The sequence below is a fragment of the Cupressus sempervirens genome, chromosome 5, assembly GCF_028749045.1.
Source record: "Cupressus sempervirens isolate cs-2001-9-10 chromosome 5, ASM2874904v1, whole genome shotgun sequence".
Lineage (NCBI taxonomy): Eukaryota > Viridiplantae > Streptophyta > Pinopsida > Cupressales > Cupressaceae > Cupressus > Cupressus sempervirens.
In genome coordinates, this window is record NC_143122.1 from 1,011,570,768 (window position 1) to 1,011,642,856 (window position 72,089).

Sequence of the window (72,089 nt, forward strand, 5' to 3'; positions counted from 1 at the left end):
CTCCAATTCAGGTAGTAGAGATTGGAGATGGAGACTCTAGTAGTAGTGAATCCACTGAATTGGACAAGGCTAAAGGAGGAACACAAGAGGAGGAAAAAGCTCCAAGATTATCTAGACTTCTTTCTAGAGATTCAAAGAATCCTTTCTCCGCAGAAACAATGGTGAAGACTCCAGTGAAGAAGAAGATGTTTAGCATCGAATCATTAGGAGCAGCTTCTAAGGTAATTGGAACATATTCCTGGCTTGAAGACTCACTAGAAAGAAAAAGGAAAAGAAAGGATGAACTTGTTCCTACAAAGGACATTGTGTCTCAGGCAGTTCGTTCTAGTTCTGCCATGGTGAAGGCCAAGAAGCATAAAACTTTGTCAATTCTGGGATAAGATCTAGAAATAGGAGATCTGACCATGGAGATTGCCAAACCCAGTAAGGCAGGGAAAATTGAAGACCTGACTCCTGGAGATTTTACTCTACATTCTATTGATCTTGGAGAAGCCAAGCACGATACAAAGGTGGGCCTATGGAGATCGGGTAATGAGATCATAGAAAATCAATTGGAGGATCTCAAGTTGTCAAAGATTAGAATGAAGTCTGAGATAAAAGAGCTTAAGAGGTTCATTAGGTAGTTAGTTGTCCCATTGGCAACTATTACTGGTGTACCTACTGCTAAAAATCCCACAACAAAGGAAGTACAAGCCTTCATCTCCCAGCTACAAAAGGACCAACATTTTGGTCAAATTGGGAAGGAATGGATTGACAAGCTCAATTTGGATGGAGTTATGTTGATTGATCAAATTGGAAATGTTATCATTCAACTATAGACTGAGAAAGATAACTTCACATCTAATCAACATACTCTAGCCACAGAGAGAGGAAGATGTGAAGAGTGTGTTTCCCTTCTGAAGATGATTATTCAAATGAAGGCAAAAGAAGCAGTTGAAGCAAAGATTCTGAAGAAAGGTAATGAACCCCTATTTGAATGGCTTCAAGGCATGCAATTCAAATAGGAGATGATTCAAGAAGCAAAAAATTGGCTTAAGGAAATGGAAGATAAAGTAAAGAAGACTCAGGACAAAGCTTTTGAGTTGATGAAAGGACTGCATTTTAAACTGCAGACTAGTGGTCAAGGAAAGGCTTTGATTGGAATAGAAGTGATGAAAAACAACTTTTCTGTATATTTGAGTAACCTATGAAGCATCTCTCCTAATAGTAAAAATAGAATAACATATTTATAGACATTAAGAAGATGCATACATGTGGCAGCTGAAGAATTAAAAAGTCAGATGAATTCTGTAAAGGAATTAGCTCAAGAGCATTCAAAATGGCTCTTAAGATTCACAAATGTACACGTGTCTAGCAATGATGAGCTAATTCCTATTATAGTTGCTGCCAGGGCATATAGAGCGAAAATGGAAAAGGGGAAGAAGTCAAAATAATGTCTCTTTTTCATTTTCTTTTGTTTTATTCTGTAAATTTTGTAAATGACAAATTGACATCTTGTCATTTGTCTTCTGAGAAGATGAACCGATTGATATTCCTATTGTAATGGTCACCTCTCATCTATATATGTATAAGGCTAAATGATTAATGAAGGGTCAACAATTTTTTTGGTGTGAATCTTGTTGCAGAGACAACTGAGCTTTGTGCCATTTCTTTACTGTCCGCTTTCTTCTTCTGTATGTTATATTTCCTTAAATGTTAAGTTGAAGTAATTAAGTGAACAAAATTTCATTTTGTTATTTCACTTTAATGGAATTGGTAAATCAATCAGAGAGTTGAAACTAGTTGTGGGAAATATTTCCGTTAAGTTTTTCATTTGTATGCATTCCATCCTGTTTCTTCTTAATCATTGTGGTATTCTATTGTGCATCAGGAGTCATAAGATTGTGATAGTTCAAACACAACAAGTCTTTGTTTGTTGTTTCATCTGCATGGTTAAGCTTGCATTGCATTTCATACTTGCATCTTTCATAATTTCTTTGTTGAGAAGTTCATAAGAGTGTGAAGATCACAGCATAGCATTTTGCATCTAAATCCTACCTGAGATTTCACTTGCCTGGGTGGAACTCAGTTTTCCTCTACTATTCTCCGGTTAAGAACTTATTTGTAGTAGGGATTAGATTTGAAACATAATTCACTGAAGATTTTCCATACAGGGAGCTATACCTTAATTTAGAGGGAAACTTGATATTCTTAGAAATAGTTTTCCAACTGTTGCATACAATTGTTCTTTATAACAAATTGGGAAAATTTAGAGAAGAATTAAAAGAAGAACAATCTGTTTACCAAAAACTAACATACACATCCCCAATGAAATTCCCTCTAAATAAAAATCTGAATGATTAGAGATGACTACAACATCAACTACCTTTTTAGAATCCATAGTAACTATTCTAGGAGCCTCAACCCAGTGATGCTTGACATTACTATCCTCCAGTGGCACAAAAACATCCACTAAATCTGGTGCAACAAAACTATCATTAGCACTATGGATGGTAATAGTAGGTGCTGAACTAGATAATGGTGTATCAGCATCATGATCAGTGGACAAAGAAAATTCAAGTCTTCTCCCCGACGAACCTGATGTTAGCCTACTAAAAAAAGAAGTAAAATCTCACTGCCCTATCAACTATAGCTAGATCCAACAATTTCTCTACAAGTCATTGCTGATGCAATCTTAATTTCTTGGCACTTTCCTCTAGAACTTCTAACTCTATTCTCTTCCCTCTACTACTGTGTCGACTTCCTGAACTTGACCTTTGATATCTGTCCATGGCTAGGAAATAGAAATACTAATCACTCTAATAATAATCTTATACAAATAATGAAATCATTTCCCATAGGATGGCAAGATCAGAGCTCTAATACCACTATAATGACCCTACTCAAATCTGACCTTAAAATGCTAATTGAAGGCTCAAAGAATTTCGTCAAACACTTCACATAGAAGGGTCATATGACTGATATAATATTTTAGTTTTCTTTAATGACTCTTTCCTTCAATTAGCATCAATGAGAATGTTTACAAATGACTCTAAATTGACTAAACAATGACCTAACATTAATGTACAACTTTTTTTGACAATATTCAATGCATATATGTGACTGAAACTACTTGCAATATGCAGCTATAACAACTAGTAATTATGAGAAACACTTTGGATGCAACCTAAGATGACATTTATGCACTTACAACCAAGTTCTATTTTAACAAACATTTGGTATGCAAAATTATAACATTGTTAATGCCAAAAAATAGAACCTATAGCCAATTGACATTTTGACAAAAAAATTAGCATGCAAACTAATAAGTTGATCATGAATGGCAATAACATATTCAATTACAATAGTAGTTAACCAACAACTTATATCTCTTTCTTTTCAATAAAATGTCTACTACAATGATGCTATGAATTGGTCAAGACACTTGGCTTACAATTGCTTGACAATAGTGCCAAATTTGATTTTTTAAGTATTCACTAATAGCAACAATTAAAATGCCTATGATGACAATGCAAATTACTTAGTGAATGCAAGAAGAACCTGGTAATGATGATGCCCAATATTGTTGATGAAGAAACAATAAAAATCCAATGTGATAGGCACCTTCCAAGCTCAAATTGAAATACTCAAGCTGCTGCCCCTATTCTTTCCTAGAAAAAGTTTAGAGAATTAATTGCAGCACCAAAAACCTTCCAATTTTCCCCTAAAAAGATTGCCTTAATGATAGGAATTGAATGCAATAATACCCAGAATGATTGGCCTCCTCAATCGAAAGGTATGAGCAAAATCATGAGACTCACATAGGTTGATCAACCTCCATAACAAAAGATTATGAAGGTCTAAAAATTCAATTGAAACTTTACAAAATATCACTTCTAAAGATGATAAAATGATAAATCACAATCAACAATTACCCTCCAAATTGAATCTCCACAAATTTGGCCCTTGCTCAATAACATAATCAAACTCAACAATACATTAGCTGCTAAAGTAACTTCTCCATCAAAAGCAACAATACATTCGTTGTTGTAAGTGCAATAGTACATCAACTATTGTACTCAAATATTTTTGTCAATGTAGCACAAATAGAAGACTAAAGTATCTTCCTCCCAGTTGCAATAATTCAAGTGATATTTCACATCCTCAAAATTTCTATCAATAGGAAGTTTTCATTTCCTATGACAAAGAAGTAATCTACAAAAACCATAGGCTCCATAAGATGAAACAACAACAACAACATCAAATCTTCCTACCAAGAATGAAGCCCAGGATGCCTATTTATTCTTTTTTCTCCACTTTCTCTAGAAACTTCTAGAACATTATTTTATTTATTAAGTGACTTTAAAAAATATTTATAATTCAAGTCACTTTATTAAATTAATTAAATATAAAGTTACATTTTAATATTTATTTATTTGATAACTTTATAAATAATTAACTTAATACAACTTATTTATTTAATTAAAATAATTAATTAGTTATCCTCATAAAATATTCATTACTTTAGACAACTTAATAAATTAAATTAATTAAATCAAATTACCTCCAAAATGGGGACATTACATCAAACTTGAGCACAACATGAAGGTAATAGCTAAAGCATTTAATATAACTAAGAGCTCATTCATGTCATTTTAATACATTGGTATAATTCATGAATTTTCCATTAATGACTCATAGAATCATAAAAGGTTATCAGTGCATAAGGGTTTTCAGAGCTAGGGCACATAATTGTACTAGGTTTTCAGTAAATTGAAGTAAAATTTTATAGAAAAATTGGGACAATTTGTTAGGTAAGTGATCTACAATCGTTTGAAACTCAAGAAATTAGTGTTTTGTAAAATTAAAATTTTCAAAAGATGCCTCCACGAAAAGAATTCTCTAATCATATTGATTATCTCAAGAGATCTATCCATGATGATTTTATTGATCAATTGCCCCCATATTTATGTTAAATAATAGCAAACAGGGAGTTTATTCCAAAGAACCTTAGGTTGGTCATAGCTAAGGGATTCTATGACAAAGCTAATTACTTGAGGGATGCCTAGATTTTTGGGGGAGGATTAGAATTATTCAAAAAGTGGTTTGTTGATAGAAACCTAGATACCCCTATGAGCAATGTCTAGGAATTTGATATTGGAAAATTAGTAGTCCTCAAGATTTTGTTTGATAGTGATCTACTAGCTAACTTAGCTAAAAATTATGATCATATTACTAGGTTTGTGAAAAATTATGCTAGTGACAACCTCTTTAGGTTTCTGTTGAATTCATTAGGGAGGTTTTTAACCTCAACCCCAACTATGCTATACATGAGCTTATTGACATGGATGACCTTCAAGCAAGGTATGATGCATAGAGAGTGTATCTAAGAATAAGGCCTCTGCAACAGCATTTTCCAGAATTGGTACACTACCCTTGGTCGCACCCAATACCCTAGAGCCACTGATGAGGAAATACTTCAATTCTAGGGCTCAAGATTTGTACTTCACCCTCTACCAAATCTTTGCGATAGATGAAGGAGAATACATCTAGGGCTCTATTGTTCTTATTATGGCTCAAACATTACAATTTGGAATGAGCAGTATTGTGAATTTTATCACTTTCCTTACAGAAGAAATTCATAATGGTTTGGTAGGAATATCACAAGGAAAGGTAAACAAAACTTTTTTCTAGTACTACCTACTCATGCACATATGTCTTTTTAAGCAAGTTACCTTTTTCTCTAAAGGAGTGGAGCCAGAGTTAACAAAGGATGGTGAAAAGTCATGAATCTAGTTATGGAGTGTTAATATGACTTGGGAGGCCATGAATGCCAATTATGTAAGATTTGATAGATATTTTACATCTAGGCTTGGATTTCTTTTGAGAGGGGATAACCCTAGAATCCCACAACCACTGTTACAGTTGATTGGACCCAAAGACCATGCAAAAGGACTCTTGGTTAGTCACAACTTGGGGGATATAATCCCATATAATGTTTCTATAGTGATTAGAGTGTATAATTTTAATGTGCCTTTGAAGATATGAATAGTAGAATTTCTTTGGTAGATTGGAACTATTGAAGAAAGAGACATGATTGGTAAAACTAAAGGTACTTTCTTCCCAATTGTCACTCTAGCACATGATTTTGTTTTTGTAAGGAAGGGATGGAGACACCTTGATTTATTTTTGAATAAATACAATATGGTAGAATCTCATGCAAGGTATATTGATCCAGAGGGATTCTATGATCTATTAAGGTAGAGAACAAAAGCCAAAAGTATTACACAATAGGTATATTTCCCTAAAGATATTATTAGGAATATCTTCTCCCTATATGAATAGGGGGTTAGGAAAGAAAAATTGATAGTATTTAGTAAATTTTTAGAATTCATTAATGCTTCTGACCATGATTATAATCCTTTAAAATAAAAATATATATTGGGGACCAAAATGCACATATTAATGAATAATTTTACTAAAATGATGCAAACTATGAATGAGAAGAAGGCTACATATGTTAAAGCATTTCCTAATAGAGCAATAGAGGTGGAGAGAATAATAAATAGTAGTATGATAGTTTCTCTAGGGAAATACACATTGAAAAAGAGGGTAGGATACATTGTAGTTCAAAATATACAATAGGTTCCCCCTCACATAAGGCTAAAGCAAAAGAGCCCACCTGCAACTAGTGCTCCCAAAAGGCAGAAACTAGAACAAGGATCCTCTTCTCATGTAGAAGAGTATTCCCCAAGCCAAACCCCAATCAGAATAGAAGATGAATCATCTTTAAGAGATCAACTAAGACAAATGGGTGGGGAAGGGGATGTAATTGTTATTTCTATAGACATGGAAAGAGGAGTACCTCAAGAGCCTCCTATGCTCTCCCTGGAGCTCATAGTTGCTAACTATCAAGGTAAGGAAATAGACCAAATTATTGCTCAAGCCTCATAGAAATTCATTGATGATGAGAATTTTGTTAAATCTAGGGCTTTTTCTTAGTTTTTATGGAGAAGGAATATAGGAAATTTTGAAAAACTATGTAAGAAAGTAAAGGTAGAACAACTCCACAAACCAGATTCTGATATTGAGGAAGAAGAAAAGTCTAAATTTTTGAGTGATTTTGCCCAGTTAACACCTAAGGCTAGTAGGAAATTAGTTAGGGAGTCAGGAGTTCTAATTTTTCCTTAGTGGGACATAGCTAATGCTATGATTTTTTATTCAATTAGAAAAGATAAAAATGTGCAGTATAAGACAGAGGAAGAAATATTACAAGCACATAGGGGAATTAAATTTAATAATGATCATCAATCTCTGGTAATTTGGTCTATGGTAAAAAGAGACAAGACTAGAATACAAGAAATTTTTAGTGTAGAACATAGTGGTACACTCACAGTATATAGGGATGATGAAGTGAGTAGTAAACAAATCAGTAGAATGGCTAAAGAAATACTAGAGTTTGGGGATACAGTGTCTAGAAAAGAACAAGATAGGTTCTTAGACCTCAATGAAAAATTTGAAGAAGTATTGAAGTCATATGAGGAAAGGGGAAAATAGATACAAATACTATAAAAATTAGATATCTCAAATGGATAAGCAACTTGGGAAGAGAAAGATGGGAGAATCCAAAAAACCAAGAATTGTGTATCCTCGGCCACCAGTTGACCCATTTAAGTCAACTTTTATTGTTGAAATACCAGAGGAATTTGAAGAGGAATGAGATAAATTATGGGAGATGCATATAGAATTGAATAATCAATATGAAGAAAAACTTAGGCAAGTTGTTATGTACTTGGTAGATAGAATTGAGTGGGCAACATTTTATGGTTACTTGGCAAGAATTGTACCTATATGGGATGAAACAAAAGGAGATGAAGATAAATCGAGACCCATTATATAGAAGTCGAGTGAAAGAAATAATGACATTACTATTATGTGCATATCTATCATCCAGTTACCAAGCCATCAAATAGAAAATATTTTTGATCTACTTAATAGGTTGGAGGATTTTGATAGTAAATAGATTTCTATTTAGAAGAGAATAACAATTTGCCTCTCCAAGTACATAGCTGAAAAGTTTGATCTTTTTCCTAGTACTCTTAAAAAGGTTGATAAAAGAAAAGAAAAGGAAGAATGGAAAAAGGTATTAGATGAAATATTGTGCCAAAGAATGGAAAATGTTGTAAATGAAAAGGGGCATCTACTATGGGTAATGACCAATTAAGAGCTAGTCAAATTGAAATTATTTTGCAATGTTATCAAGAAGGACCTTGTTGAAATAGAAGTAGCTAGAAATTTTGTTATAAAATCATAGAGGGAAATCCTAAACTTTGATTGGCCCGATGACACTACTTTCAACAAACAGAGAGAGAAATTTATGTGTATAGAATAGATGGTAGAAAATGATGGGATAGAGGAAGATGCAAAGGTAACTATTACTTTAATGGTCCATGAGGAAGACAATAAGAACCCTCGAGTTGAGGTGAGCTTGAAGGTAATAGAATAGGACACATGGCTCTCAAGCCTAATAGCCACGTACTCCAAAGAATTAGAATAACATGGGAACTAGTCATGGATTTCATAAATTTTGATGTATAATAGAAAAGTAACCCGAATGAAAAGAATATTTTGATGTAAAAAAAATTTTGTTACACAAAGTTTTAGTCCTTTTGTGACTATTTGCAAAATGTAAATATCATTTTAAAAAAGGATGGCTGTCAATTCTCTATGCTAAAGCTTGTTGCATCTCACTCTATTTAAATGAGACTCCAAGGCTAGAGAATGGTCTGATTTCATTGTCAACTTTGGTCTATATTGAATATGGCTCTGTCTAGTTTACTAGTGCAAAACTTATGATGTATTTCTTTTACACATACTTGGGAATATATTGATGTTATAGGGGTCTGATTTTTTTAGATAGAGTCATTTTGAGTCTTATTACAATTCTATAAAAATTTCAAAGAAGATTAATACAAAGTTGAACTATCCCCATATATTTTCTTGCCAAATTTTGTCTCCATTATTATTACCTAGTCATTCTGATGTTGTGTGAGTAAAGCTTGTCCAATTGAATACAATTCATTTAGATTGATTCAATGAATTAAGTAAATTCTCTAGTGAATTTGATAGGTTGCTAAGGTAATAGGAAGGATGTCTATAAGGATGAATTCCAATAAGAATTGTAGTATTGGTTGTAATGTAGTCAATTAGATCCATAAATTAAAGTAGACTCTAAATCCCAATGGATAAAGCACTGATCCAATTAATCTAATATGTAGATAGAGAGAACATGAACAAGAACCAATTCTAAAATCAAAATCAATTTTATTTTACCATTTGGAGAGTTTCAAAAAGGATTAGTAATCATTTACATCTAATTTTTGAGTCTTAGATAGCTACTATTTTCAAAAATATTTGTAAACCTAAGGAGAATTATGACTAGATGTGCTTATAAGGGATGTTTATCATTTGAAAATGTCAAGGAATGGATAATCTATGTATATGTCAGAGATAGAAGATGAGAATCAGAATGAAACTAAAAGGATTCTCATATAAAAACATTCATTTGAATCATCCCCTATGTATATCCACCTTGGTCTATAGAGCCTAGAGATTAGAAAACTAGTTTTGGTTTTTTTGAAGTTGGATCTAAATAATATGCATACATAATTGTTAATGGGAAGTCCCTAGATTTGTGAGTATTATTATCTTGGTATTGAGCTTTTATTGTTCGGTAGTTGAAAAACTCTAACAAAATGGCAACTCTGCTAGGGAGTTGTTCAACACATGTGTAAGAAGTACTATAGTTTCTTTGGTCATGTTGTGTACATGGTTGTTAGATCATGTTTAGAATTGTTTGTGGTTATGGTGGACTTGTTTTAGTGACAAACCTTGAGAATTTAAAAGGAAAAGGAAACCCAAATGCCACATGTGTACACCAATGTATACAAAACCTTTCAAGTGTCTTATCTATCAAGCCAGAGTTGTAGCTTGATGGTTTTGTGATTGGTTCCTTTGTGTGTCTGATGGTTTATATTATCTTGTTTCCTTTCTCTAAAGCTAGGAGTTAGTTTATTGTTACTTTTCCCTAAGAATAGTGTGGTGACTCAGTGAAGGTTTTGAAGCTAGTGCTTATGTGATAAATAGTAAATATGGCTAACAAAAGGAAAAACACAAGAGCTTACACAAGAGCTAATCCTGATGTACCAATGTATATTGACTTACCTCAAGGTGGTAGGAAGAACTTAAATAAGAAAAAGGTAGACCCAAACCCCACCTAGAAACCAAGAGGTAATGTATCAGTTAATTCTCAATACCAACCAGTGGTAGGGAGAGAGTCTTCTTCACTCAACTCTAAATCAAAAACCACAAGACTCTTAGGAGGAATATTTAGTACCCAATTACCAGATGAAAGAACCTATTAGGAGAAGAAAATGTCACTAGTAAGGAATGCATCCCCTAGGCCAAATCTAATAATCAAGATGAATCATAAGCAAGGATTTAAGAGTGCATTTGAAGATCCTTTTAATCCTAGAGTTGTCCCATACATGGAAACTAATCTTATAGATCTAGATGATCCTATTGATTTAGAAGCCACTTCTATAGATCCTAAAGAAGTATGATTATAGATAGGAGTTCTCAAGAAATGGGTTACTGAGGAAGAAGCTAAACATGCTCATCTAAAAAAGGAAAGAGAAAAAGCCCCCTAGATGCCATTATTGAAAGAGATAATCTACTTAGAAGGATGGCTGCATTAAAAGAACAAAATAAGAAGTTAGAAGAAAGAACTTCAATCCTTCATGCTAATGTCTTTGGAGATTTAGATACTTTGAGAACCAAAGTTTGGGAACAAGAAAAGCTTCTAAGCCAAAGACAAGAACCTATTATTTTGCAAGTTCAACCATACAAGCCTATCCAAAATAACCAGGTAGAACCTACTATCAAATAGATAGATAAAGGAAAAGGAAAAGCTATAGGAATCCAGATAAATGAGCCTCAAGTAGCAGCAAGTAAATCTATAAATTTTCCTATGTCAAAAATAGATTTAGATCTAGAAAAGGCTAGGAAAGAGAAAGCAGATCTTGCAAAGGAACTTGAAAAGGCTGAGAATGAAGCCCAAGTTGCAAAAACTAGGAGAAAAATCTAGTTCATAAAGTTTTACATTGGTTTCATGGCCAAACTTGTCTACCCTAGCTACAAGTTCTCTACCTACTTGTGGACTAGTAATTTCAAATTAGGGAATATCTCAATCTACCCTTACCTCACTTTCCACCATTAGTACTCAAGTCCCTATCATCCAACCCTAACAATCTCAAACTATTGTTCTCAACCAAGCCAATATAGGAAGCACCTCAAAAATTGCCAGTTTTTAGATGAACCCCATCTACATTGAAAAATATAGAAAAATGTCATTTGTAGGTATTCCTGGTTCTCCACACCCTATATCTTTTGGTTTAAGAGATTAAGTTGTTAAGTTCTCTAGAAATAATGTTGTTACTGGTGAAGAGCACTTGAGAATTTTCATAGATATGCTAAATGAATTTGAAGTTGAACATGAGGATGTGGTGATGAAGTTATTTATTCATTCACTAACTGAAGATGCAAGGGATTAGTTTAGAAGATTACCTAATGATAGCATTAGTTGATGGAGTGATTTGGAGAAATTGTTTAAAGAATTGTATGGAGATAATACTAATGTTGGGTTTATGCTAAATGATTTCAATAACATCTAGAAGAGGCCTAATGAATGTACATTTGATTTCAATGTGAGATTCCAAAAGGGGATGTACAAATTTTTCCAAGTTATGAGATTGAGTGAGGATGTTTGTACCTATTTTAATGCTTTTGATAGCAAGATGGCTTACCAGTTGAGGAATAAAGATCCTAAAACTTTGGGAGATGCTTATAAGGTTGTAGTAAATATTGAAAATAATAGGAAAGCATCTAGAAAGCTTGGTAGGAAAGATGACCCAAATTTTTTCAACCCTAAGAATAATAATTAGAAGGAAGTTGATAAAACTACTGCAAGTAAGAAACCTAAAGAACTCACACTAGGTTAGCTATTGGACTTGTTGAAAAAGATGAACCCAACTACTTTCAATATAAAAAGGCCTAATGTTGTTGAGAAATCCTTAGTGAACAAAAATAATTTCAAGAGACAAACTAGAATGTAGAACTATCCTTATACCACTCAATGGAAGGATGGTAAACCAATTCCTAACAAGGTCCAAAATGTAAAAGATAAGGGTACACTAGATCGCTTGCAAAAAAGCTTTGTTAATATGAATGATGATGTGCCATGGTACATCATATGTTAGTCACCTCACTCTTTAGATTATTGTGCAGTTGCTTAATCATTTTCTTTAGGTCAAAAAACACAAAATGAGGAGGCATAAGAAGAAAAAATCCAAGATGATATAAGCTATAATATGGTTAGCATGTGTGATGATTGTATGGATTCTGATTTGGAAGAAACTAAAAAATGATCTTGCAAATAAGAGAGTTACATATAAAATACATCATCAACAAGTGTTCTCAGATGATGAAGGTTGTGATGAAGATTAGGTATGTGTAACATATTATGAAGTTGGCCATGTAAGCTTAAGAATGCCCTCTAAAGAGGAGATTGATAGGATCACTATAGAGATGATTTCCCAAGTGCATAGCAATTATAATTTGAGAAACTGAACAATTAATAATGATGTTGGGAAGCCTTCTAGTATATTCATAAAGGATATTACACAAAATATGAAAGATGAAGACAAGAAGGCTAATGTAGAGATAGTTAAAGTTAACGACATGAAAACCAAGAAGTGGGAACCGAAGAAGAAGGTTCAATTCCAAACAAATGAGACAACAAAAGAAATTGTACAAGAAGAAAAATTAGGATCTAATAATATCAAAAAAATAATAGTGCCTGTTGTTCAAAAGGTTTCAACTCTAGAATTTCTTGTGAAACCCACTATATCCAAACCTATTGATATGATATCTATGTTGTTCCAAATAATGGTCAAAGTACCTTTGTCTGAACTATTTAGAATTGAAGAGCATAAAAGCAAAGCCTTGTCACGGTTGTGAGGGATACGAAATAATGACAATATTGTAGAACAAAATGTCATTCAGCAGACCCCATTGGTAGTAGAGGATACTAGTATTATATCTCAAAATCCCCAAATGTTCTTGGATGATTCATCAATAGCATATATAGAAGATATTGAACACTTCTTTCTTAGTTTGATCATAAAAGGAAAAAAACTAAAAATTGCATGATAGATTCAGGAGCCTCTAACACCATTATGCCCTTCAAAGTAATGGAATCCCTAGGGTTGAAATTAGACATTAAGCAAGGCAGATGTAGAGGTATGGATGCTAAAGAAGTCCCAATTATAGGTATTATCAATGCCTTACCATTTAAGCTGACTACATACCCTGATGTAGAATTTACTATGTCAATCCTTGTAGTTGATATTCCTCCACATTATAAAATGTTGCTCTCTAGAAAATGGAGTGTTGCTATGGGAGGTAGCCTACAATGTGACTTAACCTATGAAACTTTTCACATAGGAGATAAGGCTATTAAAGTAGACAAAGAGCCAAGGGTTAGTCATATTATGGGGGAAGAAATTAACAAAGATTCTACTTGTTTCTTAGACACAAATGTGAATGCATTTAGGGCTAAGTTAATTATTCAAGAAGTTGAGAAGTTGCATGTTGTGATTGAGCATGAAATTGAGTGTTGTATAGACTCACCAGTATTATGGACCATGTATTTTGATGGGGTTGGCTCTAAGGAAAGTTCGGGGGTAGGGATTGTTTTTTTTTCCCGTAAAAGGAATACCTTTAGATACTCCACCCTAAATTTTTCATGTGCCAATAATATAGCTATATATAAAGCTTTTCTATTAGGATTGAAAGTTGCTACCCACCATGGAATTCAAATGTTGCATGCTATAGGAGATTATGAATTGGTTATCTTACAGATAAGGGAAACATATGCCTCTAAAAATAAACAATTGAAATAGTATTTGGGATCAAATAGAATTCTTTGATGCATTTGGTATTTCATGGAGAGACAAAAATCAGAATAAGATGGCTGACCTATTAGAAAATGTAGCAATCAAACCACAAGATGTATCATTTGTAGGAATTTCATAGATTGAGGTCCAGAATAGACCCTCAATACTTGATAATATTGAATGTTAGAAAGTATCTAAACATAACAAAGACATTGTAAATTTCTTGTTGAATGAAGATAAATACCATGGTGAAGAATTGGATTCTAGTGATTTGGTTGAAACTATAGATTGTAAGGAAACAATTTTTGCTCAAGAGGTCATACAATTAAAGACTAATAAAATACCTAAGGGTCTAGTTATTTTGGAGAACAAGTTTGACAACCAAGATAGGGTAAGACTTGGGGCTATAGATTATAAACCTCAAGAGCTAGAAGAAATAAACCTTGGAATTAATGATGCCCCCAATAAAGTTTATATTGGTTAGAATTTATCAGCTAAAATCAAAAGGCCTTTGATTGACCTACTGTAAAAGTATAAACATTTTTTTGCATGGTCATATGATATTGACCTAAAGGCGTATAGAGAAGATCTATTTCAACATGTTATACCATTAAAGGACAATATAAAACCTTTCAGATAGAAGCAGAGACTAGGCAATCCCACTCTAGACCCCAAAATGCAAGAGGAATTGATGAAACTAAGGGATGGAAGGATAATTAAACCTATTAGACGTTCCACTTGGGTCTCAAATCTAGTACCTATCAGGAAAAAGAATGGAGACATCAGAATGTGTGTGGATTTTAGAAATCTAAAATTGCTTCTTTAAAAGATAATTATAGGTTGCCAAACATGGAGGCTATGTTGCAGAAGGTAACTAGTTTTGAACTTATGTCCATGATGGATGGGTTCTCAAGGTATAACCAGGTAATAGTGAAAGAAGAAGAGTAGTTTAAGACAACATTTACAACCCCATGGGGAACTTATGTATATGTGAGAATGCCATTTGGATTGATTAATGCTAGTTCCACTTTGCAAAGGGCTATGGATGTAGCCTTCAATGAGTACATCAATAAGTTTATGGTTATATGCCAAGATGACATTACAACTTATTCCAAAAGGGCTGAAGACCATTATGGACATTTGGAGAAGATTTTTATCAAAGCCTTGGAATATGGAGTGTCATTAAACCCTAAGAAGTGTACATTTCAGGTAACTGAAAGAAAAATATTGGGACATATAGTATCAAAGGATGGAGTGAAAATAGATCCTGAAAGAGTGGCAACTATTGATAAGGTACTTCGGCCAAAAATTGTAAAAGGCACACAATATTTCTTTCGGCAAGAAAAATTCCTAAGGAAATTTGTTACAAATTTTACTAAGATTAGTAGGCCTATTTCAAAAATGCTTAAGAAATGAGCTATTATTAATTGGGATGGTAAACCTTCACAAGAATTTCAGGACATTAAGACTACCATAAAAAATGCTCCAATCTTTAGGACTTTTAACTACAAAAAACCTATGCACATATTTTCTTTTGCATCGTTCAATGCTATAGCTGTAGTTTTGTTATAGAGGAATGAGGAAGGGTATGAACAACCAATTGCTTTCTTTAGTAAATCATTGCAACCTATTGAACTAAAGTATGAGATAAATGAGAAGCAAGGTTATGCTTTCAACAAGGTTGTTAAGGCTTTTAGGTGTTATTTGGTAGGAGCCACTGTCATTGTATTTGTACCTAGTGTAGCTATCAAGGACATATTTTCTTAGCAAGAGGTCTTAGGTAGGAGATGCAGGTGGATCAACAGGATCCAAGAGTTCAACATTGAAATTTAAATTACAAAATTGGTAAGAGATCAAGGATTAGATAAGCTTATGGCTTAAACTACCTTAGATGCTAATCAGATTAATACAATGATAGATGACTTGAACTTAGACTTATGTGATATGGATCATTGTGAATGGTACACCAATGTCATTCATTATCTACAACATATGGAAGGCCCTCCCCATTTGAATGAAAATGAAAAAAAAAGTATCAAGCTCTAAGCCATCAGCTATATTATTGTCCAAAATGATCTATGGTGGAGGAACTTTGAGGGAGTGCTACTAAAATGTGTTGATCAGGAAAGATCAGGAGAAATATTGAATGAGATGCATACTAGAGTTTTTTGAGGACATTATATGGCCAAGACCACTACACACAAGGTAATCAGAGCTAGATTTTGGTGGGCATCCCTTTTTAAAGATGATTAGGTAATGGTTAGAAAGCTTGATGCCTATCAAAGGTTTGCAAGTAAATTAAAAATTTTAGGGAATACTCCATTAAAGCTAGTTGAATTTCAAGCACCATTTCAGCAATGGGGAATGGATTTTATAGGTGAAAATTTTCCTAAGTCTAGCACTGGTTATTCTTGGATTTTGGTTGCCACTAATTATTTCACAAAGTGAGTAGAGGTGATTCCAACAAGAAATGCAACTTGTAAGGTTGTAAACAATTTTCTTCTCAATAACATCATTTCAAGATCTGGTTGTCCACATAAAATTGTGATAGATAACAAGATTAGCATCTTCACCTTACCAACTATAAGGAAATGGATTGGCTAAATTCACAAATAAGAGCTTACTAGAGATAATAAAAAGGACATTAGATGATAATAAAAAAGGTTGGGATTCTAAACTAAAATTATCAATATGGGCTAATAGGGTGATTGTGAAGAAAGCCATTGGTGTAGCACCCTTTGATATTGTGTATGGAATTCAAGCAAGGATGCCTCAAAATAACCTAGTAGGACTTTATAATTATATCCATTTGTATGATGAAGATATTACTGATGATATGCAAGAAAGGTTGGATGAGCTTGTAGGACTAGTAGAAACTAGGAGAGAAACATCTCTTAGGAACCAAAAGTTGCAACTATAAGTCAAGAAATTATATGACAAAAGAACAATGAGTAAGAAGTTTGAATCTAAAGATTTGGTCCTCATGTGGAATGTAAGAATTGAAGAAAAAGGTAAACATGGAAAATTTGACACTATATGGTTGGGTCCTTATCTAATTGAAGCTTCATGGGGAAAAGATTCTTATTTGCTGAAGGATTTATCAGGAAATATTCTTGAGCTACCAGTTCATGGGCAGTTCTTGAAGAGGTATTTTTGCTGAAATACTTGTCTTATCCATGAACATTAGTTTTAGGTTTTTTGTACATTTGTATATTCTTTGATCTTTGTATAGTTTCCTATACATAGTTTTGTCCCTGTTGTTGTTGCGCTCTCAGAGTTATCAAGTTTTAAGGATACTCTGGTGTGTTGTCTACTTCTCCTAGAAATTTTGAGCCCTCATTTTGAATCTAGTATATTCAATGTCCCTAGATAGAGCCACTATTGGCATAGTCTTTTGTATGTGCCTTATGATTGCCCCATTAAAAAACTAGGGTTTTTTTGTTGATTTGATGATCCTTAATCAAAACCCTAGTTGAATTTTTTAAATGATAAGTTAAGACCCTCATTTTTTTCCCTAGTTTTAAACAAGGTTAGCATTTTCAAAATAGCATGGGAATAAATTTTACCCTAATTTTTTATTTTTTGTATTTAAAACTCTTATTTTCTAAGTCTTCCCTAACCATGGTCATGTTTCTTATGCATTAGTGTGAAATATTTTGAGCTTAATTGGGTGATTTTTGTCATCTTTTGATCTAAAGGGAGATCAAAAAATAGCACTTACCCACATTATGGAGTTACACATTTTTTGAATAAAGCAGGGAAGCACTATTGGTACATGTAGCCTTTGCTAATGCATGACCCTATTCAAGCCACAGTGTTCTAACATCTTCCACTCACCTGTGTTATCATTGGTCATTCATTTCCAAGTGGGCCATTCTTTTCATAGTTCTACTATACCATTGATCTTTGCTATATCAATGATCAATGCGTTACCACAATATAAAGTTGATCAAAGCTTAAGTGATGTAGGCAAGTGTTGTGTTGACTCCTATCCAAGGTGATGACAAGTGAAGTACCACAAGTAGATCTTAACTATGTTTCTTACCCACCATAGGCCTAAAGGAAGATCCATGGTTGGCACTTACACACATTACCAAGATGTAAGAACTTTAACCAATGCAGGGAAGCACCTTGTGGACATGTGTCCACGGTGATTCCAGTGCTACATTTTATGAAATGGATCCTTGATGCTAACAGTTATTCCATTTTTGTACTATAGGTGTTATAATTTCATTGGCTATTTTTTTTGATGTGGTCCCCCATGATATCTTTTTTCTCTACTATTTATCTTGGGTCAATTAATGGACAACACTTTCTCACTTGATGAAATTGCTCAAGTTTTACATAAAGTGGGGAAGCACCTTAACAAAATCTTTCCATGCTAATGTTATTACTAATGTTTCATGCTATCAAAGGGTTCAGATTGTTTTCCCATTAATCTTTCAAAGATCAATGGTTGGCACTTACCCATATTGTGAAGATGATTAACAAGTGGAAATAGTGGGGAAGCACCTTCATGACATGTAGAAAATGAAGATGTTATGGACCCATCTTTTTAGAATGTAATAAGGAAGTTTTTTTTGTGGCACTTGTCATAATGTATCATTTTGAGAGGAGATTTTCTATTGGTCTAAGAAGCTAACTGGATGCTATGGAAATACAAACTTGTGTGATCATAGATCTAAAGAAAGATCAATGATTAGTGCTTGCCCACATTTTGAAGTTGCAAGATCTTTAAGTAATGTGGGGAACCACCAATCTAACACATGGCAAGGTAGGGCCAACTATAACAAAGATGCACCAACTTGTTCTAGGCTGGAAAAAGGTGTTGAGTTATGATGCCAATTGGAATTAACCTTTAAAGATTTTATGGCAAAGATTTTTGAATTTTCATAACCCTAGATCTAAAGGGAGATTGACAGTCGATGCTTGCCCACATTATCAAGATGCAAGAACTTTAAGTAATGTGGGGAAGAACTTGTTTGACATGTGGTTGGATTTTTAAAGTCATAAAGTAGTTTTTTTTTTTGAAATAGAGTCATCTAATGTTGTGAGATTGACACTTAAAATTCAAACTTGATCACAACATGAAGGTAATGGCTAAAGTAGTTAATATAACTTAGAGCTCATTTGTGTTATTTTAATACATTGGTATAATTCATGAATTCTCCATTATTGAATCATACAATCGCAAAAGGTTATCAAAGCACAAGGGTTTTTCAGAGCTAGGGCACCTAATTTTACTAGGATTTCAATGAATTGCAGTGAAATTTTATAGAAAAGGAGGGACAATTTAGTAGCTAAATGATCTACAACCTTTTAAAAATCAAGAAATTAGTATTGTGTGAAATTAAATTTTTCAAAAGATGCCTCCATAAAGGGTATTCTCTAGTCATACTGACTATCTCAAGAGATCTATCCATGATGATTTTCTTGAACACTTTCCCCCATCTATACATGAAATAATAGTAGGCAAGGATTTTGTTCCAAAGAACCCTAGGTTGGTTGTAGCTGAGGGATTCTTTGACAAAGCCAATTACTTGAGAGATGCATAGATTTCTGTGGGAGGATTAAAATTATTAAAAAAGTGGATTTCTAAGAGAAACCTAAATACCCCTATGAACAATGTCTAGGAATTTGATATTGGAAAATTAGTAGTCCCTAGAGTTTTCTTTGATAGTGATCTACTAGTTGACTTAGCTAAAAAGTATGATCATATTACTAGGTTTCTAAAGAATTATGCCGGTGACAATCTCTTTAGGGTTTCTCCTAAATTGATTAGGGAGGTTCAAGAAAGGTATGATACATAGAGAGTGTATCTAAGAATAGGGCCTTTGCAACAACATTTTGCCAGCATTGGTACACTACCCTTGGTCACCCACAATACCCCAAAGCCACTAATGAGGAAATACTTCAATCGTAGGGCTCAAGCTTTGTACTTCACCCTCTACCAAATATTTGGGATAGATGAAGTAGAATACATATAGGGCTCTATTGTTCTTAATATGGCCCAAACATTACAATTTGGAATGAGTAGTATTTTGGATTTTACCACTTTCCTTGCAAAAGAAATTTAGAATGGTTTGGTGGGAATATCACAAGGAAAGGTAAACAAACCATTTTTTTGGCACTACCTACTCATGCACATATGTCTTTTTAAGAGAGTTACCTTTTTCTTTAAAGAAATGGAGCTAGAATTAACAAAGAATGGTGAAATTTAACCAATTGAATTATGGAGTGTTGATATGACTTGGGAGGCCAAGAATGCCAGTCATCTAAGATTTGACAGATATTTTGCATCTAGGCTCATATTTCTTTTGAAAGGGGATACCCCTAGAATCCCATAGCCATAATTAGAGTTTATTAGACCCAAAGACCACACAAAAGGACTCTTGGTTAGTCAAAACTGAGGGGATATAATCCCATATAATGTTTCTACAATGATTACAGTGTGTAGTTTTTTTTGGAAAACCTCATGTTCTATCTTAACATGTGCCTTTGAAGATAGGAAGAGTAGAATTTCTTTGGTAGATTAGAACTATTGAAGAAAGAGACATGATTAGTAAAAATAAAGGTACTTTCTTTTTGGTTGTCACTTTGGCACATGATTTTGTTTTTGTAAGGAAGGGATGGAGACACTTCGATTTATTTTTGAATAAATACAATATGACAGAATCCCATGCAAGGTATATTTATCTAGAGGGATTCTATGATCTATTGATAGAGAGAACAAAAGCCAAAAGTATTACACATTAAGTATATTTCCCTGAAGATATTATTAGGAATATCTTCTCCCTATAGGAATAGGGAGTTAGGAAAGAAAAATTGATAGTATTTAGTAAAGTTCTAGAATTCATTAATGCTTTTGACCATGATTATAATCCTTTAAAAGAAAAAAAATATTGGGTGCCAAAATGCATGTATTAATGAATAATTTTATACAATGATGCAAACTATTAATGAGAAGAAGGCTACATATGTTAAAGCCTATCTTGATAGAGCAACAAAGGTGGAGAGAAGAATAAATAGTAGGATGACAGTTTCTATAGGGTAGTACACATTCCAAAAGAGGGTAGGATACATTGTAGTTTAGAATATACAATACATTCCCCCTCATAGAAGGCCAAGGTCAGAGAGGCCACCTACAACTAGTGCTCCAAAAAGATAGAAACTAGAACAAGGATCCTCTTGTTGTGTAGAAGAGTATCCCCCAAGCCAAACCTCAATAAAAATGGAAGATGAAGCATCTTTAAGAGAGAAACTAAGAAAATTGAGTGGGGAAGGGGATGTAATTGTTACTTCTACAGACATGGAAAGAGGAGTAAATTTTCAAAAACTATGTAAGAAACTAAAGGCAGAACAACCCAACAAACCAGATTCTGATATTGAGGAAGAGGTAAAGTCTAAATTTTTTAGTAATATTTCCCAATTAACACCTAAAGCTAGGAGGAAATTAGTTAGTAAGTCAGGAGTTCTAATTTTTCTTGAGTGGGACATAGCTAATGCTATGCTTTTTTATTCAACTAGAAAGGAGAAAAATGTGTTGTGTAAGATAGAGGAAGAAATATCACAAGCACATAGGGGAATTATATTTAGTAATAATCATCAAGCTCTAGCAATTTGGTCAATTGAAAAAAGAGACAAGACTAGAATACAAGAAATTTCTAGTGTAAAACATACTTGTACTCTCACAATATAAAGGGTTGATAAAGTGATTAGTCAATAAATTAGTAGAATGGCTAAAGAAATAATAGAGTTTGGGGATAAAATGTCTAGAAAAGACAAGATAGGTTCTTAGAACTCAATGCCAAATTTGAAGAAGTATTGAAGGCATATGAGGAAAGGGGGAAATAGATACAATTACTAGAAAATCAAATATGTCAAATGGATAAGCAACCTGGGAAGAGAAAGATGGGAGAATCTAGCAAACCAAGAGTTATGTATCCACAAACATCAGTTGAGCCATTTAAGTCAACTCCTATTGTTTAAATACTAGACACCCCATAGAGGCCTAAGTTTTGTACTGCAAAGGAATTTGAAGAGGAAAGAGAAAAAATATGGGAGGTGCATATAGAATTGAATAATCAATATGAAGAAAAACTAAGGCAAGCTATTATGTACTTGGTAGATAGAATTGAGTGGCCAAAATTTTATGATTAGTTGGCAAGAATTGTAGCTATATGGGATGAAATAAAAGGAGATGAAGATAAATTGAGACTCATTATAGATAAGTGGAGTGAAAGAAATAATGACATTACTATTATGTGCATATTTGTCATCTAATTACCATGCCATCAAATAGAAAAGATTTTTGATCTACTTAATAGGCTAGAGGATTTTGATAATAAATAGATTTCTATCAAGAAGAGAATAAAAATTTTCCTCTCCAAGTACATAGCTGAAAAGTTTGATCTCTTTCCTAGTGCTCTTAAAAAGGTTGATAAAATAAAAGGAAGAATGGAAAAATGAATTAGATGAAATACTATGCCAAAGAATGGAAAATGTTGTAAATGAAAAGGGGCATCTGCTGTGGGCAATGACCAATGAAGAGCTGGTCAAAGTACAATTATTTTATATTGTTAGTAGGAAGGACCTCATTGAAATAGAAGTAGCTGGAAATTTTGTAATAAAAGTGCACAGAGAAATCCTAAAATTTGATTTGCCTAATGACACTACTTTCAATGAGTGGAAAGATAAATTTATGTCTATAGAATAGATGGCAATAAATGAATGGGGAGAGGAAGATTCAGAGGTAATTGGTACTTTAATAGTCCATGATGAAGACAATGAGAACCCCCGAGTTGAGGTGAGCTTGTAGGTTATAATAGAACAAGACACATCACTCTCAAGCCTAATAGCCACATACTCCAAAGAATCAAAATAACATGGAAACTATGGATTTCACAAATTTTGATGTATAATAGAAAAGTAGCTTGACTAAAAAGAATATTTTGATGTAAAAAAATTTTTGTTACACAAAGTTTTTGTCCTTTTGTGATTATTTGCAAAATGTAAATATCTTTTGTAAAAGGACAATTGTCAGTTCTCTATGCCTAAAGCTTCTTGCATCTCACTCTATTTAAGTGAGATTCCAAGGTTGGATAATGGTCCAATTTCATTGTCAATTTTGGTCTATATTGAATATGGCTCGGTCCAGTTTACTAGTTTAAAACTTATAATGTATTTCTTCTGCAAATACTTGGGAATATATGGATGTTATAGGGGTCTAATGTTCTTATTTAGAGTCATTCTGACTCTTATTACAATTTTATAAAACTTTCAAAGAAGATTAATATAATTTTGAATTGTCCCCATATCTATTCTTGCTGAATTCTGTCTTCATTGCTATTACCTAGTCATTCTAATGTTTTGTGAGTAAAGCTTGTCCAATTGAATGCAATTCATTTAGATTTTATGTCAATTCATTATTGCTATTGATTCAATGAATTAAGTAAATGCTCTAGTGAATTTGATAGGGTTTCTAAGGTAATAGGAACGATGTCTATAAGGATTGTGATGTAATCAATTAGATCCATAAATTGAAGTAGAGTTTGAATCCCAATGGATAAAGCACTAATCTAGTTAATCCAATTTGTAGATAGACGGAACATGAACAAGCACCAATTCTAAAATAAAAATAAATTTTATTTTACCATTTGAAGAGTTTCAAAGAGGGTCAATACTCATTTACATCTAATTTTTGAGTCTTAGATAGCTACTATTTTCAAAAATATTTGTAAACCTAAGGAGAATTTTGACCAGATCTACTAAAAAGGGATGTGTATCATCTAAAAATGTCAAGGAATGGATAATGTATGTATATGTTAGAGATAGAAGATGCGAATTAGAATGAAACTAAAACGATTCTCATATAGAAACATTCATTTGAATCATCCCCTAGGTATACCCACCTTGGTCTGTAGAGCCTAAAGAGTAGAAAACTAGTTTTGGTTTTGTTGAAGTTGGATCCAAATAATATGCATACATAATTGTTAATGGGAAGTAGCTATTCCCTAGATTTGTGAGTATTATTATCTTGGTATTGAGCTTTTGTTGTTCAATAGTTGAAAAACACCAACAGGTACTAGAGTCCATATTTTGTTCTTCTCAATCTGATCAATCTGTTCTTTCATTTATTTACTCTAGTTTCCATTCTCTAATACATCCTTCATTATATTAGGTGTTGATCTCATTTTGGTCTTGAAAAGGCATTAATAAACCACTTGATTCATTACTTAATAGAACTTTTTATGTGTTGAATAAGTAGTGTATGTCGAGCACTATATGCAATTAGTATCGAGCACCAGTATGTTCCAAGAAGATGGTATGTGCCAAGTCACTCAAGTGTTGAGCAAGACATATATGCCATTTGATTCATATGTTGAGTAAAAGAGTGGGTCCTAACTCATTCAAGAGATGAGTTCCAACATTAAAGATGTAATGGATGGAAAACATTGGAGATTTTGAGTGTTGAGTAAACAAATTTGGGCATAGCTTTTTGTAATGGCACAAATTCCTATGTAATACATTTTTTGGATGGCTTATGGATTGTTTTGTGATTCTAGAAGATATATGCAAAGGTATATTACCAATCCCTATGAAATGCACGTAACCAATCTGATAAAGTGATGTTCTAAGTGGAAAAATGGGTGAATCACAATAGTTGATTCATGCCTAACCTTTGTTCATCTAAGTTTGTATGTGTGGATGAGAAGAGAAGGGTATATGCTAACTGTAGAGAGAGCATTCATGGTAACTAAGGAGGTTGTGAGAGAGATATGAATTTTAGAATCAATTAGAGAGAGAAAAGTAGAGTAGTTAAAGGACAAATGAGATACAGCTATGGATGAACATGTGTAGCTAGCTATTTCAGTTTATATGAAAATTATGAGATGGATGTGTGTTGAATTTTTTTATGGTTAAATTTTTGAAGTGCTAATTCACCCCCACCCCCCACTAGAGTTTACTTTCCCATTTTTAATTCAAATAATTGGTATCAAAGCCTTGTTCTTAGAAAAGGAAAGCTTTATAGCTTTGAGGAAAGATCTTGAACATGGAAGTCTACAAGTTGGGAAAGACTATTGAGAATCAAAATATTGAAATATAGCTTGCCCTACACCAACTTAATGAAGCAAGAGATGATTTTAAGTGCTCATTAAAGTGAAGGAAAGAGATAGCCATTGAGGAAAATGAAACACATTACCAATAGGAAGACACTATTGAATTGTTTGCAGATGGAAACTCAAGTGAGTTTGATGTAGCAATTTTAGATCTAATAGAAAATAATTGTGCCCTAACTGAAGAGATCAAAAATCTTAAGATAGAACAAGAATTCCAATTGGTATTACTATGTGAGTTGACTGAGTAGAAAAAGAAAGTTAAGGAAGACAAAGTCACAATTGAAGATGACAAAAGAACACTAACCAATAAAATAGAAGAGAAGAAATTAGAGGAACAAATGATTTCTAATATGCAACTAGAAATAATGAATCAAGTGATGAATGCTAGTCATGAATTAAATGGAAAGGACATTGAGATCATAATCTTCAAGTTACATAATGAACAACTAAGAAATGAATTAAGAAGAGAAAAGGAATTTCTTGAATGTTTCAAAAAACCTAGTTAATCCATCACATACTTTGAGAAATTAATGAGATCAACTAGATCTAACAATAATACTACTAGATTAGGATACACCAATACCGAGGAAGGAGAATCATCAAAAAGTGTTGAAAAAAGAAACACCAAAGGTAAGAACTACAAACCCACTTGTCATAATTATGGAAAATTAAGTCATATAGAAAATGTTTTTAGGAGCAACAATCCAAATCAAAACCCTAAGAAGAAATTCAAGGGTTACTACCATAAGTGCAACAAGAAAGGACATTAGGAACATGAATGTAGGACCAAGACCTTAAGCACACAAATATTTGAAGGATATTGCTATAATTATCAAAAGTATTGACATAAAGCATATGAATACAAATTTAATGCCAAGTGGACAAAAAACAAGCATAAAAATGTACAACACAATGGAAAATCCTACAATTGGGATTACAATACAAGGTACAATTCTCACTATTGTCAAGAGTATGGATATGTTCCTAAGAATTGCATTAGAACCCATTTTAGAGATAACTATAGTAGATGGTTAAATCAAACTACATGCTTTAATTGTTTGAATACTAGTTATATTAGAAAAACTATCTAGCAAGGTCAAATGCACCAAGAATTGAATTCAATAAAGGAAAAGAGAAGGTTGATGTTGAGAAAGTCAAAGTGTAGATGAACAAGACATAGAAGAAAAAGGATGATTACAACACATCAAGTTTAGAAGAGATAACTTCATCTAATGAATTAGGTGATCACATCGCCCCCTACTAGGAAATCAAAAGGTATGAGTGGGACTGATATCTCAATGATATATTTTACATTAGTTTCAAGAATCTAAGTTTTGAAAAGATTATATATGCATGAATTATGATGCAATGGAATAGTTAAAATCTAGAAGAAATCTTTAGTTTTATTAGTTTTCATGTTGTTTTCAAGCATGAAAGATTTCATAGTTACATCCAAGCATGAATGGAATTTTCATTGATGCCAAGCTATGAAGGTATGGTAGTATTGGTTGAGCATGCTATGTGAACTAAGCAAAGTAGAAGTCATATTTGAGCTGACTGAGTTGGAAACCCTATATTGACCTAGCTTACATTTGTCTAAGAATTAATCATATAGTCTAGAATTTTAAGGGTTATATATTCATTTCTTGCTTCATTTGCATTCATTTAAGATTGAAGAGAGTACAAAGAGCATGAAGAAAAATTTCAATAGGAGATGCTTTTATGAACTAAATTCAACTACAACTTGACATATTCATTAGATTAGAAAGGGCTTTTACTCGTGCTAAGTTTTGTTGATTGAGTTTTCATAAACCCTAGGTATCAAATATGGCAGCAAGCTCTTGTGTAAGTGTTAGGAAAGTAGGAAAGGAAGTGTTGAATGCGAAACTAATTTGTAATGAGGTTAGAAAACCACCTTTCTAGGCAATACTTGAAATTACATATAAAGGAGACACATTTGGTGCACTATCAATGATACCACCAAAAGTCTTAATGATACAAGATGTTAGGTGTTATTATACATGAAAATTTGGAAGTATAGGGACATGGATATTAGGGAATTATATAGTCAACATTTTGGTAATGAAGTTTTAAGGGAAGAGAATAAAATTGTAGAAAGGAAAGAATTGACCTATGCCCTAGATTTTCCAAATGTATTCGAGATTGAATGGATCAAGATTGTGCTAGTAGAATACATGAAAATTTCATTTGGCTTGAAAATGGACTCACTAAGATCACAAAACTGATCATTAGTTGAGTGTCAAGGTAACCTACCCTTGACCAACCCAAGAGCATGTGAAGTGTTTCAAAAGAGGCAACTAAGAAGAAAATAGGTGCAGTATGGAATAATAGGGGAATGCCTATAGATTCTACCTTATACCCCCTAATTTATTTTTTTGTGAGAGTGATAGCTCACAAGTTCTTTCAATCTACTAGATTGAATAGTGTGTCCTACATAGTTGTAGATTTGGGATATAAAATAGTAAAGAGGTACCAGACCTATGAGCTTGCCGAGTTGTAACTTTAGTAACTATCTAAAAACTTGCAAGCTATAAGGAAAACTAAGAGTGCATCTTACAAATTTGGCTCTTTATTAGTTTCTATATTATTTTATGTGTAGAACACATTTCCTTCATTCGGTAAATTTTCTTTGAAGACCAACATGTTTATTAAAATTCATATTAGAGAATTCGTAGAACAACTTGGAGATAACTTTGAGTTAGTAATGACAAGTTAATTTGAAGACTTTAAGAAGTCTATGAAGTAGAGATTGAGGTTTCCAGTGTCACTAGTTAAGAAACATTATGATGATGTTTTCTTTCTAGTTGATACTAATTATACATATGTATAGGTAGTCCTACCTAGGGTTAGATGGCTTAAGCCCTTGCCATATGAGATAAATATTGATGAGGCAACCAAAAATATTAAAACTTTACTAGAAGAGAAAATAAATAAAGTTGCTACCTCATTTGAGAACTATGAGGAAGCCAAGTCTAGAATTACAATTGACCTGAAGAAAAATTTAGTGGCAAGAAAGGAGAATAAACTTGTGAAGAAGCTAAAGGAGATATTTGGTGAAGGGAGAGATGAAAAAGATGAAGAGGAAGAACAAGTCCAAGACCCTTTGGCAGTTACTCAAGGACAAGGAGAAGATGAGGGATCTCATGAAGAAGGTGCTAAGGGAGAAGAAGTTGAGGAAGCACCCAAGCCTATAGTGAAGAAAACAAAGAAGAAGGTTGTGAAACTATCACAATAGAAGCCATCAGCTCCTATTACTAGGGCTAGCACAAGGAAAGCTACTAAGAAAGTTAAGATTGGTAAGAAACCTAAAGGTAAAAGGACTATTTCTTTAGCAAAGCCAAGTGAACTAGTAAAGAAGACATATGAGAGGAGAAAATATGTAGCTTGAGGCATGTCAGATGAGGAGATGACAAAATCTGATGACATGAGTCTATTCCAAGTTGTAAGCCATAGTCACTCCTTTGATTTAGATAACTTGTGTGACAATATAAAATTAGATACAAACCTATCTAGTTTTGCACACATAGATTTTGATTAGAGAGGAAATGTTGAACAAAATACTATAGAGGAAGCTATATATGTGATGATGGCTACATTAAAATAAACTCCTATAGATATTTCCAGCTTAATTATTACCTAATATTCTTTATGACCAAGTTGAGCATAAATGGAAATACAACCCACAAATAGAAAGATATATTGGGGAAACCACTTTAGCCTAAGTCATGCTTGCATTGCCAAAGAAAATGATAGATGAGGCTATGTTTTTGCATAAAGGTAAACTTACTCCAAAATACAGAGCATTCATTATATTGAAGAATAATATAGAGGACATGGTAACTAAGAGTAAAGTAATATGGAGATTTATTTACAAGTTACCCATTCCTTCTATAATAGAGAAAGGTGAGAAAGCATTGCAAGACACCAAGCAAGGTGAGAAAGAGACAACATAACAAGCAATAGAGACTACAAAACATGGGTCAGTCAAGGATGGTTATCTAGAGGGAACTAAGGAAATAGTAGAAGAAGAGGCCATAGATGAGGAGGAGAAAAAAGATGATTAAAGTGTACCTAAAGTACAAATGTTGAGTGCCAGCCCTCTAAATGTAGACCAAGTGAGTAAGAAAGATGCAATACAAATCAAGGATGTTCTAAAATGTCCCTTTTTCTGATTTTATATTATATTTCAAGCCTCTAATCAGATTTTCAAAATCAAACAACCAATAATACAAAGATCCACCAATTTCTCAATAAACCCCAAATCGGGTATGTCTGAAATAGTGCCAAAAACTTCACAACTTCACATATTATTAATAAATCTGAAAATGGACATTTTTATAGAAATTTCAGCAGCATAACAGCCTAAAAAATGAAATTTCTAGATCTGTATAGCATTTACACAATATTTTACTAACGTAGGACAAAAACTATGCTCATCGGGCTCCCGAAATTAACACAAAAATGCTCGAAAACACCACAAAAACACTAATAATCTATCTCAGAAGTTTAACCATGTCCCAATACATATATTCAGCTCTATTTTAACATCTTAAAGTATAAAATAAAGAAACAAAACAAACTGATATGAAATACTCAATCGAAAACACCAAACTCTTTCGAAAAACACACCCGAAAACTCACAAATTTGCACTGTTCAACACAAGGGAAAACTCTTCATGAGCTTGCACATGGAATGACTTCAAAATCCTATCCTTAGCCTTCCTAGAAACCTAAAAAATCATGTCCTTGGGTCTCCTTCTCCATAGGTTTGGCAGCCTCTGAAGAACAACAAAGCAATAAGCGAAAATCAAGTTCTGGAATGAGCCCAAAATGCCTCCAAATCCCTTAAAAGAGGGCATAACCCTAACTTACATCCAAGAGGGGTTAATAATACATATTTTCATAATAATTTTTATTTATTAGTCCATTGGTTTCCAAAGATTAGCCCGTTTTGCCAAAACTTCACCTTTTTTGGGCCTGCTTGCAGTAGCAAAGATTATTATTTTTAAATATTTGAAAAGGGGACATGAAAAGTCCTCCCCTCCCAAATATTTCTTGTCCTCAAGCAATGAATATTGGAATGTTCAAGAATATGTGCTCCTTCCCAAGTTGCATCCTCCAGGGGTAATCCTTTCCATTTGACCAAATGCTCTATGATGCTCCTGTTTCTCAATCTTTTCTCTCTTGTATCCAAAATCTCTTATGGTATCAAAACTAATTTCCCTTCATCATCAAGAGGTGGTAATTTTATAGATACTATGATCTACTAGCCTAGAACCTTCTTCAGGTAAGATACATGGAAAACATTATGTATTTTTCTATTTTGTGGGAGCTCCAATTCATAAGCTACCTCTCCTACCTTCTTGGTGATCTTATAAGGCCCATAGAACCTTGGCTTGAGTTTCTCTGCCCCACTCCTCTTCAAGGTGCTTTGCTTATATGGTTGTAACCTAAAAAATACCAAATCTCCCACCTCAAAAGATCTTTCAGTCCTTTTCCTATCAGCATACAAATTTTGTTGGTTCTGTGCATGTTGTAGATTATCCTTGAGGGACCTTATTATGTCTTGGCTTTTCTTGATGAAATCACTTGCTGTAGGTACTCTACTATCTAAAAGTACTAAATAAACAAAGGAAAGGGCATCATAACCATAAATAGCATGAAAATGAGGCATACCAATAGACATGTGATGAGATGTATTGTAACAATACTCCCCTAGGTGCGACCATTTCACCCAAGCATGTTGTTGATTTGAAACATAGTTCCTCAAATATCCCTCTATCCATTTATTAACTATCTCTGTTTGTCCATCTATTTGAGGGTGATAGCTAGTACTAGGAGTGAGTTTAGTTCCTACAAAATGAAAGAGCTCCTTCCAAAAAGATCTAAGGAATCTACTGTCCTAATCACTGGCAATGTTTCTAGGTAAGCCAAGTAATCTAAAAATCTCCTTGAAGAACAATTCGGCCACTTGTGATGCCTTGAAATCAAATGTGATAGGAAAGAAATGTGCATACTTAGTTAGTCTATCTACCACCACATATATGCAATCCTTACCTTGAACCTTGGGCAACTCAGTGATGAAGTCCATGGAAATACTTTCCCATTTTTGTTTAGGAATAGGAAGTGGCTGCAATAACCCTGCAGGAAAATTTTGCTCACTCTTGCTTTGTTGGCATACCATACATTCCTTAATGTGTTTGAGGACATCCTCCTTCATACCCTTCCATGAAAACCACTCTCAAATTTTCCTATATGTCTTGAAGTGTCCCTGGTGACCCGCCAAAGGTGTGTCATGAAAGGCCCTCAATATCCTCTCCTTAGTTTTTTATCCTAGCACTAAGAAGATCCTATTCTTATAATAAATCAATTCATCAAAAACCTTGTACCTGTTATCATCCACTAACTTATCCAAAATCTTTGTGGCAAGGGAATCTTTAGCATACTCTAAAATTATGGAGACTTTCCAATCAGCAGAGATAGATGTTAAGGAACACAGAGTGGGCTTTCTTGAGAGAGCATCAACAACCACATTATTCTTTCCTTTCATGTATTCAATATCAAAATTATAAGCTTGCAATTTTCTTACCCATTTTTGTTGACGATCATTCAAATCCATTTGGTTCAAGAAGAACTTGAGGCTATTTTGGTCCTCCTTTACAATGAATCTCCCACATACCAAATATTGTCTAAACTTATGAAGTGCATGCATGGTTGCCAACATTTCCTTATCATAGATGGAGTAACCTTTCTCTGATTGATTTAGTTTTCTACTCTCAAATGCTATTGGATGTCCCCTTTGAGTTAGGACAGCCCCTATACCTTCTCCAAAATCATCACATTCAACAACAAAAGGTAAAGAGAAATTTGGAATTGCAAGCATAGGGCATGAACTCATTACGTTCTTAAGCTTATCAAATTTTTTTTGTGCCTCTTCTATCCAAAAAAAAGCTCCTTTCTTTGTCAAATCAGTCAAGGGGGCAGCAAGCTGAGAAAATACCTTCAAAAATCTCCTATAGTAGCTACACAAACCAAAGAAACCTCTCAACTGTGTAAGATTAGTGGGTGGAGGCCAATCCAAAATTGCCTAAATTTTTTGTTGATCAACTTGTACTCCTTTAGAACTTATAATATGTCCCAAATATAGGATCTCTATCAAACCAAACTCACATTTAGATAGCTTAGCACAGAAAGATTGCTGCTCCAAGATTCCCAAAATAGTGTCTATGTGCTTTAGATGCTCTTCCCATGTTTTACTGTAAATCAAGATATCATCAAAAAATACCAAAACAAAATTTTGAAGATGCTGGCTGAATACCTTATTCATACAAAATTGGAATGTTGTAGGTGCATTAGTGAGGCCAAATGGCATAACAAGAAATTCAAAGTGCCCATAGTGACATCTAAAAATAGTCTTTTCCACATCTTCACCCCTCATTCGAATTTGATGGTACCCTGATCTTAAGTCAATTTTTGAGAAGTATACAGCACCATGTAACTCATCAATGAGTTCATCTATGCATGGTATGGGATACCTATTTTTTATGGTCTTCTTGTTTAGAGCCTTGTAGTCTATACACATTCTCATTGTACCATCCTTTTTCTTGACAAGTACCATAGATGATGCAAATGGACTGGAGCTAGGCCTTATGAATCCCATGTCCAGGAGTTCCTTAATAGTTTTTTCAATTTCTTCCTTATAACCTCTTGGATGGCAGTATGGGGTTGTTATAACTAGTTTGGCACCCTATTCTAACTCTATAGCATTCTCAAAACCTCTACCTGGTGGTAATCCTAGAGGCAAGTCATTGAAAACTATACTATGCTTATCAAGAATATTTTGAATTTCAAAATGGAAATTACCTTGATTCTTTGGAGAGCTTGTTGGATGGATTATGAGTCCTGCTGCCCATGCTACTTGTCCTCTTTGAAAAGTCCTCTCCATCCTCTTTGCAGAGACTACCTTAGGTGCTCCATTTGATAAGCCTCTCAATAAGACTTCTTTCCCATTGGAATGAAATTTAAACTCCATAGTTTGATGGTTCATGTAATAGCCTCCAATAGAGTGTAACCATTGAACACCGAATACAAGATCTATCTCCCCAATGCCAACAACATAGAAGTCGTCACATAACTCATAATATCCTAAGCTCATATTGAGTTGTTTCACCACTCGTGTGCAAGGCATAGTGAATCCACTAGCTAAAGTAACATTGAATCCTTCAAAATCTTCTACTTTAAGCCCTCTTTTCATGACAAATCCCTCATCAATAAAATTGTGAGTTGCCCCACTATCAAGAAAAACTGTCAACCTTTGCCCTGCTAGTACCCCTCTAATTCGAAAGGGATGGTATCTTGGGACTCCTGATAATGCTGCTAAAGTGCCATCCTTGCTGATTTATTTTTCTTTCTCTTCTTCTACCTCCTCCTTAGTGTCATGAAATTCCTCATGCTTGTTTGAATTAGATTCTGAAGCAACTTCAATATAGTGCACTTGACCTTTCCCCAAACATCTATGTCTTGGAACCCATGGTTCTCTACAAGTAAAACAAAGCTTTTTCCTTCGTAATTCACTCCTAGTCTCTTCATCTACCTTCTTTTTTGCCACATTTATCACATATTTTAGTGGTAGTGTTAAGAAAATCTTTTTCTAAAAATTCCCCTTATGTTGCCAAAGATTTGGGGGTTTTTGATTAGTGACTGGTTTCATAGGCATGCAAGTTTGAAGTTGCAAGCTTCTTTTGATAGCTTCCTGTAAGGTTGAGGGTGAGAAAGCCTTAACCAAACCCTTAACAGAATCTTCTAAATCATCAAGAAAAAGATTAAAAAACCCTCTTTTCACTCATATTAGGTACCATAACAGCCACTTTTTGAAACTCTTCTATATACTCATTAACTGATTTGGTTTGCTTCAACTTTGACAATTCTTTAAAGTACTCTTCATCATCCTTGTGGTCAAATCTATCTATCACTCTTTGACTAAAATCATCAAATGTAGTTAACTAATCATGACCTTAAGTAGTCATTCCATGATACTACCAATCATAGGCTACATCTTCCAAGTGTAGACTTGCAAATTGAATAGCATCACTCTCCTTCATGGGGTTAAGTGTGAAGAAAGTCTGTAATTTTTGTAGCCATGCTCTAGCTGAAATTTTATTTGTTCCATCAAAAGTAGGTGTTGTAAACTTGCTTATTTTATTTTTGAGCTCTCTTCCACTTATGTCATGCTCCCTCCTATTCTCTTTCTTGGGCATCAAAGTGTTCATCATATCCACATATTCTCTAAAAGGAACCGAACTGTGAAAGTCATCATCTAAGCCATTTTAAGTAGCTCTTAATGCAATCAAGTTACCTGTAACCTCTTCCATAGGATTAAGGACTAGATTTGGTACTGGTGGCTCATCTATAGGTAGGAAAATAGTTTTTGTTGATTTAGAGGGTGTGGGTTTCATATTTCTTGGCTCCTTTGAAGTGCTCCCTTTCTCATTAATAGATGCAACTCCTTGCAGTTTTTCTGTCAATATCCGCAAAGCCTCTCTAGTTTCTACCAAACTATCCACTGTTTGCTTCTAAGTATTTTGGATGTCTTGAAAAAAAATTTTTGCCATCTCATCTCGATCAGCCATGCTTTTCCTTCCTTGGATTTTTTACTTTCACTTTTAACTAGAGGTTTGATCAAATTTTTTTTATTCTTTTCTCGCTGCAAATATCTCTTTTCTCTTTCACTTGGTTGCATGCAAACTTCTACAAACCCTCAGGATGGAAAGATCATAGCTCTGATACCACTAAAATGTCCCTTTTTTTGATATTATATGATATTTCAAGCCTCTAATCAGATTTTCAAAATCAAACAACCAATAATACAAAGATCCACCAATTTCTCAATAAACCCCAAATCGGGTATGTCCGAAATAGTGCCAAAAACTTCACAACTTCACATATTATTAATAAATCTAAAAATGGAAATTTTTATAAAAATATCAGCAGCATAACAGCCTAAAAAATGACATTTCCAGATCTGTATAGCATTTACACAATAGTTTACAAACGTAGGACAAAAACTATGCTCATCGGGCTCCCAAAATTAACACAAAAATGCTCGAAAACACCACAAAAACACTAATAATCTATCTCAGAAGTTTAACCATGTCCCAATACATATATTCAGCTCTATTTTAACATCTTAAAGTCTAAAATACAGCAGCACAAGGAAAACTCAAAAATTTGCACTGTTCAGCACAAGGAAAAACTCTGCATGAGCTTGCACATGGAATGGCTTCAAACTCCCATCCTTAGCCTTCCTAGAAACTTGCAAACTCCCATCCTTGGGTCTCCTTCTCCACAGGTTTGGCAGCCTCTGAAAAACAACAAAGCAATAAGCGAAAATCAAGTTCTGGAATGAGCCCAAAATGCCTCCAAATCCCTTAAAAGAGGGCATAACCCTAACTCACGTCCAAGAGGGGTTAATAAAAAATATTTTAATAATAATTTTTATTTATTAGTCCATTGGTTTCCAAATATTAGCCCCTTTTGCTGAAACTTCACCTTTTTTGGGCCTGCTTGCGTTAGCAAATATTATTATTTTTAAATATTTGAAAAGGGGACATGACATGTTCCTACCAATTCTAGTTAGAATATGAATCCTTTGACTGAGGATGATTTAAAGAAAATATTGAAAAATTCCACAAAGGAAGCACAGTTATGCACAAATCATGTATTGGTGATAAATGATGAAATTGAAAAGGAAGATATGTTAGTAGTAGGGTAGAAGTAAATAGATACATCTAATGTGCCCCCAGAAGTAAAAGTTACAAAAGAACATAGTGCAAGCACTAAAAAACAAGGTGTTGTTACAAAAATAGTTGTGTTACCTCTATTACCATTTATTTCTCACAAGAAAGCCTTAATAATAGTTGAGGAAGATGGAGCAAAAATTAGATTAGGTTAGGAAATTAGTCTTGCACCTACACCATAAACAAATGGTAAAGAGAAGACATAGGATAGTCAGATAGACAAGCCTAAAGAATTGAAGGTGATTACTACATTAGAATAACACATTTCTATTTAGACTCTAGTTACCTTACTAGTTTCTATGAATCCTACTAGTATTTGAGTTCTTCATAGGCCGAGGACTCAAACCACACCATTCAATATCTAGGCCAAGTGTAGAGACATCTAGAAGATTAGAAGACATATCTTATGGAGATGTAAGTCTTTATGAGGTGACTAAACTACCAAAGTTTGATCTAAGAACTATCACCATTGAGAAGATGAGAATTCTATAGGAATCTCTACATAGGAAGAAGCATCAAGAGTTGCTAAGGAGAGAGCACAAACAAAAGCAAGTGCTTCATGACATCAAAGATATATGTTTAATGCTTTCAATCTCCCAACCCTTAATGAAGACAAATATATTCTTGAGAAATTGGTAAATATTGTTGACAAGATAAATGAAGATGACTTGTACTCAAATACAAAATTTTTAAAGTGGTTAGAAAAGAAGTTTCAAAAAAAATTACTTGAACCAATATCTAGTACCATTGCTACACAATAGGTTTGACTAGCAACCAAAATGGAGGATGTGAAAAGGGTATTAGAGAATACTTTTCTCTATACACAAAGGTTTGTGATGTGAATTTATTTACACAAGAATTATAGAAGGCTATTGTCTGGCTACAAGGAGATCTACAATCCACAAGTACAATGTCGAAACTATCTTGATGTCAAAGCTTGACTCATTTTCAAAGATTACTCTCTACTTAGGGTCAGCTAGTAGCACTACAAGAATAAAATGCTAGCATTTTTGTTACCTTGATCAACATCCAAGCCATGTTGGCCCCACACATGGAAGTGCTACACAAGGAACTAGCCTTTTCTAAAAACTTGATGAAGAAAGATTCTCATATTTCTACTCATGATGGCTTAGTTAGCCTTGCTACTAAGCTAGACATCTAGTATCAATCTCTAGAGGTAGCATGTAACAATTGGATGCAACATTAAAGATCATCATGGAGGTCCATGAAATATTTATGGACAAAAACACTATAAGTGTACCACCCAAATGACATGTGTCAAAAAGGGGGATAGTATAGTAGCTATGAGGAGGATAGTGAATAAATGGGGTATATAGTTTTGAGATAGAAATAGGGGACAATAGTAGTACAACCCATTTACTCAATAGGAGTTATAAAAAATTTAGTAACAACAAGGAATGCTCAAATTAGGGGGATTCATAAAATTTTAGAGAGGTATGAAAATTAAGTCATCAATTGTGTAAAATTTTGAAATTTTGAAATTTTGTATGAGATGCAAATTATTTCAGTTATGCACATAGGTGAGGTTGGATATGCATGAAAAACTATTTTTTCACTCATGTCAAAGGGGGAGATTGTTCATCTCATTTTGGTTTTGACAAGGTAGTGACAAAACACTTAAGTCATTACTTAACAAAACTTTGTATGTATGGAGCGAGCAATGCATGTCAAGCAATATATGCACTTAGTGCCAAGCACTAGTATGTTTTGAGTAGATGGTTTGTGTTGAGTCACTCAAGTTTAGAGAAAGACACATTCGTTGAGTGATTCATATGTTGAGTAAAATAGTGGGTGCCAAGTTATTCATGAGACAAGCTATGACATTGAAGATGTAATGGATGTCAAGCATCAAAGATTTTGAGTGCCAAGCAAACAATTTTGGGCATAGTTGTTTGCAATGGAACAAAATCTTATGTAAACCATTTTTGGGCTCATTTCAAGATTATTTTATGATTCTAGAAGATATATAGAAAGGTGTATTATGAATCCCTATATAGTGCATGAAACCAATTAGATTAAGAGATGTTCTAAGTGGAAAAATGGGTGAATCACAATCATTGATTCCTACCTAACCCTAGCTCACCTAAGTTTTCTTAATGAGGGAAAACCCTAAAGAGTTTGTATGTGTGAATGAGAAGAGAAGGGTGAATGTTAAGTAGAGAGAGAACATTCATGGTGACTAAGGAGGTTGTGAGAGAGATATGAATTGTAGAATTAGTTAGAGAGAACATAGAAGAGTGGTTAAAGAAAAAATGAGATACATATGATCAGGAGGATCAAGTACACATCAAAAAAGAGGAGATCTGATATCTAGTAGAGAGGTGCTAACTAAAAGATCAAGGCTAAAAAATTCTAATAGGTGAATTAGTAAAAATATCTTAACTGAGTAGTCCTAATAGGCTTTTCTAAATCCTTTAACAGGGTCCTTACTTTATTGTAAGTTGAAGTCCTCTAACAAAGCACACTTTTAGTAGGGTGTTGAAATCCTTTAATAGGACCTAATATTTAATAGTCTTTGTAAGCCTTTAACAAGGTAGACCTTTTATAGGGTAGAACATAGTTGATGATCAAACTTATTGTAGCCTTCATTAGATAAACTTTACAATTACACTTGTAAAGATTTATGGGAATCATCCCCACTCTAGTTTTACCTTCTCATTGGAGGGTTTTTGGGTAGCAAATTTACTATGCATGAATATGTGTAGATAGCTATTTTATTTTACATGAAAATTATGAGATGCATGTGGTGAATTTTTTTATGGTTAAGATTTTGAAGTGTCGATTCAGCCCCCTCCCGCTCTAGATTTTACTTTCCCATTGATAATTCCAACATTAGAGTAATCATACTTATAAAAAAATGTGTCATTTCTTAACCTATTCCTTCTCATTTTTTTATCTTCTCCATCTCCAATAATTTATGTAGTAAGGTGTTGTCTTCTAACATACTTTGACAATGTTGGTTATACTCTTCTTTATACATTAGGTCTTTCAATTTCAATTTTTTTGTACACTTGTCTATCATGTAACTTGACATTCATTTCATGTAAACTAATCTCATTATTTGAATGTACCTCAACTTCTGATTGCAACTTGACTTCTGAATGCAACTTGGCTCTTGAATGCAACTCAAAATTCATAGTATATGACTCAATAGTCATTGATTATTGTTGATTATCAACTTAATTTGTGGAATCATTAACATCAACACACATGTCTTCATAGTAATACATAAAAGTTTTATAATTTTTAGGTTCCTTCTTTGGGTCATCTTCATATAGTTTTGTATATTCATCAAACATTTACACTCTCCACAAATTTTTTAGTATTAGTATTTAAACACTTATAAGCTTTACTTCTTATATAATATCTGAGGAATATACCTTCTTTAGTTTTAGCATCAAGCTTACCATTTTTTTTGTACTTAGGAATGTAGCACTTGCTTCCAAATACCTTTAAATATTTGACATTGGGTGAGTATCCATACCATAATTCAAAAGGTGTGGAATTTGTACCTTTCTTGACTTGTACTCAGTTCAAGGTATACACAAATATACTGACAACTTCTTTCTAGTATTTCAATGAAACATTCTTCTCCATCATGAATGTTCTAACACAATCCATTAAAAATCTATTTGATGGAGAGATTCTTCAATTAAGATCCTTTATATCTCTTCCTAGGATACTCCTAGCCCACTATAGGGTCTTCTCTCCTAACCCTAGCTTAGAGGATCCCTCTACAATCTCCTTTCTCCAAGAAACTCACTCACCAATTCAAACTTCAATGTCATTTTCCCAATTCACCCAAAGTGCATTCTTTGGCCTAGATTGCCAAAACTCCCTCAGGTAAACCAAGTACCTTCAAAAAAAGATTGAACCTTCCTTCTAATATTATTGACTCATTCCCCACCATTCTACACCATTCTCTCAAGTCTCACTCACCCAAATCACCTTGATGACTAGTTAGGCCTTATAGCCCTAAGAGCCCCTATTAGCTCTCTTAGTAACAAGGAAATAGCTATTACTCACAAAAGCCCTTAACAAGGCCCCTTGGTGTATGCTATAATTTTATTCATTGTAACCAACCCTTAAAGATTTTGTAGGTATAGGGTTCTAATAGTGTCTATACTGTATGGATTCATAAAACCCTACTTTTAAGGGTTTTGAAAGAAATGATTGTGTTTTCTTCTTTACAAGCATCCAGCTCTATACACAACCTCGTCATTTGAGATTATTGTTGTCACAAAATTTTTCACCCATGTAAAAATTTTTTACCTAAGGAAAACCTTGTGAAACATGAAAACTACCTCCAAGTTGTGGGACTTGAACTGTGAGGTTGAGTCTCCGAAGAAGGCCAGCTTCCTTTACTATCAGGGTGCACCTAACTACTCTTGGAGAGTAAAAAGGAGAAGGAATGCATAGAAGAAAATCTACCTAATCTAACCTAAGTGGGTGATGCATCAAAATAGAGTGTTCAAACCAATCTCTGCCCATACATGCACTATTGAACCATGAATGACACAAGGAAAGAAAGGATTCACTTATATACCATTCATAGACCAAAAGAGATACAGCCATGCAAGAATGGAAATATCCACAATACACCAATGAGAGGAAAATAGTTCTTTCACTTTACATCAATGGCTTGAGGAGACAAGGCAGAATGTCATACAGTTAGAGGCAAAGGGAATTTACACTAAAGTTGTAGAGCAATATCAAAGAAGTAGAGAAGATTCAACTAGGATAGAATCTATAAAAATTACGTTTATAGTTCAGGCATAACTGAGGTGTCCTCTAACTGAAGTTACTCCACAACCACCATCATTAAGTCCTACAAAGAATAATCATGCAAACCTAGGGTGAATCCAAAATTGGCACAGACTTAAATATAATGAAATCTGATATTTTGTCAAAGTAGGGCCTTGAGAAGATAGAAAATGGTGCCATTAAACCATTCTAACCAAGTAGATGGACATGATCAGAGGTGATCGAGTGTTCCCCTTCATTTACCAAGTACAAAAATCACTTGGGAGTGGTTGGAATCAATCATGAAGATTGGATTGTGCAAGAAAACCTGATTCCCCTTGTTTCTAGCTCATGAATTAGAAAAGTCAGCAAGATAATCGAACTCTACCATTAGGATGAGCCACATGGGCTAATATTCTTTCAATTTTTTGCCACCCTGCAAAGTCTCCATGTGGTTGACCACATCTAACTGACTAACCAGGCCATCTTTTCAAAATCTTGGCTATGATGTCTCCCAACTTCTAGCATTAACTGCCAACACTAACTATAGGATTATCTCCCTGGGCCTGCAAGGACACGTGTCCTTCAAGCACTTTCCTTCAATGTTTAACTTCCTTGCATCTTGTTAATGCGAGGAAGCGCCAGCCCTTGATCCTCTTTAAATCTATGGTGATCATAATTTTTTCATGACAACATAGCTAGTTAGCTGGACAAACCAATGAAATACTTCCTCTAAATTCCACCTCACTTGATAACTAGCATAGAAGATGAGCTATTTTAATTTCCTTCTAAGAAGGGTGGGCCCATTATGTCACACTGTGCCACATGTCATAATAAGGCTTTCCCACATTCCTTAAAACTCATGCACTTTCATATTATGGGTAAGCACTGATCGTCGATCTATAGAAGATTGACGATCGCAAAAGATTTGTATTCATACCATGCTTTCCTTTAAAGCTTTGGGCCCACAAACCACTCGGCAGCCACCTCACATGACCTGGCCCCATGATGACACATGGTAGCAAGGTGCTTGCTCGCATTGTTAGGAAGTCTGACACAACACAGAATGTTGGAAAGTGGGTGCCAATCAAATTGCCAACTTAGCCAGTAGCTCTCCCCTTTATGACCCACAAGAATAACATGGACCCACCTACCATGCATTGAAAAGGGGCTTTCCCACATCACTTAAAGGTAGTGCATTTTGAAAATCTGGGAAAGCACCCATCGTAGATCACAAAAGATCTGATGGCGGGGAAAGTTACGGGCCAGTAGAAACAAACTTAGGGAAATAAGAAATACCATAAGGCTTTAATCATTTTATTTTTTAAATTTTTCTAGGGCATTAAAATAATACTAAAGATGGGAAGAGACCATTGGGTGGGCCTGTATTCAAATTCAAATTTTGGTGGGAGGCAAAAATAGGTAACATTTTTGGCAACTCAGAGGGGACGCAAGCTAGCTATGCATACAACCAGTGGCCTTATGCATCAATTGGGTTACAGAGTCATAAAAATTGTGGATCAGTGCATGGTGAAACCCTAACCCTACCTCTATGAGAAAAAAAACATGGAAAGCTCTATCTTCTGCAACTCTACGACCTTAGCAAAACACATGTGCTCGTGCACTTCTTAGAAAGTAGGAAAATAATAGGAAGAAAACTAAGCTACCTATGTACATGAAACCTCAATCCCTACCAGAAACATGGTTTGAGATGGATCCCATTGACTGGGATAGGAAAAATTTCACCACCAGGCCTACTTAATTGAAAAGCATTGGCATGCTTGCAACTAACAATCACATTGGGGCCACTCCATAGTGCATCAAATTTTGAGTGCCTACCTAGTTTTTCCCTGTCCGCATCCCATTTCAAAACCAAATCACCTTCTCTAAAGGTTCTAACCCTAGCCTTCTTATCAAAGCTCCCTTTCACCTATTGTTGATGTGTTTCTAGGGTCTACATGGCCTGACTTCTTTTCTCTTCCAGCTCCATCAGCTCTGACACTCTTACAATCATGGCATCTTCTTCAACTAGCCTTGCTTCTCTGCCATATGCCAACATAAATGGTTAATTTCCTATTGACCTCTTAGTCTTATTCTGTCAGCCCATAGTGCAATCCTCAACTTTTGATGCCAACACCTCTAGTTATCCTCTATAGTTCTTTTCATAATCCTAATCAAGTTTTTGTTGGATGACTCAGCTAAACCATTACCTTGAGGATAGTAGTTTGAGGATGTGCTCAAGTAAATGTTATGGTCAACTATCCATGCACAAATCTGAGCTCCTACAAAAGATTTTACATTATCTTAAATAATGGTTGAAAGGGCACCAAACCTAGTCACAATTCCATCAAGGAACTCAATAATCAAATATTCTGTGGCATCATTCAATGCAACTGCCTCTATCCATCTGGTGAAGTAATCTGTAGCAAATAAAATCCATTTGTGACTAGAACTAGAAGAAGGATTGATAGGGCCTATGAAATCCAATCCCCATTGAGCAAAAGGCTGGTCCACCTGAATGGGATGAAGATGAAGAGGTACAAGCTTTTGCTTACCAAAAAAGAAGGCACATTTTTCACACTTCCTCACATGCCTATGACAATCATAGAATAGGGATGGCTAGTAATAACTAGCCCTCATGATCTTCATTGTAGTTGTCCTTTCTGAGAAGTGACCACCATCAGGACCATCGTGAAGCTCTTTGATCATTCTTTCAGCTTGGTCCATGTCAATACATCTTAATAGGGCTCCATTAAAATATTTCCTGAAAAGGATACCACCAACTATGACATAAGTAATTGACTATAATCTATATTCTCTCCTTTTGGTTCTATCTAATCCTTGAGGATATCCATTACCCAATAAGAAATTCTTCATATCATCCATCCAATTCCTTGGGTCATCATTTCTTGTCTCTTGTTGATCTGTTAGTATCATAGCGACTTCCTCATCTAGTTCTTGATATGATATCATATGTTTACACAACCCCTTCCCTCTTACTAGCTTGGTGATCTAGATGTCAACATCATATTCCGTTACTTTAGTAATCCAACTAGCTCTCTTCTCACTAATATATTTGTTCAAAAGAAAATCCTTCACACTTGCATGGGGTACTAATAGATGAATTTTATTATGAGACAAGAGGTGTCTAAATTTCTTTAAAGCTCTGATGACTATAAGGGCTTGCTTTTCTACATAGTTGTATTTGTCTTCATACTCTTTAAGCCATTCACTAAAGAAGGCTATGGGCTACTCTTCACCTTTATCATTTTCTTGAGTCAAGATAGCAGAAATGTTTGACTCACCACCTAGGGTATAAAGGATGAAATCCTTTTCAAAACTTTGATTAATGAGAGTAGGGGCTGAGGCTATGGCTACCTTAATCTCTTCAAAACTTTCCCTCCATTCCTTGGTCCATGCAAAGACCATACTTTTCTTGAGCATAGTTGTAAGGAGCTTTACCATGGTAGCAAGATTAGGGATAAATCTTCTCACAAAATTTATCCTACCAAGGAAACTTTGCAACCCTTTCTTATGTTTAGGAAGAGGGAGACCAGGTATTGCTTTTTTTCTTTTTGGATCAATGGTTAAACCATCCTCAGATATAATGTGTCCTAATAATTTTCCTTGATTGGTAGCAAAGACATACTTGCTTGGGTTAAGGGATATCCCAAAGTCTCTACACCTTGAGAACACCTGTCTCAAATGATCAAAATGATCTTCTACATTCTTTGAATACACTATGATATCATCAAGGTAAACTAATACAAACTTTTCAATCATGTTTTTTAAGGCCATCTCCATTGCCTTCTGAAATGTAGCACCTGTATTGGTTAGCCCAAATGGCATCTTACAATAAGCATAGGTAACCCATTTGGTGGTAAATGTAGTCTTGTACCTATCAGACTCTTTGACCAGCACTTGATTGTAGCTAGAAAATCCATCAACAAATGAAAACCTCTTTGAACTATTGATCTTGGACAAAATCTACTCCATTGAAGGGAGAGGATGGTGATCTTTAAGGGAAGCTTGGTTAAGGTCCCTAAAGTCCACACACAATATAATTTCTCCATTCTTCTTCCTAGCAAGGAAAAGGTTTGCCACCCATGACGAGTGCTTGATGGGGAAAATTATATTAGCCTCAATCAATTTGGATAGCTCTTTCCTCATTAAGGGTTCAATTTTGGGATTCACTGGCCTTTGTTTTTGTCTTACTAGTTTGACATTATCAATTAAATCTATGGTATTCTGAAACAACCTTGGGTCAAAACCTTTTAAATCATCATATGTCCAGGAAAATACATCATTAAATTCTTGACATAGATGAATAAAACTTTCTTGCTCAATCTCAAAACATACTTCCCCATGTTTAAGGATTTTCCATTAGCAACCGTGACTGGGGTGTGGTCATTTTCCTCATTAGCTAGGTTCATGACTCTGCCTCTTGCTTGGTCATCAAGATTGAAAACACTCTCTAAGGTAATGAGACCCTTAGGAAATTTGTTGGAACTAAGATTAATGATTTGACCATCATACTGATCCTGTAGTCTCGACTAGTTTCTATCTAAAAATTCTACTTCATTATGTAAGAAGCTTACAATTTGTCCATCAGATTCAAACACTTGCCAATGGATGTTGTTGTCAAGGATGATAGGCCTTACTAACATTTTGATTTGTTGCTTCTTTTTCTCCTCAAGATTCCCTGGCACATCATGAGATGCACCTATTTCTATGAGTTTATCAACATATCTATTTTATTTTCTAGGGATGCTTTGAATATTATATGCATTGAAACCCTCAAGAAAATCCCATACCCTATGTTTATAAGACTTGAGCAAACCATTCTTGGTGATATTCTGATTTCTCACTTGATTAACCACCAACTCATTATCTCCATATACACTTAAGGCTTGAATTCCTCTTTTCTAAGCAAGTAGGAGACCTTGAATCAAGGATTCATATTCAGCCACATTATTAGTGCAACTAAACTAGAGCCTAAAGGAGAAGTAGTACCTTACTCATGTAGGAGAAATCAACATCACACCAGCCCTTGATCCATTCTTATTCCTTGATCCATCAAAGTACATACTCCATATCTCACTCACATCTTCTTTAGTCTCAACAAGATTGGGAACTAGAGCATCCTTCTCGAATATACAATGTGTACTAAGGCATGTCTCAAGGGTTTCTGACATAGGATCAAATTGATATGCATTATCCCATTCATCTAAGAGAAAACTAGGTATCTCTACTAGGGAAGTAGTAGGCTCATTCACTATGTCATTCTCATCCATTTCTAGGATAGTGCAATTCATGTTGATGAGATTAGGGGTGTAGGGTTTAGTATGATGGAGGGCTAGAGGTTCTACTCTAATTGAAGATTTGGCCCCATATCTTGTCTTAAAAGAAAATATGACCAATAAAAAGATATGTAACCTCCTATTTGGGCAGTGAAGTCTCTTGACAGATAGATGGAAAAATGTGGCTTGACTTCAACAACGGATATATCTTGAGTTATAGTACAACTAGGGCATGCATGTAGGGTCATTTCCACATTCCTAAGGATCCCTATAGTCTTGAGAGTACTTCCATCCAACTGTAATACATCCTTAACAATGGGCTCATATTTCATTTCCAAAGCATCAGCAATACACCTAGGCATCATTGAACTACTAGCCCCTGAATCAATCATGCAATTGTGGACTAGTTTACCCCCTATAATTAGAGAAACATAAAATGGAGGGGGTCTAACTTTTTTAATTTTTTCTTCCTCCCTTGATGGTTGTACTAGGCTTGTGGCACTTTCCATGCTGGGTGGTTGATCCTTTGGTTCAATACTTTCCAATTCTTGTTGCAGCAACCTCTTTTGCATGGATATAGTAGCAACAACATCCCACATGGAAATATTCACATTTTTCTTCTTCATTTGTTCTACCACATTGAATTTCATAGTAGTTACCTTGGTAGAACCCTTGGAAGCTGAATTTGTAGGAGGTTGAGATGGAATAACCTGAGGATCACCTACATTCTTTCTACTATTATTTTTCCTTTACTATTGAACAATATTTGATTGATCATTTACTGCTTTCTCATGAGGTATTACATTTGAAGTTGAGGCATGATTGAGAGGAGGGGTAGCATCTTCAATAGCTCTTCTTTTGCTCCTAGTGTTGTGGGAAATGGAATCTTGGTTTGCATTACAATGTTCGTCCACCTGATGATTCATAAAGGAGCAATCACCTTGTCGTTGCATATACGAGGCCTCTTTAAATTGGTCCTCCTTGTATGATTGTCTTGTTGCATGCTCTTGGATGGTCAAAGCCAAATAAGATTCAGCCTTCTAACACATGCAACAAGCATAGGAGTAGATATAGGAGGGACAAAAATCCTTTATCTTGGGCCATATTGTTTTGAGGAACTATGGCCCTACTTTGGTTTACATTTGAGGTTGAAGCATGGTTATTCTATCTATTCTGATCAAAAGAATTGTTCCCATGATTATGATTTGGAGGCCTACCACTATTCAGAGTTTGATATTACAATTGATGAGCCTTTCTACCATGAGCTTTCTATCTCTCTAAAGTCACCACCTTATTTCTCACTTTCTGCATCATAGAGAAGCTATCCTCCAGCTTCTTCTCTTAGCCCTACAATCTTTTATCTATGTTCAGCATCATAGATTGCATCATCTCCTTGATCTCATCTATTCCATTTGAAGATATGGAAGGTTGAGGGACTAGAGTAAGGGATTGTAATGTGGAAGTTGTGGGAAGAGGAGCCATTGCTAGTTGATGATTTGGAACATCAAGAAAGAAAGGCATGGGAGGCCTTGGAGCTAGCTTAGCTCCTTGTATTAGGATGTTTTCCAACTTTATTGCTATGTCATAAGCATTAGGCAAGGTATCTCTTCCCATAGTTTGGATTGTAGTGGCAATGTCACTGTTAAAAGCTCTGAGGTAATGTAAGAAGGCATTACTAGGGGTAGGTTTTACTAAAATAGGTATTCTATCCCATGTCTTTTGAAATCTATAGTTGAAATTAGTCATACATTCATGGGGGGCTCTTTTTATAGTAGTCAACTGTTCTAAAAGTGACAAATGGTCACTTTTGTCCTCAAAGTGTTTGTATAGTCCTACTCCTAATCCATCCCAATCTATTATAGAACCATGAGCCAAACCTCTATACCATTGTAGTGCTTTTCCTTTCAAGGATGAGGTGAGAAGCCTAACTACAACATCATCTTCTATAATACCATGGATATTATAGACATTTGAAACTTCTTGAATGTGTTTTGAGGGAGAGATAGACGTTTCACCAATAAATATTGGTATGCTTTTGAGTGCAAATATTGGTATGTCATGTCTTTGGGCCAATAAAAGAGGACTTCCACCATTAAAGGTGGCAAAAGAATGAGCTCTAGGTTGTGCCATATAGACAAGTGATCTATTGATATGTGATGATGGCAATCTAGGCTAAGATCTACTAGTAGGAGGAGTAGAGATGGATATTGGAGATGTATTTGTTACTATTGCACTCCTAACTAGTGATAAAGATACTCTGGTCTTCCTTATTCTAGAATTTGAAAATGAAAGCTCTTGGTATTGAAATTTACCTCTAGAAGATGCCCTTGTTTCAGCTTTGGGCATGAATTACTACAACTTTGGTCTGGAACCAGATGTATTTGAAGCTCAGAGTTTCCAAGTACTTAAAGAATAAGCCTCTTGAAGGCTTGAATATCAAAGAAAGTACTATCTCCTTGGTATTAATCTTGAAATCTTCCTTTTGACACTAATAGACTTGAAATTTTCTAAATATTGTCGCATCGGGCATGCGAAAAAATATTGTCACAAAAGTTTACACCGATGTCCAAAGTTTTTACCTAAGGACAACCTTGTAAAATATGGAAACAACCTCCAAGCTATGGGACTTGAACTATGAGGTTGAGTCTCCGAAGAAGGGAAACTTCCTTTACTATCAGGGTGCACCTAACTACTCTTGGAGAAGAAAAGAGATAAGGAATGCATAGAAGCAAATCTACCTACTCTAACCTAAGGGGGTTATGCACCAAAATAGAGTGTTCAAACTGATCTCTACCCATACATGCACTATTGAATCATCATGACACAAAAAGATATATAGATTCAGACTTGCTTTAATCTAACAATCACATGCAGATTAGGAAACTCAAATGAATGACACAAGGAAAGAAAGGATTCACTTATATACCATTCATAGGCCAAAAGAGATAAAGTCATGCAAGAATGTAGATATCCATAATACACCAATGAGAGGCACATAGTTCTTGTAATTCACATCAATGGCTGGAGGAGATAAGGTAGAATGTCATATAGTTAGAGGCAAAGGGAATTTACACTAAAGTTGCAAAGCAATATCATAGAAGTAGAGAAGAGTCGACTAGGATAGAATCTACAAAAATTAACATTATAGTTTAGGTATAATTGAGATGTCCTCTAACTAAAGTTACTCCACAACTACTACCATTAAGTCATACAAAGAATAATCATGCAAATCTAGGGTGAATCCAACCTTGGCACAGACTTGAATAGAATGAAATTTGATTTTTTTGAAGCAGGGTCTTGAGAAGATAGAAAATGGTGCCATTAAACCATTCTAACCAAGTAGATGGATAGGATCAGAGGCAGTGGAGTGTTCCCCTTCATTTATCAAGTGTAGCATTCACTCAGAAGTGGTTGGAATTGATCATGAAGATTAGATTGTGCAAGAAAACCTAATTCCCCTTGTTTTTGGCTCATGAATCAAAAAAGTCAACAAGTTAACCAAACTCTTCCACCAGGATGAGCCACGTGGGCCAATAGTCTTTCAATTTTCTACCACCCCGCAAAGTCTCCATCTAGTTGACCACATCTAACTAACTAACTGGGCCATCTTTTCAAAACCTTGGCCATGATGTCTCCCAACTACTAGCCTTAACTACCAATGCTAACTGCAGTGTTATCTCCCTAGGCCTATAAGGACACATGTCCTTTAGGAACTATCCTGCAATGTTTAACTTCCTTGCATCTTGTTAATGTAGGGAAGTGCCAAACCTTGATCCTCTTTAAATCTACAGTGATCATATATTTTGTATGACTACACACTTAGTTAGTTGGATGGACCAATGAAACATTTCCTCTACATTCCACCTCACCTGATAATTGCCACTGAAGATGAGCTATTTTAATTTCCTTCTGGGAAGGCAGGCCCATGACATCACACTATGTCATGTGTCACAAAGGGGCTTGCCCAAATTCCTTAAAACTAATGCACTTTCATATTGTAGGTAAGCGTTGATCATCGATCTATAGAAGATCGACGAACAAGAAAGATTTGTATTTATACCACACTTTCCATTAAAGCTTTAGGCCCATGAACCACTCAGTAGTCACCTCATGAACCACTCAGTAGTCACCTCACACTACCTGACCCCATGATGACATGTGGTATCAAGGCACTTTCCCACATTGTTAGGAAGTCTGACACAACATAGAATGCGAGAAAGCAGGCGCCAACCAAATTGCCAATTGAGACAGTAGCTCTCCCCTTTGTGGCCCGCAAGAAGAACATGGACCCACCTACCACATGTTGAAAGGGGGCTTCCCCACATCACTTAAAGGTAGTGCATTTTGAAAATGGGAGAAAGTGCTCATCCTAGATTACAAAAAATTTGACGATGGGGAAAATTATAGGCCAACAGAAACAAAATTAGGGAAATAAGAAATACCATAAGGCTTTAATCATTTTATTTTTTGATATTTCTAGGGCATTAAAATAATACTAAAGATGGGAAGAAACTGTTGGGTGGGCCTGCATTCAAATTAAAATTTTGGTGGAAGGAAAAAATAGGTAACAATTATCTTCCTTCACACATTTCTCCTACCTCATTAATTCAAGATTGACCCATGCAAATCGTCTATTCTTCACAAAAATTCTTTACAGGAATCTCTTTGCACCTTTCCAAGCTTGTTTTCTTGCCTAGGGCTTGCTTGTAAAAATAGCATTTGGCCTTCCACAACCTCCACAATGCATATTAAGACTATGTATAGAGGCTATTTCTTGGCCTCCAAGATCCATGGTGATTAGACCAAGGACACTTAAGATATAGCCTAATCCATACTTGTTATACAAAACTAACTAGTAGGGTCACTAAAAACAAACAATTATCAAAACCTTGTTAAATTCTTATTTGAAAAAAAAAGTAACTACACATAGATTCAATGAATGAACACAAGATCCTATTAAATCAAAAGTAGTTCCTTATTCAATCCAAAATTCCAAGCAAAACTTCAAACTATGCTTCAAATACTCAAAAAAATTCCTGTTACTCATGTTGTTCATACACCCAACTATCCAACCCCTAGAACTAAGTTTGAAAAATATTAAATAGAATTCATACTTCATTCTAGACTACAATTTGAAACATAACTATCCAATTTTTTGGTTTTACAAAAATTTCTTGAAAAGTTGTCCAACAATTTTGCAAAATTTTAAAGTTGTCAATGCAACTCTTTGACAACTTTTGCAGTTTTTATTGTAGAAGCTTCAAACTTGAAAAGAATTCAATCAAGCCTCCTAAAATGACCTTATAACATCTAAGGGACATATTTACACATATCTTTTCTCCTTTTCATGGAATTTTTTCTCATTTTGCCTCCTATAGCAATTGTTGCAATTTTCTCTTATCAATACCTAATTGACCAAATTAGACTCCTAAATCAAAACCTATCAACTCAAACCTCCTAATCACACCTTGGTAATTTATAATTAGTCTTTATTATCCCAAATTTTTTTTATAACATCTACAAACAAAAACTAGACTTAGGCTTTTACCTTACCCTACATGCTCTTGCACAATTCTCCCCCTACTTGAACCAGTCAAGGTATTGTTGGAGATAAGAACTCAATGTTGATGCCTAGATTCTTGAAGTCACCCTTAGAAATCCAATTTTCTGCAGCCTTAGGTAGATCCATCCATTTCACCAAATGCTTCTTGTAGACCTTGTTTCTAGTGCTCTTCTTCACCCTGGAGTCCAATATCTTTTCAACCTAGGCTTGCTTCTTTTTAGGTACCCTCATGTATGCTACATCCTTTTTCAAATCTTCCTAGTACTCTATGTCATCCATCTTAGGACCTCTATTTGGTACTAGTTATTTCACATTGAAAATTTGAGAAAGAGACATCTTCTTTGGTAGATCTATCTTATAACCATTGGATCCATACTTCTCAAGGATCTTGCATGGCCCAATCCTCCTCATCTACAACTTGTTAGGGATTTACTTTTGTAACCTAGCCTTACTGAGATACACCATCACCAAGTCTCCCACTTGAAACTACAACTCTCTCCTCCCTTCATCCTTCTTCTCTTTTAATCTCTAATTGGCTTCTATCAAAGTTTGTTTCACTTGATTATGTACCTCCTTCATTGATTGCACAAAGTCATCAACTTGTCCACTGATCTTGTCATGTGAAGGTAGGTCCCTCAAATCCATTATACCTCTTGGGTGAGTAACATAAACCACTTGGAAAGGACTTACCCTATTTTCATGTTCTTGCTATCATTGTATGCAAATTTAGCTTGGGGAATAACTTTCTCCCAACTTTGTCCATATTCCTTGGTGAGGTACCTTAATAGGTTTCCCAATACCTTGTTTATCACACTTGTCTGACTATTAGTTTGAGGATGGTAGGTAGAGCTATATTCTAGATTTGTTCCAAGCCTCTTCCATAAGGTCTTCCAAAAGTTGCCCATAAACTTAATATCCCTATCAACTACTATACTCCTTGGCAAGTCTTGTGCCTACCACCTCCTTGAAGAAAATGTTAGAAACATTACTTGCATCATGTGTAGTTTAGCATGGTATAAAGTGGCTCATCTTGTCAAACCTATCTTCTACCAAAAAGACACTATCCATCCCTATTCCTATTCCATGGTAAGCCCACTATAAAATCCATTTTGATGCACTCCCAAGGCCTATTAGGAATTAGGGGAGGATGGTAGAGCCCTACATTTTATGAAGCCCCCTTGGACTTTTGATATATCCTACATTGCTCCACATACCTTTTAACATCTCTCTATATTTTAGGCCAGTAATAGAACCTTTCCACAAGGTCCAAGGTCTTGTTCAGATGAAAGTGCCCACTCATGCTCCCATTGTGCTTCACTTTTATGAGATTCTCCCTCATGGATACCCTTGGGATGCATAGCTATTGACCCTTGAACAATAGTCCATTGTGTACATTATATTTAGTAAAATCACCATGGAAATGATTAGCAAAATTAGCACATAACTTATAAGCCTCTGATAAATCAGTGTCATCCTCATATAGATTTTTGAAACCTTCTGAGCTAATACTTTGCAACTTGACTTCTTGCATTGTTAGCAACCTCCTGCTCAAAGAAACTACCAACTTATTGCTTGTCCCATTCTTATACATGATAGTAAAAATATAGGACTATAAGAACTCCATCCAATTGATGTGTCTTAGATGTAACTTCTGCTATGAGTTAATGAAACTCAAATCTTGGTTATCTATGAAGACAACAAAATCCTTAGGTAAAAAGTATTGCCTCCACTTCTTTAGGGCTTTGAGAAGTGCGTAAAGCTCTAGGTCATATGTTGAATAGCTTGTCTTGGATTCATTAATAATATCACTAAAAAATGTTGTTGGTCTACCCTCTTGACTTAGAATTGCCCCAATGGCTACATTGCTAGAATCACACTCCACCACAAATGGTCTCTCAAAACTGGGTAGAAACAAGATAGGTTGGGTTTCTACCTCCCTCTTCAACTTCTCAAAACTCTGATCTATAGACTTGGTCAACATAAATTTAGTCTTCATTCCCCCTTTGATTGTATCCATTATAGGAGTACATATCTCACTAATTTTTTTTGCAAAATTCCTATAAAATTGTGCCAATCCAATAAAATTTCTAACCTTAGTAGTAGATCTAGGTGTAGGCCAACTAAAAATAGCCTCTACCTTGTCCTCATCCATTTTAAGACTCCCTTGGGATACTACAAACTCCAAATGCACTGATTCTTCTTTCATGAACTCACTCTTTTCCATGTTGACTATCTACTTCTCCTCTTGGACCTTCCTCAATACCAAATCTAAGAGTTTGAATGTTCCTCCTTGGTCTTAGTAAAGAGGTTAATGTCATCTAGGTATACTACAAAAAATACCCCTATATAATCCTTCAAAACTTCATTCACGACCCTCATGAAGGTACTTGGTGCATTGGTAAGACCAAATGGAATTACCAACCACTCATAGAGACCCTTAGTAGTCTTAAATTTAGACTTCCATTCATCCCCCTCTTCCATCCTAATATAATAGTATCCACTTTTAAGATCAATTTTTGAGAAATACATAGCCCCACCTAGACAATCCATTAGGTCTTTTATCACAAGAATAGGAAATTTGTACCTAATTGTGATTCTATTAATTGCCCTAGAATCAGTAAAAATTCTCCACTTAGCTCCCTTTTTGGGTATTAATACCATTGGTATGACACATGGATAGATGCTCTTCCTAATTATCCCCTAATCAAGAAACTCTTGAACTTGCCTTGCAATCTACTTGTTCTGCTATAGAGTCATCTTATATGCAACTTTGTTTGGAAGTGATGCTCTTGGTATGGTGTCAATCTGATGACTTATTGCCCTCTTAGGTGGTAGGTTTTGTAGTTCTCCATAATAAATGATGTCTTTAAATTGGTCTTATAGCTCTTGCACTTTTGTAGGTATAGGTGTAGTTGAAGATGTCTTTTCCTTCTTAGGTTTTAGCATAATGGCATAACCTACTCCTTCACCCTCCTTTAAATCCTTAAGAATTCCTTCCCACTCATGAGAAATTCTTTAGTGGTAGAATTATCCTCCTAATCTTATTCCACTATAGAATGAATCATATAAGTGACTCCATCCTTCTTGGAGGAATACTAGTTCTCCTTCCCATGGAGTACTACCTCCTTGTCATACTGCTAAGGTCTTCCCAACAGAAGATGACAAGCATCCATGGGAAGCACATCACACAAGATTTTATCCTAATGTTTTCCAATGGTGGTGTCTACCCAAACTTATTCATTCACTAGGATATTTTGCCCCTTATTCAACCAAGTCACCGTATAACACACATGTGGAATCTTGGTCAAACCAAGTTTTTGTACTGCCTCCTCTAACAAGACATTATGAATAGACCCTTAGCCTATGATCACCTTATTTGACTAACCACCAATGTTTCCCTTGAAGATTCAAGACATGGATTAACTATCTCATGTGTTCTATAAGTCTAGTGGTTGTATCAGGCATTGACATGTTTCTCTTTTGGTGCAATGACAACTCTAGCTTGTAACAAGTTGTATCAGAGATTGGTTATGGGTTTGAATCTCCTCGAGCAACACTAAGGGGGGGATTTTTGGACTAACTACCAAAATTCTCCTTTTTGATTCATGAAATGTCTTGACTACCTCCTTTGTTCTATAAGTCTAGTGGTTATATCGGGCATTGATAGGTCAATCTTTTGGTGCAACTACAACTCTAGCTTGTAACACACCTTGCATATTTTGCCCAATATTTTGCATGTGGTTCTAAAAATTTCTCTCCTCTACTTTGGCTCATCCTTTACTGGATCTTTAACCAATGCCCTCATCAACATAAGATTTTCACCTTTCTCCACATGAAGGTCCACTTCTCCTTCCTTTTGATTATCCTCTTCTTGGACATACGTAATCTTGTTTTCACCATAAGAAGATGATACCTTTTTTGGACATGTATAAGAAAGGTGTCCTATCTCAACACAGTTGTATTAATTCATGTTACTAAAGTGTGAACATCTACTATTGTTTCCATATCTTCCTCTGCTGCCATTGTTGGATCATCTACCTTTGCTAGAGCCTCCCCTCTAATTGGTTTCATTAGTCTTCTCGCTCCACCTAGAGTCTCCATAGTTTCTCTGCTTAGTACTCCTGCCACTAGAGCTACCCCTTGAGCCACCCCTAATGTCTCTACCACTACCCCTATTCTTAGAATTGGAGTCACCTTTCTTCCTTATTTTTTCTTCCACCTTCCTAGCCATTTGAAAACAACTCTAAAGATTGGTGAGGCCAAAAAAACTCATTTCATATTATATCAACTTTTCAAAGCCATTTAGGTACCTAGCCACCTTTCTACTCTCTTCCTCTTACACCCTTGATATTAGTGCCAACTTTTGGAACTCCTTAGTATAGGTAGCCATATCAAGATCTTTATACCTAAGATTTTACTTCTACTTATGGATCTGAATCTCATAATGCTCTGGTAAATATGTTTCTTTGATCTTTTCCATCATTGCCTTCTAATTTTCTATAGGCTTCTTTCCCTCACTTTCTCTTTCTTCCTTCACAAACTTCCACCCTATCAAAGCTTGACCTTTAAACCTAGACTTTGCAAACCTCCCCTTTTGGACCTTTATTGTTCCTTCACATTCAAAGTAGTTCTCAATACTCTCAATCAATTCAAAGAATACCTTTGCATCCATATTTTCATGGAATAAGGAAACATTCTCTAGACTCATCCCTCCAAACTCTTTGAGGGCTTTTAGGAATGGTTACTACTCACCAAGTGGAGAATCTAGTTCAGGTATCTCATCCTTCAAACTCACCTTCTCTTTTCCCTTGCCAAAGTATTCATATTCCTTAGCTAGGGCCACATCCTCTATCTCTTTCAACTTCTTTTCAATCTCCTCTAGGGTCTTATCTAGAACCTTGGTCTTCTCTTCTAAAAGCTTATTTTTCTCATCCACTTCCTTTTCCAACTCTACATTGGTCACCATCTTCGAAAATCCACTTTACTCAAAAGAATATAACATGCCACTGAAAGCCTAATATTATGGCTCTAATACCACTTAGGTTTAGAGCTTCTTTAACTAAGATCCTTTCTAGATCTTTCAAGGCTACTCCTACCCCACTATAGGGTTTTCTCTCCTAATCTTATCTTAGAGGATCCCTTTGTTGGGCTAACTCCCAATGTTCCCCTTTGGGATTTGTGGTGTGGCTTAATTGCCTCCTATGTTCTATAAGTCTAGTGGTTGTATCGAGCATTGATATGTTGAAATTTTGGTGAAATGGAAACTCTATCTTGTAAGAATTGGTATCAAATCACAATTACTCAAAAAAGGCTTAGCAACTTGAGAAAGATCCCTATAGATATGTAATAGTTGATGAAGAACCTTGAAGAGACACTTAAATAAATTGATTTCCTTACTAAAGATAGAGATAAGATAAAGGATAGATATGAAGACTCCAAAGTATATATTAGAAAATTGAAGAAAAATATTAAACATCCCAAATCCAAGCCTGAATCTACTAAATCTGAAACTAGTGATGATGATTATTCAAAATTGAAGGACAAGTACAAGATCCTGAAGCAAGAATTGAGGATACTAATCTAAATTTGACTTTGAGGAATCATCCTAGAAAAGTTGAAACTAATTTGAAGACTGAGAATATAGATCTTAGAGAAATTCTAGAAAAGAAGACATCTGAGTTTGAAACATTGAAAGATTGTGAAGAACATCATAAGTACAACACTATTGTGAAAGGTGAAATAACTCAATGTAAGTAGCAACTTGAGAAACTCTATTCTAGAATAGAAGAACTTGATGATTCAATGCCAATACAAAGACCTACCTATGATAAAATTGATCTTGGTTATCTATTTAACATGTCTAGAAAGAAACCTAAAAATAGATTAGATCCAAGAGAAAAAGAGAAGTCTAATGATAAGATTAAATCTAGTCAATCTTTTGATAAACCTAAAGAAGTTGGACAAGACAAGGAAGTTGAGATATTGGATGAATCAAAGAAAATGGAATCTCCTAAAGAAACAAAGTATGAATTTAGAGGTAAGTGTTTTTCATGTAATGAAATAGGTCATATGAAAAGAAATTGTACAAATAAGTCATTTAATCATGTTAAGGGTTTTTATTCTCATAACTATCATGGTATGGGTCATAAAGCATTTGATTTTAGGAAACCTAAATATGATAATGATAGAAGGAATGGTAGAATGTCTAGAAATACTATCCCTACAAATAGAAGAAGATCTAATGAAAGGAGATCAACAAAAGGAAGACGTAATGAAGATAGAAGAAAAATCATGCGTTATAAGTGTAACAACTTTGGATACATAGCTTAGAATTATCATGCACTAGTTGATCAATAGAATCCTAAAAGTAGAACTTTGATATGTTAGTTATGCAACAACTTCAAACATACAAAAAAGTATTGTAGAATGGACATAAACTTTAGAGATAGAAGGAACAATGGAAGAAACATCAAAAATGATAGAAAGAACCATGAGAGGAACTCTAAAACTAAGAAAGACAATGAGGAACAAAGAAATTTAGCTAGTGAAGTTTGAGAAGAACTCCATGAGGCATTTGTAAGAGGATTAAAAATCTCAAAGAAAAAGTTAGAAGATGGTGAGATAGGAAGATTGAAGTTAGTAATTGAGTTTGATTCAACTAAGTTGAATTAAGCTTGTTCATAGCACCATAATTTGAAACTTCATTTAGAGATCAAATTTTGGGTAGAAAAGTTGGGAAAAGGTGTATTGACATAGGTTTAGACTGTATCTAAGCTCACTTGAAATATGAATCTTATCACTACTAGTTACTAAGGAATTAAAAGTTACTATTATTATAGAGAAAGTTAATTCTATAGCAGAAGATGAAAAATATGTTTTTACAAAGTTTTGTGAAGCAATGTTTTGTGGAGCATTTTTATGATAGAAGGAAGCTATGGTAAACCTTGGGTATCATCTAAACATCAGATAGAAGATCTTGAGTAGATATTTGGTTTCAAAATGTAATTGATAGCTTTTTTTTATTTTACAGTATGCAATTAATGCAAGTTCAAGTTGAATGAATAAAATGGAGTATAGACTTAATAGAATTTATTCGATAATTTTATATTGGATAGAATCATGGATATGTCAGTAGTTTATAATGTTGAGAATGAAGAGAGACTAAAATTGAAGGTTTCTTCCATAAAACCCATAGAAGGAAACCCTAATTCAACATTATCCATTACTTTGAATAGTGTAGTATATTTGGAAGATGTAGGAACTTATCTTAACAACAAGTTTGAATCTATTGGGAGCAAGTATATGAACAAGGATATGGAATTAATCATTAATCATGATATGGATGTGAAGCCTAGATTTGAACATTTGGAAGAACTAGATCTTTTCAAATATTATTTCTACCAAGAATTGGACACTGATAAGTAGACATAGATCATACTAAGTAGAATTCATGATGGAAAACTATGGATGGAAGATAATGTAGTTGATATTTCAGTCAACCCTATTCATGAGGTAACTAGTCTTAGCAAACAAGGCAGTGTACCTATAGGTGAGAAACTTGTTACAAAGAAGGTTGAGAGCTACACAAAAACAATTTATAATGGGAAAGCCATGATGATTAGCAAGATTAAGCAAGATGATGTAAGATTCCTAATCAGAATCATTACCTACTCTATATGTGCAAGTTCTAAGATTAATAAATTGTTAGGTGGATTCATCTATAGAGCCTATAAGATATGTGTTGAGAAGGAACACGTTAACCTTAGTGAAATTCTAAGAATGAAACTTCTTGAAATCTTGGAGAAAATCAAGAGGACCAAGAATAGTGTGTTTAGATTTTACTCACTGATAAATCATATATTCTTTCATGTACTTAAGAGATTTCCATATTTTTTAGTTAGAGAGATTATGAGAATTGAGATATGTCCAATGGAGAAGATCACAAATGTATGTAAAAGACATCAAATAGATAAAATCTTGGATAGTGAGAATTTGATAATGAAAACATTTCAGAATGAGATGAGATAAAGATTTAGAATTGCACCTGCAATTGTAGAAACTTTTAAACAAGATATATGTGTTATAGTTGATACAAATTTTACTTATATTCAAGTAGTACAACCTCGATAAACAATTCTTGATCCCTTAAGATATGAGATAAGTGATGATGTAGTAATTGGATATCATGATTTATTGTTGAATTTTATAAGGACCAAGCTAATTATAGATTTGGGACTTATGAATACATTACCCAATCAGCTCATTAGGCATTGTTAGAGAAGGCATCTAACAAGAAGATAGAGACAATATTGAAGAAAACCTTATTAGAGGTTGGCATGATAGAAAGTTAGTCACATGTAGTTAGGTAGACTATGAAACAAGGAATAACATATGTGCAACCTTTATCAGTATCTATTGCAAAGATATCTTTAGAAAAGAGTGTTTCTTATGTAGCAGTGTTAGATGTATAACCAAGTGAGCTGAAGAGGAAATTAGAAATATTAGTGTAATTTGTGACTACAAGGACAAAAAGGGTCAAGCAACAAGACACTAGACTAGGTAAGAAATAAAAGACACTATTGACAATTGTGGAATCTAGGGAAGAACAAGGACAAGAACAAGAAGCTAAATAGGTAGAGAAAGAAACTACTTCTAAATAGTTATTAGGAAAAGCTTGACAACCTTGGAAGCCAAAGATAGAGAAGATTAATTCAACCATTGCTAATGAAGGGAACTTTTTTCAGATGAACAAATTTTATGACATATAATAATATTTAGAAAGATCAGATTGATATCTCTATTATGAGATATATAATAGATAACAATCTGAAACATAAGGATATTGAAGGCATGGTAAATCATAAACTCTATGAAAGACTTATTGAGAACAAGGAACCAACTAAAGAAGAAGACATACAACTTTAGAAGTCTTTGATAAGGACAATATGAAAGATTAATGATGAATAAGAAATCAAGAGATTGTTGAACAATCTGGCACCTTAATTGAGAAAAAAGGTGACACCATTTCTTTTTACGGTGGTTGAGAAGAACAAAATAAGGAGTGCAATAGCTATATCCATTAGTCAGATGATGACAGAATCTAAGGCAACACCTTCACCAGTAGCTAGAACCTCAAAAGTGTCAGTAAGTGATGACAAGATGTAAATTGATCAAACCAATGTTACTATTAACATTGATGATATTGACCCTTTTGAGATTTCTAAATAGCTTGAATCTCATACCAAGGATATTCAACATCAAATGAAAAAAATTGAAGAGAAGAGGCTATTAGAAGAAGAAAAGAAAAAAATAGAAGAAGCCAAGCAAATATTGCTTGAAGATGAAATGAAAAGAAGAGTTGAGGAAGAAAAGAAGAGAAAATTAGAGGAAGATAAAAAGAAGAGAAAGAGAAAGAAGAAAGAAGAGTCAAAGATGTAGCTAAGAAGAAGAAAATGGAAGATGAATTTGAACCTTCTAGTTCATCTACTCTACTTTCACTTGCTAGCCTAAAAAGTGATCATGATGATCAAATAGACTTGATCTCATCTCTAATAAAACTTATTGAGAAAAATAGGAAAGTGAAGAGCCTACAAAGAACCTTAAATGGAGGTTGCTAAAAGATCATATAGTATTTTGGCAATCCAACATACAGACATAGATCCTGAATAGAGGGCACAAGTAGTATTGAAATCTTTTGATGAGGAATTTACAAATTTGTTGAATGTGGTAGAGTTAAAGGCACAACTTTCACGTGATGCTAATTTATTTAGCACCATCTGTTAGAACATCAAGAATTATTTTATAAGTCTTGATACTTGTATGAAGGAACTTTACAATTGTCAACAAGATGGAAAGGTATTGTACTTCAAGTGTACCCTATCTCATAAGTTGACCAAGGATCTTGATAGTAAGATTAAAGGTAAGCTTAGTGAGCTAGAGGCTCTATCCAACTAGATACAACAACCTTCTAGCAAAATTGATGACTTTGTAGGACAAGTGGCTAGTATTCATAGTGATATCAAGAAACTAGAACTTCAAAAGGAACAAATTTTGAAGAGACTATCAAATTTTAGAGAGTCTATTACTCTAAGGATATCTATTGTTGAAAGACAATTGAAGGAGTGTGTCAAAGCCAAGGACACCTATTCAAACTTTTTATACTCCAATCTTAATGCAATTGAGATTGCATCATATGCCTTATGTGTGATTCTCACCTCTACTAAATTAGCCAAGGATACATGGACTAAAGGCATAAATAGTCTTAAGGAAAGTTTTGATGATTGTATGAAGATATTATCCATTTAAGGTAGATGATTATAGTTTTTGATATTTTTTTGACATTTCAGCCTTTTTTTTGTTGATGTCATAGGGGTAGAATATGCATAAGAAAATTGTAGAAGTCTTATGTGCTATTGTGATATGCAAACTTTCTATAAAGTAATATATGTGAAGTTTTGATAATCTATTTTTGTGATCCGAGATCAAGCTGAAGGTTGAAGATTAGTCAAGAAAGAAGTTACAACACCTATATTCTAGAGGACTAATTACTTTTCTGGAAAGTGATCTCTTCTTTTAATTGGAAGTGCATGTTTTGGTAGTGGGCTCATATTGCATCTACTATACTACAACTCCTAACAAGGTTGGAATCTCTTAACAAGAATTCAAACTCTCCTAATAGGGACTCTATATACTAAATTTTTTCATTTTCTCCTCACAAGGTTCATCCTCTCACAAGGAACATATATATCAGTATATTATGTAGTGGGTATCATCCCCACTAGGGTTTTCCCTAGGCCAAAGTTTCCATAGTTAACAAAATATCATGTTATGAGTTATCTTTGTGCATGGTTACTATTACTATTCAACATTACTTTATTACTTTCTTATGCATGATTCAAAGTGATAAATAATATTTAGTTGGTGACTAAAGTTTGTAAAAAACTAATTGGGAGGGGGAGGGGGTGTTTATTGGACTAACTGCTAATGTTACCCTTCAAGATTCATGTCATGGCCTAACTTCCTCCTATGTTCTATAAGTCTAGTGGTTATATCAAGCATTGAAAAGTCAATATTTTAGTGGAACGATAATTCTAGCTTGTAACACCCTCTACAATCCCCTTTCTCCAAGAGACTCACCCACCAATTCAAACTTCAATGCCATTTTCCCAATTCAACCAAATTGCATTCTTTGGCCTAGATTGCCAAAACTCCCTCAAGTACACCAAGAGACTCATCCACCAGAATTTTTCACCATTCTTTCAAGTCTCACTCACCTAAATCAAATTGATGACTAGTTAGGCCATGTAGCCCTAAGAGTCCCTATTAGCCCTTTTAAAAACAAGGAAAGAGCTATTAATCATAAAAACCCTTAACAAGTCCCCTTGGTGTAGACTATACTTTTTTTTCCTATGATGAACCCTTAAATATTTTTTAGTTGTAAGGCTCTAGCAGTGTTTTTACCATACGAATCTAGAAAAATCTACTTTTAAGGGTTTTGAAAGAAATATTGGTGTTTTCTTCTTTACAAGAATAAAAATCTATACCCAGCCCCCTCCTTTGATTTTAGCTTCCTTCACACATTGATCCTACTTTACCAATTCAAGATTGATCCATGCCAATCATCTACTCTTAGCAAAAACTCTTTACAAGCATCTCCTTGCACCTTGCCAAGCTTGTTTACTTGCCTGGGGCTCACTTGTAAAAATAGAATTTGGCCCTCCAAAACCTCCATATTCCATATTTAAACTATATAAAGAGGCTATTCCTTGGTCTCCAAGATCCATGGTAATTAGACCAAGGACACTCAAGCTATAGCCCATTCCATACTTGTTACACAAAACTGACTAGTATGGTTACTAAAAAACAAACAATTTTCTAAACCTTATTAAATTATTATTTGAAAAAAAAAATACACATAGATTCAAGACATGAATGAAAGATCCTACATCATCAAAAATAGTTCCTTATTCAATCAAAAATTCTAAGAAAAACTTTAAACCACGCTTCAAATGCTAAAAAATGGTCTTCTTACTGGTGTTATTCGTACACTCAACTATCTAATTCCTGGAACTAAGTTGGAAAAGTCTTAAATAAATTGTATACTTCATTCTAGACTACAATTCAAACCATAATGATCCAACTTTTGTGGTTTTGCAAAAACTGCCTAAAAAGTTGTCAAGCAATTTTGCAAACTTGCTAAATTGTCAATGCAACTTTTTGACAACTTTTGCAATTTTTCTCTTAGACTCTTCAAAATTCAAAAGAATTCTATCAAACCTCCTAGGATGACCTTAGAAAATCTAAGGGATATATTTAAACACCTCTTTTCCCATTTTCATGACATTTCTCCTCATTCTTCCTCCTAGAGCAATTTTTGCAATTTTCTATTTTTAGTACCCAATTGACCAAATTAGACTCCTAAATCAAAACCTATCAGCTCAAACCTCCTAATCACATGTTGGGACTTTATAATTAGTCCTTACTATCCACATGGTTGGTTAGACCATCTACAAACCAAAAATAATCTTAGGGTTTTACCTTACCCTAGGTACTCCTGCACCACTATTCCTCCTTTCAGCAATTCCATTTTGTGGGGGGGTCATAGGTGTAGAAGTTTGTCTCTTAATTCCTATGTCATTACAAAAGTTTTAAAAATCATTAACATAAACTCTCCACCTTTGTTAAATATTAGACATTTCAAGCTTTAACCATTTCCCTTTTCAACTCTTTCCAGATAGTATGTAAACATTTGAAAAGCATCAAATTTTTCTTTTAAGAACATTACTATTGAAATTAGATTGAAAAGATCATTATTGAGAGAGATTTTTGAAAGAGGGATATTTTTGAAGAAGACTATGTGTTTCAATGATTATTTTGTCACTGATGTCAAACTCACTATTTGCTAGTAAGACAACTGGTTATAAGATTTAAGTACTATCACTTATTTGATTGATGAAGAGGATTTGATCAAAAGATGTAACAATAGCACCTAGAGGAAAGGATGAGTTATGATTATGTAATAATGTATAAGGATCAATTGAGGTAGTGATGACATGATGTATTGATAATCTAGTTAAGGTCACAAAGGTTGGTTATGCTAAGAAAGATTAGAAGAATAAGTTACACAAGGTTTGTTTGCTAAGCTTGATTGAGTGGATAGCAGGTACCAAGAAAAGTCAATACAAGCTAAGTAGAAAATTAGTTGGAGCTGAGTAAAAGTTCATTCTAGTGTATTCTGAGTAGAATAGTGCATGTCAAGTAAAGTTTAGTTGATGTTGAGCACTAGTAAACTTTAGTTCATGCTGAGTGATTTAACAGTGGACACCAAGCAACACAATATGTGTTGAGCATTAGAAGGTTGATAATTTCAAGCTATTGCATTATTTAAAAGATCATGGATTTGATGAATCTGAGCTACCACATTTATTTTGGATTGTGTGAACTAGGTCAAAGATAAGGTTGATGAGCTAGTGGCATAAAATTCAAGATAAACCATTTTTTTTTGGGTGAATTCAAATGCATTCTAAGAGAATTTTCTAGAAGAGATATGAGATATGGGGTAGATACATCATATCCTACCTAATCTATCTGAACCTTAAATTGGAGGATGGAAAATAAGTAGGAAAATATCTTAATTTTCTATTTATAGAGATGGATGGTCATGAAGCAAGGTTGTCATGTGTGAGAACCTAAGGTAGAGAAGGCATGAAGGTTTTTTCTTCATCTAGTGACCTCAGGGAAGAGTCTACAATGACATGTTAAGAAAGAAGGCTTAAGGAGATAAATTCTTGAAGGGTGAACAAGCTATTAGAGCTACATAGTATGAAGGCCAAGTAGAATTGAGGAATGAATAGAGATCTATAATCTGCAAGAGAAATTGTAAGTTGTATCATATCAAAGCCTTACTATTACTCTCTAAAAATTGTATTAGTGTAGGGTAAATCCTTTGGATTAATGTTGACCTAATAGTCATTTGTAAATCATTTAACTGGGTTAAATTTCAAGTGAATGGTCGAAAGTCCTCAAAAAAGGCTCACTCCTAATAGGGTGATTGAAATCCTTTAATAGGGTCACATTTAGCAGTATGTATTGTAACTTTTAATAAGGTTCACCTTTTACAAGGCATCACTCAGAAGAGTGAAAAGAGCAGCATGTTACTGGTGGTTTTTCCCAAATTGGGTTTCCACATAAATCATTTTGTCAAGTGTGTTGATGAATCTATTATGTTTCATGCTTTGCATTTCTACAAGTTAATTTGATAGTAACCTATAAGTTTTAAGTGATTGCATTTTCATATGCATGCATGCATAAGAATAAATGTTTTATGGGTTCATTAAGCTATGAAATTTTTTATTTATTCATCTAGACCTTGGATAACTAACTCACCCCCTTCTTAGTTATTCTAAAGTATTCCAACAATTGGTATCAGAGTCATCTACTTAAGAGAACTAGTTTAAAGGTACTAGAAGTGTAAAGATCAAGATGTCTAAAAGAGAAGTAGCCAAGCTCAATACAGATAAATTTCCTAGATGGAAAAGTTTGAGGAAGCTACACCTTAGAGGACATAGAGATCATGCACAATCTACCATTTCTATGGAGCGTGTTGATTGTTCTAGTGCCCCTACTACTAAAGATATGAGGAAGAAGAAAGAATAGAATTGGGAAATGTTGGAGATTGCCAATGCCCTCAGTTATGCCAAATTTGATGATATCAAAGGACTAGACAGTACAAATAAAATGTGGGATGCCCTAACCACTATCTATGGAGGAGATGCAAATGTTCTAAGAGCCAAAGTTGAATGTGTCAGAGATAAGTTTGATGATATGAGAATGGAAGAAGGTGAGAATATTTCTCAATATGTTGAAAGGATAAAAGAAGTTGTCAATGCAATAAGAGGAGCTATTGGTAATATAGATGATGAAACTATTTTGAGAAATGTTTTGAGAATAATGCTACCTATATATGCTATTAGATTTTCCTCAATTCAAGAATTGAGATGTATTCTAAGGAATAAGCTATCACTTGAATGTCTGGTACATAGGCTCATTGCTCTTGGGCTATCCAATATTGATAATTAAAAACTTGAAAATATTGAGTCTTCTTTCAAAGCTAAGGTGTCACTGAAGGAACCTAATGAGAAGAAGAAGAAAAAGAAGAAGTATCTGTCTAGTGACACTAATATAGATGAGGAAGATGTTGAATGGCTTGAAGCACTACTAGAAAGAAGATTCCATAAAAGTAAAGGAAAGCTCAAAGGTAAGTTACCTATCATTTGTTTCAATTGCAATGAGGTTGGTTATATTGCTATTAGATGCCTAGAGAAGAAGAACTACAAAGGTGGTGACAAATACAAGAGTAGAAGAGATAAAGAAAACAAGGAATACAAAGGAAAAGGAAAGAATACTTACCACATTGCTAAAGAGGAAACAAAGGATGATTTTGATGAACATGATGATGAGGTGGTGTATGTTGCAATGAAGGATGAATATGATGAAGATGAGGCAACTACATTTGTGACTTGTGTGAACAAGAATGACAGATGGATCATTGACAGTGGATGCTCACATCACATGACTAGAGACAAAAGTAAGTTCATTACCCTAAATTGTTATGATGGAAATGGTGTAATATTTAGTAATGAAGCACCATGTTCGATAAAAGGAAAATATTCTATCAAACTCATAGACAAGATTTTGTGTGAAAATTCTTACTATGTTGAAGAATGTAACTATAATTTTTTGAATGTGTCACAACTAAATAATTTGGGATGTAAGGTTGAGTTTGAAAAAAAGATTGCTAAGATATGAAACAAATGGGAAATTGATTGAAAAGGGTGATCAAACTAGAAGTAATCTATAATATCATGACATAGAGGATGCTACTTGTCTTGTTGTAAAATTTGATGATGTATCACTATGGCACAAGAGGTTATGTCATGTTAACTTTGATAACTTGGTTAGTATCAGTAACATGAAGAAAGTTAGAGGTTTTTCTAAGTTGAAGAAGCTTGATAATGTATTGTGCAAATAATGTCAGTTAGGAAAACTAGCATAGTCAAGTTTTAAGAGTAAAACTTATACCTCTAAAGGAATACTAGAGATTGTTCATACTAACTTGTGTAGACCAATTGATTTGCAAAGCTATAAAGGAGATAAATAAATAATGCTATTTGTTGATGACTATTCTAGGATGATGATGATTATCTTTTTGAAATAGAAATCTGATGTTTTCTAAATTTTTAAGTGGTACTTGGTAAGAGTTGAAAAGGAAACATGAAAAAGTCTAAAGTGTTTGAGATCTTATAGAGGAGGACAATTCACATCAAATGAATTTTAGATGTTCTATAGTTACAACAGAATCAAAAGATAGACATCTACCCCTAGAACACCTCCACAAAATGGAATAGCTAAAAGGAGAAATAGATCTATAATGGAATATTCTAAAACACTCATGATGGAGAAGAATGTTGTTTTGAAATACTAGAGAGAAGCTGTAAGCATAACTCTTTATACCTTGAACCATGTGAAAATCAAGAAAGATATTCATTCAACACCTTTTGAACTATGGTATGGATAATCACCCAATGTAAGATACTTTAAGGTATTTAGAAGTAAATGTTAAATTCCTCAAGATATTAGGAATGGAAAGCTTGATGTAAAAAGTGAAGAGGGTATATTCCTAGGTTACTCCACAAGAACTAAAGTTTATAAGTATTTAAATACTAATACTAACAAAATTGTGGAAAGTGAAAATGCAAACTTTGATGAATATATAGAAGTTTATGAGGCTGAACCTATGAAAAGCTACAAGAATACAAACCATTTTTATACTTTTATGAAGGAATGTCTGCTAAAGAAGATGTTGCAAATCAAGTTACAAATCAATATTAGGTTTCAATGACTACTGAGTCATACCCTATGAATGTCAAGTTGTATTCAAGTACTGATCTACATTTAGATGCTAAGTTATAGAATGAAGTGGATGCAAATTCTAATTTTGAGATTAGTGAACATGAAAGAGATGCTAAGATACTTGATAGAGATACACACAATGATTATGAAGTTGAAAGACAAAATAAAGAAACAAGAGCTGAACCAAGATTGTCTAAATATGTCAAAAGACATCATCCTACTACTCAAATCATTGGAGATGAAGATGCTAAACCAATGACAAGAAACAAACTAAGAAGTGAGACATGTTTTTTGAGCATGAAGGAACCCAAAGCATTAAGAGATGCATTAGAATATTTTAACTAGTATAAATCCCTTGAAGAAGAGATTGAACAAATAGAGAAGAGTAAAATATGGAGTCTAGTTCCTAGACCAAAAGATAAAAATGGGATTGGCACCAAGTGCTTATTTAGAACCAAGCTAGCTTAAAATGGTGAGGTCACAAGGAACAAAGAAAGATTAGTTTGCAAGGGATATGCATAAGAAGAAGGAATTGACTATGGAGAGACATTTTCCCTTGTTACTAGATTGGAAGGAGTAAGAACTCGACTTGCTTATGCTACATACAAAGGTTTCAAAGTTTATCAAATGGTTGTTAAATCTGCATTTTTGAAAGGTATATTAGAGGAAGAAGTTTACATAGAACAACTAGAAGGTTTTTTTGATGCTAACGATAAGAGCATGGTATGAGAGACTTCATAATTATCTTGTAAAGATTGGATTTGAAAGGACTAATGATAACAACAATCTATACATGAAGACAGAGAAAGGAAAAGGTATTCTTTTATCTAAAATATTTGTTGATGATATCATATTTGGAGGTCAAAATACTTTATGTAAGGATTTTGCAAATTATTTAAAGCAAGAATTTGAGATGTCTATGTTTGGAGAAATTAATTTTTTTTTGGGTTTGCAAGTATATTAGATGAAATATGGTATATAGATCACTCAGTCAAAGTATGTCAAGGAAATATTGAAAACTTTTAGATTAGAGGATTCCAAACTAGTAAGTACACCTATGGTGATAAGACACAAGTTGTCAAAGAATGATGATTTAGTTGAGGGGAATCAAACATTGTACATGTCTATGATTGGAAAAATACAATATGTAGTACAAAATATAACTAATATTACATTATCTATAGGGATACTTGCAAGATTCTCTACTAATCCCAGGGAGAATCACTTAATGGCTATAAAGAGAATAATGAGATATCTTAAAGGAATAGAAGAGTTTAGTCTATACTACAAGAAAAATGAAAAATTTGAATTGAGAGCCTACACACTGATGTTGATTGGGTTGGAAACCTTGATGATAGAAAGAGCACCAGTGGAGGAGTATTTTTCTTAGGCAAGAGACTAGTTACGTGGACTAGAAAGAAACAAAGCTATACTTCACAATCTACTATTGAAGCTAAATATGTTGTTTCTATGATAAATTGTATAAACATTTTGTGGATCAAATAGCTACTCAAAGGTATAAAGGAAGAAATCACATAACCAGTGATACTTTATTTTGATAATACCAGTGCTATCAATATATCAATGAATTTAGTGATGCATACAAATACAAACCACATTGCAATCAAGTATCATAAGTTGAGAGAGTTAGTTCAAGATAAAGAGGTGAAGGTGGAATATGTCAACACAAAAGAACAAATTGTTGACATATTCAAAAAACCATTATCTAAGGATTCTCATGAGTATCTAAGAGATAAATTAGGGTTGATACCCCTATCAAAGGATATCTAAATAATAAGAGGAGTGCCCTACATCAAACAAGATAATGTTCATATGTTACACATTGTTGCAGAGAATCTTACTTTAGGAGCTGCCTAAAGTAATCAAAGAGCTGAAACTCCAAATTAGTCACAAGCAAGGTAATAGAGGGAGAAATTTAAAGAAGGTGACAAAGCGTATATCTGCATGATAAGATGACAAGCTTTTGGTATATGTCTTTAGCATTGTTTTCAAAGAGGGAGATATTCTACTAATCAAACTAGTATAAATGCTAAGGGAGATATTCCTAATCAAGAGAGAAATATCAAGAGATTGTTGTCCAAGAGATGAAGAAGTGTTATTGATCAACAATATTAGAAGAGAACACAAGTATGATGAGGGAGACAGAGAAGAATACACAAAAGAGGGAGAAATCATAATATGCCTAGTTAGAAGGTGATATAGTCAGAGGGAGTTATAAGAAATAATTTTGTAAACTAATTAGAAGATGGAAGCTACTGATAGAGGGAGAGATTTTTAATACAAGTTTTCTTTTTGGCATTGTCTTACTATTTTAACCTAATTAGTTTGGTGGATCAAATGTGTTCACTATTTTTTTGATTTGGTTGACTAGTTTGGTTTACCATTAATGCAAAAGAGGGAGATTGTTGAAAATATCATTGTTGAGAGAGATTATTGAAAGAGGGAGAATGTTGAAGAAGACTATGTTTTTTAATCATTTTTTTGTTACTAATGTCAAACCTGCTATTTGTTGGTAAGATAACTACTTATAAGATTCAAGTACTATCACTTATTTGATTGATAAAGAGGATTCAATCAAAATATGTAATAATAGCACCTAGAGGAAAGGTTGAGTTATGATTATTTAATGAAGTATAAGGATTAGTTGAGATAGTGATGACATGATGTATTGATAATCTACTTAAGATTATAAAGGCTAGTTACACTAAGAAAGATTAGAAGAACACGTTACACAAAGTTTGTCTACCAAGCTTGATTGAGTGGACAGTAGGTGCTGAGAAAAGTCAATACAAGCTAAGCAAAAAATTAGTAGGAGCCAAGTAAAAGTTTATTCTAGTGTATGCCAAGTAGAACAATGGATGTTGAGTAAAGTTTAGTTGATGCCGATCACTAGTAAACTTTAATTCATGTTGAGTAATTTCACAAAGGATTCTGAGCAATGGAGTATGTGTTGAGCATTAGAAGGTTGATAATGCCAAGCTACTGAATTATTTAAAAGATCATATATTTGATGAATCTAAGACAACAATTTTGTTTTCTTAGATTGTGTGAACTAGGTGGAAGATAAGGTTGATGAGCTGGTGGCACAAAATTCAAGGTAAACCATTTTTTTGGGTAAATTCAAATGGTTTCTAGGAGAAGTTTCTAGAAGAGATATGAGATATGGGGTAGATACATTGTATCCTACCTAATCCATCTAAACCCTAAATTGCATGATGGAAAATAAGTAGGAAAATATCTTACTTTCCTATTTATAGGGATGGTTAGTCATGAAGCAAGGTTGTCATGTGTGAGAACATAAGGAAGAGAAGGAGTGAAGGGTTTTTCTTCATCTAGTGACCTAAGAGAAGAGTTTGTAATGGTGTGTTAAGGAAGAAGACTTAAGGGGATAAATCCTTGAAGAATCAACAAGCTATTAAAGCTGCAAAGTATGAAAGAAAAGAAAAATTGAGAACTGAATAGAGATCTGTAATCTACAAGAGAAGTTGTAAGTTATATTAGATCAAAGCCTTAGTGTTACTCTCTAATAATTATATTAGCCTAGGGTAAATTGTTTGGATTAGGGTTGACCTGATAGTCATTTGTAAATCCTTTAACTA